This window comes from Parasteatoda tepidariorum, chromosome 2 (assembly GCF_982258835.1).
Source record: "Parasteatoda tepidariorum strain Cologne lab strain chromosome 2, Ptep-v5.0, whole genome shotgun sequence".
Classification (NCBI taxonomy): Eukaryota; Metazoa; Arthropoda; class Arachnida; order Araneae; family Theridiidae; genus Parasteatoda; species Parasteatoda tepidariorum.
The window spans coordinates 79570100-79642188 of NC_141756.1; the positions used below are offsets into that span (position 1 = coordinate 79570100).

The following is a 72089-nucleotide window of genomic DNA, read 5'->3' on the forward strand; positions in this document are numbered from 1 at the left end:
TTTTTAGATTTCCACTACTTTGTCGTACATTGTGTGTTCAGAATACGAATTTGCGAAAAAAAAAGTTATCAGGGTTTTTAAAATGCTTAATTTCAAAAGCAAGCAAAATTAAGAAGAATTGAAATATTTTAGTTTATTTACAATCACTACCTTATTTGAATAACATCAAGAGTTCCGATACGTAGATGTAAAAACCACGTTTTCTAAGGTTTCAGGGTATTGCTGTTTTTCCGAATTATTTTTTGTTGCACACTTTGTTTTTAATAAATTTGGTCATTCTTTTGGTCTATGCTTTTAATATTTGACGATGTTTTGTTTGTATTCGTGAAATCCTAATTTTTTGTTAAATTGAAAGATTAATCTGCTTAAGTTAAATTTATTGCGTTTCACTAAAAGAAAGACACCAAAACATGCATCTTGATTAAAAACTGAATATTTCCCTTAAAATATAAAGAAGGAAGGCATCTCATTCTTAGTGAAACATTTGATTTTCATTAAATAGTCAAATACAAATTTTATTAGGAAACGGGATACAGCACAATAAATATCCGCCAACACTTCGCATGCTGCGATATTTTTACGAATTGAAGTAACATCCCCTCCTTCACATAAAAAAGCAGCACAATGAATTAGTAACGCATTTCATTAATGAAATTTTTTTTTGTTGTTTAATTTATATTTTAAACAAAAAAAAGTTTTAAATCAATTTTTCAAACTTTTTTTTTTAAAATGTTAATTATTTTTGTTAAAATTTTTTATTATTAATTTTTGATTTAAAAAAATAATAGCATAGGATTTGAACGTATCTTCCGTCTGTATAGTTTCAGAAGTCATAATAATCGATCAAGAATAATTATTCAAGTTTTATGAGCCACAGGAGCTATTTGGAGAAAATGATGACATAACCTAAAGTGTCATAAGAATAATAATTTGCTTTTAATCCCATATGCTAATAAAAGAGAGCGAGTATAGCAGTTGAAAGTACTCTCGTAACCGAAATGTTTCTTCGTGCATAATAGTTTTCTCAATATTTCATTTTTTAATAATCTTAACTCTCATACATTCGTTTAGTACCATAAAATGAGGTGACTTTGTACTAGAGGAAAAGAATCTTGTGCTTTATACGCTTTTCGGAGTTAAATGCCTTTTAGCAATAATTAAAATTTAGCTTGTTGAACATTTTTTGTTATCATTTTTTGTTTTATTTATTAAAGTTCATCATGCTCACAACCACATTAAAAAATAGTTTTATGGTTAAAAAAGCTGTACAAAGTTATCCCGTTCCATAGTACGGAGCAGGAATGAAAATAACAGTATATTCGTACAATTAATCTCACTTTTTTCCTTTGTTAGTTTGACATTCAGAATTGCGTTGTTAGTTAATTAATGAAAATTCGAGTCAAGCGTAATCAACATAATACTTTGACCGAATCCAAATTCGACGCATAAACAGCAGTTGGCGATTTTAATCGAATTTGTGGTTGTGGTTTATGGCCATAAACTACTCCTAAAGGAACAGAAAAAGAAAACAGCGCTGTCATATGCTTTCATTGAAGTTCAAGGTAAAGATAGTGGCTTTTTGTGTGGAATCAACAAAAGGCTCCAATGTCACATGATGGACTTCCACTAAAACCGCAAGAACAATCGTTCTCATAATTGAACCCCGTAGAAACACTCGGAAGTTTTGATTACAAAATACTAGAAATTAAGAATTTATTTGCCCAGAAGGGCATTGCAGCTGTTATTTATGATTCCCGCTATTATGTAGTAGACTAAATAACAAAAACAAACCGAGTTATTGTTTGGCCAGAATCGTTCATTTTTAGAGACGATGGTTTTTTTTTTTAAATTTAAGGTAGAAAGAAGGGAATTAATTTGTTTTCATATTTAATATTCAAGGTGAGATGAAAAATATAATTGTTTTTTGAAACTTTAAAATTATATAGCAATTAAATTTCGCTTAAATTTATGATACATTTGCTGCTGAAGATCGGAAATAATTATAATGTTTATTAGGGCTCGAAAAAGAGGAATATAATTTCATAAACTGCAATGTCATAGCACCTGTGTTCAAAAATCAAGATTATGCCATTGTTTAAATAACAAAACAATGCCATTAGATAATGATTGTGGGATACGTTTTAAGTATCGAAATTAAAAATTAAAATAATAAGATAAGGAAAATCGTTTTAAATCCTTTAAAATGACGCAGCAAGGAATATGGAGAGTTTATTTGTTGGGTATTTGGAATCGCAAAGCGATGAGATTTGCAATTCTATGTGTATTGTAACAGGACTATTCTATGTGTTTAACTGAGCAAAGTCTTTTTACGATTATTCATTTTTTAACTTTAACACTTTTATTAAATTTATTTCAGTATTTTTCATTTTGAGAATTTTTAAATCCTTATCATATTATTTATTAAAATGTTACTCGTTGGTTTACTAGTCGATTCATGTAAGAAAAAATATTAGGCGTCAACGAAAAACTACAATCAGGAGAAAAGTCATCTGTTTACCATAAAACACATAATTATGAATTACAAATTTAAGCATATTCTTAAGTTTCAGTAGAAATAGAATGAATTTGTAGAAGTAGAATAGAATTGACTTTTTCTATTCCCGCTCCCTGTACTTTTTACACGTTTTTTATTTTATTTTATTAGTATTTTTTTTAACTATGAAAGAATAAAATGCATTAAAGTTTTTATAAGGAAATCAAATCTTTTTTTATTGTATATTTCTTGCCAATTAGTTATAGATCATAGTTAAATGGGGGGAAATATATTTTGTAAATTATAATGCATTATTCCTTTATGAAAGATAACATTGTGGTAATATGACTTTTCAATAATTAATAAAAGAAATTTTAAGAGCAAACAGGTTCTTTAACTCAGAATATTGAATAACTCTAAAGAATAACTACATAAATCTCTAAGAACCCTTACAATTACAATTGTTGAAATAAACTTAAAAGCCCTCAGAACAAACTAGCTTTATAAGCTTTCAGAACAAACTGGTTTTCTAAGCCTACAGAACAAGCTTGTTTAGCAGGCTTCACAAGCCTTCAAAACAAATTGGCTTTTCAAACCTACAAAACAACTGGCTTTTAAGGCCCACAGAACAAAAAAACTTTACATTTTTTGTTAGAAGAACTTTAAAATTAATACGTAACACATATTATTTTCCAAAAAAAGTTAGTTTATATTTTTTGTTCTTTACAAAAAGCGTATTATTTTTTCAAATTCAAAAAATTTATTTTTTGCCTGTTTGTTGCATTAAGAAGAAAAAACATGCGTCAGCGAAATACACTTGAATAAACAAGACACTCATTATCTTTGTTTATTAAATCATTGTTATGTCCAAAACTTTATTTTGTAAACAATTTATGCCACGTCAGTTATTTTATCGCTTACTGTGATTGACAATTTGTTTTCACATGCAGGTAAATCTCCTAACATGCGTTTGGGCTTGCAATAGCTAGTCCGACACAATATTATGCAATAACACCGACCTTGAAAGGAATAGATTTATATATATATAGACAAAGGGATAAATTCCCCAAAATAGAGAAAATATCTTATCTGTGAGATTATTGATTTAGATAACATGGTCCCGTTTGAGGTTTAGGCAGTAAATGAAATCAATTAAAATTGAGAAAGTTCATTATTGGTGTGTGTAAGCTTACAGCACAGTGACCCAGTGACTCAATATTTTTATCGTTTTTTTTTTTTTAATGAGGATTTAAAGTGCGTCGTTTAGAAGTCACATGGCACCCTCTCGTCTATAGGTTATCATTATACGAAATTTAAAATTATTTTTGTAAAATGCGCTGCGCAAAACAATAATTGAACAAACATATTCAATACCAACTCCCAATGCTTAATACAACGCCATTAGGTGAATAACATCACAACTAAAAAAATAAAAAAAAACTAATTGAACAGCACAACAAAAAGTTCACAAGCATTGCGCAGTGGAAAAACTTAAGAGAAAGGACAATTATTGCAACGTATTTTCATTAGTTTGAAATTGAACTGATTTTTGGCACTTATAACAAATTTCAAAACTCATCTTCTGACCCGAGTAACGGTCTCTGCATCATTTAATCCAAAAGAAAACTTGGAATAACGAACAAGCGAAAATCCGTAACTTGAATTTCAAACTATTTTAGTTTTAGTTTTTTTAAAAACTAAATCAGCTGATGTTTAGTATTTTTATTATTATTCCTACTCTTTATTCAAACCAGCTTTATTTATTTGGTTCATAATCACTGTCTGTAATCCATTATCACTGCCCTTAATATATACTTTTAGAATCCTAGTCAAAAGTGTGGGGAAAACACAATAGGTGTCTCAAATTAATATTTGAGCAATGAAAAAAATTTAGAGAGCACCATCGAAATCTAACGAACCACTAGTGAGAAGGCCGGGACTGAAAATGCCAAAAATTGCTTGATTTTCGGAGGAAAAAGAAGTCGTAAAGCGCTTACTTATCTTAACATAGCGTACTTATAAAAATCGGAATTGATAATTTTTTTTTATCTTTTAACATTTTCTTGGTTTGTAAAATGGAAAATTTTGTACAGATTTTAAAACAAAAAGTCACAAAACGTAAAAGTCCCCTTCACATAAAAAAGAAAAACCTAAATTAAAAAAAAAAGCGAAAATTAAAAAATATGATAGCGTGAAATAACTTTGTTGCTAGGTCATATTTTTCAGTAAGAAATAGAAACTAACTTTTGTTAAAATTAAATGAAGGAAAAAAAATTAATTCGATTTTTTATTTAAAAAAATTTGCTCTAAAAGAAAATTAGTTTATAAACTTGGCAATAAAAAGAAAAGAAGATAAAAAATTGAACATCTATCAAAATGCATGTTGTATTAACCCTCTCTGCTAGTAATATAGTATTTCTTTTCCTACCAGACAAATCAAATACATCGAGAAGCTTGTTGGTTGTTCAGATAAATTTAAACCTGAGTGGAAATGTTTTTTAAATAACGATGAGATAATCACATCTCTAAAAAAATTTATAATGAATTTCGTTCCAAATGCTTAAGCTAGAATGAATGCAATGCTTTTCTAAATTTAACATTTAAGTCATTCGATTCATTCCAAATTAACATATAAACATAAAATTTCAAACACTACTGAGGGAAAGAAATTGAACCTTTTTTTAATTTGTTCAAATTGGTTCAAACAAATCAACTTCAAGCTTTTATGCGTGCTACTTATCAGAAACATATATATATCAAAAAATAAATAAATAAAAACAATATCACGAGACTTATTAATGTATGTAAAGTAAGTGAGATGGATGACTGTTCATAGAACTTGGCGATTAAATACAAAACAATCCATCAAGTGTAAATCAAACCGTGGAGCATTTTCTATGGTTCATTCCAACGCAACAATGGCGACGATTTGTCATTGTCAGAACATTTCTACAAATCCAACTCATTAAGAAATGAAAAACAGTAAATAACTTGAGGATGTTTGCTGGCTGATTGTACTATCGAGCGAATAAAAAATAAAAATAAAAATATTTATTTGAGGGAAAGGTCAATTTTGCAACGATTAACTTAGTTTTCTATACTACTTGATTGTTTATTTAAATAAGCAATTCCAATCGAAGTTGAGAAAAAAATTTAAACTAGTTTGTGAGTAGCATCTGCATCTTATATTCAAAGAAACACAGAGATGTGTGTTTTTCAGAACAATTAGAAAGACATTTTCAGCTTTTTTTTTATTTAAGTGGGAGTAATATGTTGAAACCTGACTATTGTCTACATAATTACTACCTTCGAAATTAAGGTATTAAATTACTGTTTCATATTTGATGCCTTATGGGAGAGGTTCCGTAAAAGTCACCCTTAATGTACACTTTAAATAATTCGTCTCATAATAAACAGTCAAAAGCGCATGAAGCTTAGAAGTCGCAAATTAATGCTGAAGCGACGATAAAAACTAAAACACTATCGAAATATGTTGTATGATTAGTTGAAGATTTGATCAATTATCATTGGAGATCAAGGCATAAAAGAACGGATGTCCATTTTTTTTAAAATAAAAATTACGATTAGATTGCCATCGATTGCATTTTAAGGATTACTAAGTTGTGGCAAATCAATAACATGGAAAATCAACCCCCTCCCGAGAGTAATTTCTAATTAATTCTAATCTAATTAATTAGCATATTTGAGGTCATTAGCTCGAATCATTAAGTTTGAGTCGTAGAATATGAAGATCCCATCATTAGATTATAAGTCAAACAGGCTGGTTCGTTTATTTATTTTTCTGCGAACTGTACTTTTCATTCCAAAATTTTATCTAACTCAGCATAGAAATTGGATTTTGGATTTCTCTTAAGTTTTTGTATTTATGGAATGGTTGCAAAATTATGGAAAGACTTTTTTTTATTTTATTGAACTACCCAAAGTAGAACGCTTATACGTTCCTGTTTTGCTTTCTATCAGCAACATATGGAAAATTATTGAACTATCGAGCCCTAGTTTAAGTTTGTAACATGTTACACTTTTAGTTGATAGCAGTAAAATTTCAGAGTACATTACGTCATTTTTTTTGACATGGAGGTGATTTGTGTAAAGAAGACAGAAAGAAATTTATTCAGAATTAATCATTGTGTTTGAGTGTGTGCGTGTTTCTTTTCTTTTCAAAGGATCTTAAACTGATAAGAATTATAAACACATGGTCAGCCTGCAATAGTACATTGTTATTGATTAGAAGAAGATGTGGTTAAAATATTGAGCAAATAGGATGTTTCCGGAATACAATGGAAACAGGATTTTGTAAAAATATACCTAAACAAGAGATTTGAACCAAACTTTCAGAAAAGTAAAACTCTAAGTTTCAATATTTTTAACGTTCTTAGGAAGATTTTAATACTAAATTACATAGATAAAAATTAAATATAGATGGGTTATTTTGTTAATACCATAGTAATTGAGCTATTTAAGAACAACTAAATAAATAAATAACTCTTTTCGATAATCATCATTTTCTTTTTATATATTTATTTTTTGAAGTAACATTCTTAAATGAAAATTCACTTAAGTTTATGCATTAAAAAATGCTATTTAAGTAAAAAAAAATAAATGGCAGTGCATTAATGGCATTAGTGGGGGCTCTTTCAATAATCATTTGATTAAAAGCAAAAGATTAAAAGAAAAAGCTAACTTCGTTTAAATTACGAATGACACTGCAGTTATTCAACTGATAAGCAAAAAAGTAACAATTGATAAAAATATTGGACATATTTTTTTGTAAATATTTTCAAAAAAATTCATATGAATGCTAATTTAAAAAACATATTCTTCAGCAGTGTTTTTTAGAATATAAAGATATGCTTTAAATTTCTGGAACGTGTATAATAACCCTTTCATATTTATGACTTCATTGGAAAATTCTATAAACTTTCGGTTCGTATGGTAATTGCACGGTGTATCTTTTTTTTAAGTGCAAATAAATGATGCAAATTACTAAAATCTATATTTAACACGTTTTTAAAATGACACGAACTTTAAATGTGAGCTACACATTTTCATCTGGAACACAGCCTCAGTTTCTTAACTTCACATTTAAAGTCGATATCGATATGATTATCACGGACACAATGTTTCTATGTACCAAGGCGATACAAATTTTTCAAATTAGGTATACAATACGTTAAAAAAGTATACAATGTGTTCTAAAATCGCCACTTTTCAACATGTACAGTCACTGGCCATATTATCAGACGCACTATAAGATTCTATGTAGAATTATAATTATCAGGTGTACAGCTGTATTGTTTTTACTCGGATGAAACCGGTTTGCATTTGTTTACACTCCTGTATCAATCAGTTAACATTGTAATGCAATACGTTAAAAATAAATACAAATAGGAAGTATATAAAAAAAATCTCCTGATTAAAAACCCATTACATGTATTAAGTATTGCATATAAACTCGTGCAAATCATGTCATTATTAAAAAACTACAGTGCGTCTAATAATTTGATCTAATTATTATAATATACTAATATAATGCTTGATATAACAACTATTCTATATTTATATAATATATCTAATTTAACCTATCGTCAAATGTATATTATAAACGTCTAATTTAACCAATTGATACACTAACGTAAACAAGCGCAAACTGGTTTCAGTTACATAAAAACAATAAAGCTTTATAGTTTTTTTTTTTTTTCCAATGGCAGACATGAAAGACAAATTTGTAGCCAAGAACAATATAAAGAAAGAACAAAAAACGGAAACAAGAGCTACAAAAATAAGGAGTCTATAGGTCTGAAATAATGCATCTCGCCCGCCAATATCGTTCCCACAAGGGCCCGGGAGGAAGTGCAGGGCAATGTCTTAGATGGTTAGCGTCCATTTCTTCTTGTTGGTTACATAATAGACAAAGGGGGCTTGAAAAGATTTTAATTTTATACAGGTGTAAAAGCTTTATAGTATCACCTGATAATACAGATTTTACATAGAATCTTATAGTGCGTCGAATAATTTGGCCAGGGACAGTATTTTCAAAATTTTCTTCGGGTTGGGGTTCGCCAATGAACATTTTAAGTGGGGAAAAAAGCATTTCAGCTGATACTTTGGAATTAGGTATGAGCTGATAGTTCTCAGCATCAGCTTTTGCTTTCCTCAATGAAATCGATACCCCACAAAAACAAATTAAAATTTTGTAAGCTACAAATCGTTTGTGGTTGCCCCCTTTGGTGGACTCTAGAGGACGAGGGTTTGAACGGCAAGAGGACCACTCGTCTGGTCAGCAGAGGGGGAGATAAGGAGTGATAGATTTATTAGGAATTAAAATGCAGAACGCCTTATCTTAACAATTTGTTCTTGTGGAATATAACGTTTCTTTCGATTGGTTAATACTAACTAAATCTAGTAAATCACTGTTAAAGAAACTCCGATTAGTTATTACTATACAGTGTTCCGTGAAAAAGAAGTAAAAAGAAAAGTATATACATTGTACGAGCTGCAAACTAATACAGAATGTTCCGAATAAAACGCAATCCAGAAAAACGAATCATGGTGAACTGAACTAAGAAAATTTTTACTGAGAAAATATCTTCCATTAACGTTTTTAACGTTAACATTGGCATGCTTAATAAGATTATTATCGAAGATTTTAGCCAACATCTGTAGGGAAACGTTTTTGGTTCCTTGTTCTATTTTCGCCTTTGAATCGGCGATGGATGTCGGGCAATCTAAGTACATAATTTTTTTTTAAATATCCCCATCTCGAAGATGACAAGGATGGACTTCGGGAGATCACAGACCTTTGGATATCGGGCGGTTCCTCTATGAATTGACACGGTTGATGCAGCTGTATGGGCAGTGGCACCATCCTGTCATAAGCAACACCATATTTCTACGGGTTCTAACATTTTAATCTTTGGCGACATATTTCTGCTCGCCGTGGCGTTATTTCCATGATTTGCGTGGGTTGTGCTTAATTTGGGACATACTGTTTTTCAAGGGAAAGGGAAAAAAATGCTATAGAAATGTAACAGATCTCTTGTGTGTAAAACAGGATTGCAATTATAAAAAACTCCTTCACTGTCATGTCAGGGGAAACAAAGAGAAGTTGATAAGTTTGTTAATTTACCCCATGTGGTCATATTATATTTTGCAGGTAAGCGATAGACATTGGTGGCTGAAAGCTACCGTACATCCGCAAAGGGTTAAAAAAAGACCTTCAAGTTTCACCGGGTTATCAAACTGGTTTAATGATTGTCATCCTGCCTTTCTCGCTAGTGATTCCACAGATTTCAAATGCGTTTCTCTCACCTTCGCGTAAATATTTACATACGACTCCTAATTCGCATAATTTTTTCACTTTATTTCTGACAAGGATTCAAAAAAAAAAAAAAATTGTGGACTGTGATTACGATTGCATTGTAAGAAGAGAAATACAGATAGAGATATTTTTTTTTTTTAAAGTTCTGTTCACAATTGTAATATTGCTCACAGTATTATCTCTTGTATTTAATTTTTTATATAATAAATATACTTTTTGCCCTTTTGAACTGACAATTTTAATCTATTTATTTCATTGTTCTCTCGCATCATTTTGTCATCCACACTTAATTTTATGAAAGAAAGGAAATTAACTACTACTTCAACTTCATGAATCATAATAAAAAATTTTTACAAAAAAGGTATGCGTGACTAATTAAATTTATTATATGTTACTGAATTAGTTATCAATGCCTTATTGATAAGTTTGGAAAGCAGGAGATAAAAAAAAAATTAGGGTTTTGCAACGGCATGTGCGTTTTTGTTTTCTGTTGATAAAAGTTACATAATTTCTCTCATTTCTGGGCATCTAAATTTGTGTGAAGTTCAAAAACCTATTTGATAATGCGTAAAATCTGAAACTGAATTTCACCGTCTTCATTGCGTTAAAAAAATTATGAGCAAAATTTTCAAAGTTTAAAATTCAATAATATATATAATATTTGAAAACTGACAACAGCAATACTTTTTTTTTTTTTTGTCAACAAAGCGTCAAACATTCAAAACATTTTTAGAATACGACTCAAAATTAGTTTTCTTTCGCAGTGCTAAGGAGAAAAATTTTAGTTCCTTTATTATGTAGTAGAATTAAACAAATATTTTAGCAAATACAATTGTAGAAATACATCTCGCATTTGACATTAGATTTTGATAGTTTATTAACAAGTCAAATCACCTCCTTAAAAAGGAAACAGGATTATTTTTGGTTATTTCCCAGTTTATTTCGCACTAATACACAAAATATCATTGAGGAAAAAAACCCATTTGGACAACATTGGATATAGAGCAAGAGGTAAATTTATTTCATAAATATCTGCTTCCGAAACTAGAAAATAGTAATTAAAAAAATTAAATTAAACATCTTGATACAAATACAAATTACACATTACGCAAAAAGAAATAATTCAAATAAAGAGAAACAATTACTGTGCGGATACGGAGCAAAAAAAAAAAATAAATAGCTTTATAACGGAAGTTGATTATAAGGCGCACTTCTCCTATTTATTTATTATTATGCCGAACCGAATTGCTTTTACCTTAAGCAAGTTTTGTTCACCGACACACCTTTCCCTAGTTTTTCTTCTAAATAAGCTTCGTTTTTTGTGCCTTTCTTCTACGCCGCCCCCGTGTTCCGCCGGAACAGCACATCTTTAGTAGTTCGTGACGTCACGAGTTCCGCGTATCAGAGCCACAACCTTGAATGACGTAGAACATCTCCCCCAATCACGTAAGCCGTACATGACATCACGTTGTCTTCCATTTGAAACTGTTGTCTTTGTTTACTTGAGTATCGCTCTTTTGGCGAGTTCTTTTACAAAGTTTTTCTTATATTTCAACCGAGTTCGAGTTCTGACAGGTTGGTAACGAATTGCGAAAGTTCCCGCCTCTTTAGCGGTCAAGGTCTGAATCTTCTCTTCAATTGTTTACAAGTTAGAACACGTTGCGCTGCGGAGGATCAAGTTTACGATTACTTACGTGATCCTACGTTAGTTATGACATGTTTTAAAATTGAAAAATTAAGCAAAATAGTATTAGAATATATTTCGAACTTACTTAAGAAAAAATTATTAAATCTCAATTAGTCAGAACACATTTTACTTAACACTAGAACGACTGAAACTTAGTACGTATATACCTATATATCTAGCCGCGATGGCTAAGGGAATAGAGAGTTCGCCTTCACATGCAGCGAACCGGGTTCGAATCCCAGTCGATACGAATTCCGCATCCGTCTCGCACCGACCACAGTGCTGACGTGAAATATCCTCAGTGGTAGACGGATCGTGGGTTAGAGTCCTCTTGCCGTCAGGCTAACCGTGGGAGGCTCCCGTCGTCTTCCTCTCCATGTAAAGCAAATGCGGGTTAGCTCCATCAAAAAGTCCTCCACGAAGGCAAATTTCTCTCAATACTCGATCCAAGAGTTCCCTTGTCTTCATTGGGTTCAAAATTACAAGGCTACGAAGTTGAACATTAGTAGTCGTAAACATATAAAGTTGGGTCGGCTGTTCAACGACGGTTATGAAATAAAATAAAATATATACCTATATTGCCCAAAAGCAGTCAATATGACTGCATTCTGAAAGAATAACTAATGTGTAAAGAAATTTATTTAATTAATTTTTAATATTCTTATATTATTTACAGTTATATAACAAATTATTAGTAAATAATACAATAAAATAATTTACCTTGCTTGGAAAAAAAAATATTAATTTATGCATTATTATTTGTACATTTTTTGCAAATGAAAAAGCAGTTAAAAGGCAGTCAAAATGACTTCCTTTGGCAACCTAGTGTTAATGATGAATCGACAGTATAAAAGCATTTTATATTAATGTTAAATATATTCATATGATAGAAAATTTATTTTCCAACTGTAAGAAGTATTTTTTTAAACTTCTTTTACAAATATATACATTTTAGAAGGCATATATAATTAAATAAATACATTCTAAAATTTATTTATTGTTTTTTTTTAGGATTGTGTTTTGAGTTAACGTATTCAATATTTTTTGTGGGAGATTCGTAATTCTTCAATTTGTTCAAAAACAAACAAAACACACACACGAATTACATAATTTTCAACTTTCAAAGTAATTTTACATAATTCTAAAAACTACATAATTTACTAAGAACAATTTGCAGGTAATGAAAGATAATTTTTAGCTCATCTATCACTACAAATGGGTACATGTGAATTTTAGTATTATCTTCGTACGTTAGTGAATTTAGCTACTTGAAAACATAACTTTTAACCTATTTTAATTTGGTTATTTTTTCATTGTCGCTATTAATTTCAGTAAATTTGTAACATAAAATATGAAAAAATAATCATAATAATTTGCAAAGTGAAGTGCGGAAAATATTTTTTAACTTATTTTCTCACATTTAGTTTTATTAAGTGTTGTTAATTTTACCATTTTCAATTCACTGCGCAAAATGTGAAAAATAGTCTTAATATATGTTTACTGTTGTGAAATCCTCACACTTGAATTAGCCTAATTCAGGTGAGGGGGTTTCAAGATTGAAATTAGCTTTGCTCCTAAAGCTACAGATTTTTTTTAATAAAAAAATGGATATTTTCGGTATATTTTTTGTCGAAATGTACAATTTTGAAAACGTTATTTATAATAGGGGATCACGTAATTGTCGCAACAAAACTTTTATGGGTGTTAGAACACATCATCAAGATTAAAATTGCATAAGAACCGGAATATCGTTGAACGCGGCTAGGGGCGCTGCTCTATTATTATTTCTTTCAGAAGCACGCGAAAAAAAACAGTTCATAATAGGGAAGAGAGGCAACCGGCGATTGACATTTCGAGGCATGGGTTCCTATGCAATTTTAATGCTGAAGATGTGTCCTAACTCCTCTAAAAATTGTCGCTATATTTAAGCGACTCCCTGTTATATATAATGATTTTAAAATTGTACTTACATTTCAACAAAAAGTAGGCTAAAAATGTCATCAAAAAAAAACTGTGGCTTGGAGAGAAAAATAGATTGAAAATTTGAAATCCAAATCAGCGGCGATACGAAAGTATCTAAGATCTGTTAAAAAAATCTCATGCAAAAAAAAAAAAAAAAAAAAAAATTCCCGGTGTAATTTTTAATTACAAATGTTAAGTTCATCTTCATGCAATTTGTCTTAATTGTCTCTAGACAAATTGTCTTTTCTGGGCAAATTGTCTTAAACTTGGGTTTAAAATAAATAATATGTAGCATTATAAAATAAATAAATAAAGATAAGAAAGGAACTTAACGATCTTAATAAACTTTAGTTATTTTTAACTTTTCATAATAAATTATACAAATGCATCCCTGAAAGTAAGTTATTGTAATAACTTATATGTGAACAAAAAGCAAGCATAATAAGCTTCCCATTTTTTTTTCTTCCTTTAAAAAATCCTAATTGTCTATCTTTTGTGGCAAAGAGAGCAATGACTTTTTAAAAATCATTTATCTCAATCTTTTGCATATTTTGTTTCTATCCGAACCCAAAAAGAAAAAAAAAAAGAGGAATATCACTTGGTTACATAAAATGTGCCCTTTATATTGGCGGCAATTTCTGCTGTCACCTAGTTATATTTTTCTCTTCGGATGATTAAGCAACAAATTACCTGTTTAGAATACGTAATCGCCCCGACGGGAGGGCAAGCCCAACAGGGATGAGTCATTTCTCCTACCTGCCGTGGGAGGTGCCTTTCTAAAAAGACGGGCACCATCTTACGTCTATAAATAGTCAAAGATTCTTGCTTTTTTAGGAAAGAGAGACCGTTCGGTGCTTTCTTTGGGTTTCAGCTCTTCTTTGACCTCTGTTGCAAAGGAATAGATTTCCGTAGAATAGAAAGAGAGAAAATAGTCTTTTTTGAAGAAAAAAATTCGATCAGTTTATAGGTAAAGTTATAGGTAAAGCAAAACGATTTTTTTAAACTTGATCTACTATAAAGTTATTGTGATTTTAACAAAATCTAGTTTTTTAACATTTTATGAGGTAAATTTTTTTTTTCTAAGTTGCATTATGTTTGAGTTTATTTAATTGTTTTTTTCAAAGTTGTGTTATTATTAAAAGAGTTTATTTATTAATTTTTTTTCTTCAAAATTGCGTTATTGTTTAAAGGAGTTCATTAAAAAAAAATTTTTTTTTCCTAAGTTGTGTTAATGCTTAAGGAGTTAATTTAAAGATTTTTTTTTCTAAGTTGCGTTATTGTTGAAGGAGTTTATTTAATATTTTTTTTTCATTTTTTTTTTCAAGACGCGTTATTGTTTGAGCAGATTATTTAAAGAAAATTTTTTTTCTTTCTAAATTGCGTTATTGTGTGAGTAAATTATTGAGTTATTGTTGAGTATTGTTGTGCGTAATTTTATTTAATAGTTTTTTTTTTCTTCCAAAGCTGCGTTATTATTCGAGAAACTTATTTAATACTACATTAATAACATATTCCATTCTAATATAGACAGCTATTAAAAATATACGAATTCACGCGTACAAGCTGGCTGACTGACAGACTATAAACTCCAAAATACAACAAAAATTAAAGGGTTGTTTCTACTGCTCTGATTACTAAGAAAGAGAAAGAAGAAAAAAAAACTGCTCCAGCACTTGCCAGATACGATTGATAAATGTTCTGACTTAAACAAAATTTTATTTTCTAATATTTTATTAGTATTTTTCTTTTGCAGTATTTTCTTAATGTCACGTTACGATTTAAGTTCTTTATTTAATAAAATATTAATAACACATTGCATGCTAACAAAAAAATACGAATTTTCATACACATTGACTTTTTATAGACCCAAGAAAGCAAAACTAATGATGTTGTCTTAATTACTTAATTACCAAGAGAAGAAAAATAAAAGAAGCCTGCACAAGCAGCATAGATAAACCAGGTTATATATAAAATTTAATTAAAAAACTTAGGTTTTAATTTTATATAAAAAAAATAAGTAAACAGTTGGGGCAAAAATATCTTTTGTAAAATAATGTGTATATTTTGCTAGATTTATAGTGTAAATGAAATACATATTAATTTAATCATTGCTTTTATCTAAAACAGACATTATATTTGGCTAAAATAACTCTCCGAAATGTTTAAAAAGTTTCGTAATTTTTAAATTGCACAACTGATAAGACCAGTCTCACATGTCATGTAGTCAATTACATTTCTATGTTTTAGATAATAGTAATTATCTGAAATATTATGATTGCAATTGTTTTATGGATTTAATGCTCTCAAAAATTAAGAGAAATACATAACGAAGAAAAAAAGATTTACGAAAAAAATATAAAGAAAAATTCATTCGCAAAGGCACTTCGAATTCGAACTTAATGCGGCACGTTTATAGATCTGTGATTTGAAATGTTGTTGATAAAAAATAGCAAAATTTTTATTCTACAGTTCTTTCTCAAAAAATATAATATGATCAGTTTAATTTTCGATGCAATCCATGTAACTAGTATGAAGAAATAATGTGAAGAAATATGAATAAAAAATATGAAGAAAAATTCATTCGCAAAGGTACTTTTAATTCGAACTATATGCGGCACGTTTATAGATGTGTGATTTGAAATGTTGTTGATAAAAAACAGCAAAATTTTTATTCTGCAGTTCTTTCTCAAAAAATATAATATGATCAGTTTAATTTTCGATGCAATCCATGTAACTAGTATGAAGAAATAATGTGAAGAAATATGAATAAAAAATATGAAGAAAAATTCATTCGCAAAGGTACTTTTAATTCGAACTATATGCGGCACGTTTATAGATGTGTGATTTGAAATGTTGTTGATAAAAAACAGCAAAATTTTTATTCTGCAGTTCTTTCTCAAAAAATATAATATGATCAGTTTAATTTTCGATGCAATCCATGTAACTAGTATGAAGAAATAATGTGAAGAAATATGAATAAAAAATATAAAGAAAAATTCATTCGTAAAGGTACTTTTAATTCGAACTATATGCGGCACGTTTATAGATGTGTGATTTGAAATGTTGTTGATAAAAAACAGCAAAATTTTTATTCTGCAGTTCTTTCTCAAAAAATATAATATGATCAGTTAAATTTTCGATGCAATCCATGTAACTAGTATGAAGAAATAATGTGAAGAAATATGAATAAAAAATATAAAGAAAAATTCATTCGTAAAGGTACTTTTAATTCGAACTATATGCGGCACGTTTATAGATGTGTGATTTGAAATGTTGTTGATAAAAAACAGCAAAATTTTTATTCTGCAGTTCTTTCTCAAAAAATATAATATGATCAGTTAAATTTTCGATGCAATCCATGTAACTAGTATGAAGAAATAATGTGAAGAAATATGAATAAAAAATATAAAGAAAAATTCATTCGTAAAGGTACTTTTAATTCGAACTATATGCGGCACGTTTATAGATGTGTGATTTGAAATGTTGTTGATAAAAAACAGCAAAATTTTTATTCTGCAGTTCTTTCTCAAAAAATATAATATGATCAGTTTAATTTTCGATGCAATCCATGTAACTAGTATGAAGAAATAATGTGAAGAAATATGAATAAAAAATATAAAGAAAAATTCATTCGTAAAGGTACTTTTAATTCGAACTATATGCGGCACGTTTATAGATGTGTGATTTGAAATGTTGTTGATAAAAAACAGCAAAATTTTTATTCTGCAGTTCTTTCTCAAAAAATATAATATGATCAGTTAAATTTTCGATGCAATCCATGTAACTAGTATGAAGAAATAATGTGAAGAAATATGAATAAAAAATATAAAGAAAAATTCATTCGTAAAGGTACTTTTAATTCGAACTATATGCGGCACGTTTATAGATGTGTGATTTGAAATGTTGTTGATAAAAAACAGCAAAATTTTTATTCTGCAGTTCTTTCTCAAAAAATATAATATGATCAGTTTAATTTTCGATGCAATCCATGTAACTAGTATGAAGAAATAATGTGAAGAAATATGAATAAAAAATATGAAGAAAAATTCATTCGCAAAGGTACTTTTAATTCGAACTATATGCGGCACGTTTATAGATGTGTGATTTGAAATGTTGTTGATAAAAAACAGCAAAATTTTTATTCTGCAGTTCTTTCTCAAAAAATATAATATGATCAGTTTAATTTTCGATGCAATCCATGTAACTAGTATGAAGAAATAATGTGAAGAAATATGAATAAAAAATATAAAGAAAAATTCATTCGTAAAGGTACTTTTAATTCGAACTATATGCGGCACGTTTATAGATGTGTGATTTGAAATGTTGTTGATAAAAAACAGCAAAATTTTTATTCTGCAGTTCTTTCTCAAAAAATATAATATGATCAGTTAAATTTTCGATGCAATCCATGTAACTAGTATACATTTATGTTTTAATTTTTTTTTTTAAATTTATGTATTGTAAGAATTCTTAAATGTTCAGATTTTATTTAATGTCATTTTATACTCTTTTTGTAATATGTCGAGACTAAGAAAATAATTTTAAATGAAAAATTAAACTTATATATTTATCTTCAAAGAATCTTAAATTTTTGCGAAAATGAAATTTTAACTCTAAAACAGATTAAAAGTAGAAGAAGAAGACGCAATACCGAAAAAAGGAAGAAAAATTTAGGAGCTTCAATTTGGAAAGGATCTGAAAAGTGAATAGAAAATTGCACAATAAAATCAATTTCAAACAGCACTATGAGTGCATCATCCTAAAAAGAAACTTTTAAATGTGACTAAGATTATATTACAAATGTATTATAATTTTGGGAAACATATAGGACGACATGGCTTCGTTCCCTGCTCGCAGCCGTTCGCCAACTCCTTATAATTGCTAAGTTACTACTATATTCTTATTTGATCCAAATTTCTATCCTACTTCCTTCACCTTATTTCTTTTTCAATAATCGATTCAGAAGAAAATCTATTCCTTTAAACAGTTTTTTGATGCGTTGTTTCTAAACTTTTTTAGTAAAAGAACATTCTGACGGCAACTGACATGAAAAGAATTATTTTTTAAAATTATTTTATGATATTTAGAGAAAGTAATGTAACTTTAATTTTTTTTCAATGATATTAACTTTCTGTTGTTCAATTCATGTACACATTAAAGTTTCGATCATAAGAAAATTTGAAGACTAACAGGCAAGTACGGTTTATCTCCATTTTTCACAAAAAGGACATTTGGATCGCCATTTTAGGATTACAAAGTTTGGACAAGTCAATAACGTGGAAAATCGGTTTTCCTCGGGAGTTATTACACAGTGAAGATGAGTCGTACGTGAGAAAAACTTCCTATCCACCTCGAAATTCGTTTTTTTCTCAGAATTAGCTTTCATGGAGACAACCCCCCCCTCCTCGTTTATTTTAAAACGGCTGTGTTTTATGCGTTTAAATAAGTAATTTTTTAAAAACAACTTTTGATTTTTTAAAACAATAAATTTTCTTTAATTTATATTCATAATTCGGTATTCACAAAGACAATTAAAGAAAAAAATAATTCCTAATTTAAATATTTTGATTTACTTCGAAGAATTTTATGCAAGTTAATGATTTATAAAAGTAAATAATTTTCTATTATGTCAGTAGCATAATTAATAAAACAATTATAAAATTTATATTCAGAATGGACGAAAAGTTACGAAATAAATCAAAGCGAAAATTAAATTTAGCTTTTCCAAATATTCTATTAAAATTAAGAAGAAAAAAAACTTTTTTAATGAAAAAAAGATACGCTGTGCTCACGAAGCTACACGAGGCAATAATATTTTAGCAGCAAATAAAAAATAAAAACTATAAAATTACTTAGGGCGGATACTATTATAAAAAATGAACGATGTAATAGAGCAATAATTATTCAAATTTTGGAAAAAAATAAAACAAATGTAATTATACAAATTATTATTTTTAAATGACAGGATATTTACATTCTATATGCGAATTTCAAAGAATAAAACAAACAGAATTTTTTATCCCTTTTCTTTATCCTTCACATTCGCACTCCTAACAAGACAGGAATGAAAGAAAAAATTATATTTTGGCAGCAAATTAAAAATAAAAACTAAAAAATTATTATTAAGGGCGGATACAATAATTAAAAAAAAATATTTTAATCATGTAGTAGAGCAATAATTATTAAAATTTTGAAAAACAAACAAACAAATATAATGTATTAGATAATTTTTTTTTTAAAATATCAATAAAATTATATTTTATAAGCCAAATAAGCAATATTGAAGAAATAAACAAACAGAATTTTCTGTCCCATGCCTTTCCGCTTTTCATTCAAAATCCTAACAAGACAGGAACGAAAGAGGTAAAAAAAAGAAAGAAAAAAGATAGAAAAAAAAAGTGAAAACCGCCCACGCAGGTATAAGCATATTTGTAGGGAAATAAACTTCCACAAAAGAAGCGAGCATCGATTGAGATAAGGCGGAAGGCACAAAGAGCAAATTGTAAAAAGCAAAAAAAAGAGAGAGAGAAATAGACTTTCAATTTAGAAAACTTTGGCGAGATCCTTTGGCATCATGTCCACGCGAGCTTGGCGCGAATGATAGGGGTATTCCTCGTGTGCAGAAATCACACTAATACAACCCTAAAGAGAGGTAGGTGGTAGAAAAAGCCTGATGGTGACTCATAGACGTAGTAGAAGCAAATCTCTCTTCACAGTATCGACCGCACGTAGTTGGAAATATCCTTCCCTCGATAACAGACGGATACGTGAGAGCAGCGCGTGCAGAACCAGCTCGCGGTGACTTATTTTTTTTTCTTCTTTGATTTTTCTTATTTCGTATTTGCATAAGCCGTGCCGACAGGCGATCTTCCAATACGGCGTCCTTAGTACTTCAACCGCGTTCCTCCCAGCTACAAGGGATGGATACGACATTTTACGAAGACTCCAAAAATTATTACAGGAGTCGAGAAGAGATGCGGGAATTGAAGCGACCGATGACTCTGGATCTGGATTCGGGGAGGAGTAGCAAGAAGTCCCGAGGACCAACTGCCCTCCTCACTTCACCCGATTTGAACATGCTGAAATTGGCTTCACCCGAGTTAGAAAAATTAATTATTGCAAATCATGGCTATGAAGGGAATACGCCTGGACAGTGCATGTATAATCTGAAAGCAGAAGAACGAGGGCAACAATTTGCCCGGGATTTTACCGATGATCTTCTTCAATCCAATGGACTATACCAACAACAGCCGCACCATATTCAATCAGACATCAACATTGCGGCTATAACCAACAACACGACCTGCAATATAATGCCTTCTTCATCAATGCCTTGTTCTACGGCGTCTTTAGTTGATTCCTATGGCTACCAGCAGCCTCCACTATCTGCAATTAACCTCAACTGCAATCCTATGGTGTCTTCGACGATGAGTTCCAACAATTGCTACGCCCCAGTCAGCCAAAACAATGGATTTTACCACGAGCCCTTAGTGTCCATCAAGGAAGAACCTCAAACGGTGCCCTGTATGGGTGGGTCGCCACCCCAATCTCCAATCGATATGGAAGATCAAGAACGTTTAAAACTCGAACGTAAGAGACTGAGAAATAGGATAGCAGCAAGCAAGTGCCGCAGAAGGAAACTAGAGCGAATAGCCAAACTTGAAGACAAAGTTTCACACCTAAAAAACGAGAACTCAGAACTTTCCAACCATGTGCAAAGACTCAGAGAACAGGTGTGTCATCTCAAACAACAAGTTATGGACCATGTGCAAAGTGGTTGTGAATTTGTCAACGCTTCAACATATCCATCGTTCGCTGATGACCTATGAACACCGTTGTCATCTGAATTTTGTAAGTAAGTTATTGTGATTTTTTTTAAAAATGTAAAAGAGTTCTCTTGTCATTGGCAGGCAGCGTAAGACTTAAACCACCTTCAAGAACTTAAGAATAGTCATATTAAGTGCACTTTTCATGTAAACAAATCTATATTTATCTTCCATTTGTAGTGAGGACTTTTTAATATCATCTTCATCAGTCTGCGCTTTCATAACTTAATATTATTTAAATTACTTATCTGTTTACTAGTTTTGACATAGTTAGTCGTACATTATTAATGTTTAATTCAGATTTTTCAGAGGGTAGTTTTGCATACTATATTATCCGTTTATTATTTAAGAATTTTATTAATTTGAAACTATATCTAATTATATAATTGTAAGAAATTTTGTTAATCTTAAAGCTAATGTCAGTATTGATATTTATATTACTACAATGTATGTTTGTATATAAATTTCCAATCAAAACTACCTATTACTTTGATTAGTATATATAAACAACTTATTAAGTTATATTTTCTTGAAAGATGTGGTGTTTATTATACAAGTAAAAATAAGGGAAAATAATTAATATACAATCACCTATTATAACTTGCCACTTACTTTTGTAATCTAGTGGGATTTTTTTTTTTTTTTTTTGTATGAATTTGCTCAAATATGATATAAACTTTTTCATAATAAAATGACAATCTTAAATTTATGAATCTTTTTGAGAATTGATACATCTGAGGTGGATCTGTGATTGTGTAGATATGATTTCAGAGGAAATAGTATTTTTATAAATGTTTTGGTCAAAGACAGGTCTTTTTATAATGCAACAAAGTGTCTTGTATTACCTCAATTTCCATCCAAATAAAATAGTGATATTGTATTTTTAGGAGATATATACAATTTTCGTGTACAACTTGTATAGTAATAATAAAATTTCAAAGGCAATAAAACGATCATATTGATAATAATAAATGAAAATCATTATTTATTTTCAATATCAATATGATCAATAACAATATCAATCTATTATGAAGTTTCATAGGATACCTTAAATGTAATTCTGATATTTAGATATGAAATGTAAAGATTGATTCATATATTGTATTCCTCTGTATATAATGAGAGTTATTTTGATAGTTTAAATCTGATAATGAAGCCTTCTATAGAAAATTTAATTAGATACACGAAGGGAACAAAACTTAGAGCTATAAACTGAAATTATTAAAATAGGTTATGCTGTTTTACATTGTTGGATTACAGTGTATCAGTACCATAAAAGAAGTATTTTTGAAAGCCATTTTTATAGTACATGAAATATTGTGGCTATTTCTGTGAAATTAGTTCTTGATAACTATATTCCATCCAAATTGCAAGTTTAAATGTTCTAATATTCATGTTAATGAAATGTCTATAAAATCATAATGTACAGTTAATATTAATATACATCTGAACTGAAAAAAAAATCTATTTTTAAATATATGAAAAGAAATAAAATTAAAATGTAATGAATTGTTAGAGATAGTACTATTCGATCATGAGCGAGTATTCCAAATGCATTTTATACCTTTGCATGTAAGTGAAAGTTATTATCCATTTCTGAATCAAAGAAGATTGTAGCTAAATAATTGAAATTTAAAAAAAATTAAAATATGTTCTAAAAATTGAATGCAAAATATCTTTATGCAATATTACAATGCAAGATTGAACTATTTTTAAAAAAAATGTTTTCCTCTTGTATAAAACTAATTTTAATTCCCTTGAAAATTTGCACTTAAATTGGTGAAGATTTTATTCTATCGAATTTTATACAGGATATCTCTATACAATATACATAAATTACCCAAAGACAATGAAATTGTAGAAACTTCTCATTTCTATTACTTGTTTATACAACTTGTACAAAAAACTCAGATATGTATTATAAATGCTTCTTCCAAATAATTTTCTTGTATTTTGAACATTCCTACAATATTTTTTGTATAGTAAATTTTATTTAATTTGAATGTATTTATTTTATGCAAAATTTTATTAAAATTTCAGTGTTATTAGATTTTCAAACCTTTATTAAAAATTATTTCTTCAATCTAAATTAAAATAACTGAAATAAATATCGATACTTTTTTTTTTTTACCTTTAAAAATTTTTTTACCCTAAAAAATTTAAAGTTATATGGATTTTTTATGATAATGAAAAAATGATAAAATGTGTTTTTGAAAGAAAAAAAACGAGCCATTTTTTCAACTACATTTGAATTTTAATTGTTACTTAAGGAAGTTATATAACTAATTTAATGAAATGAAACTACATAAAAGTAAATGTTCTTTATAATGACTTAATTTTTAATATTGGTATCATCATATTTGAAAACCATATTAGCAGTCTTTGTAGCTGAAATATTTTACTTGAAAGGAATCTGCAATTTTAACTTTGTTTTCTGTTTAATGCATTAAGCCTAAGCAGAACTGTTTTTCATCTTATTTTAGGGCATTATATTTTTCTAAGTAGCTGTGCGCTTTAATTGTAATTACAAATATTAGTTCCTATGCAATTGTTTTTTTTAAGCGTTTTTATATCTAATAGTAGAATTTAAAAGTTTTGTTTTTGCTTATTGTGCTTTGAATTTGATTATTATATGTTGAATCGTCGTCAAATTTTACTACTTGTTTTGTATGTGATTAAATGTTTTCTATATAGTAATGGTTGTTATAAATATTTTCCTATTTTAATTCTTATAGCGTAATTTGATTTTGCCAAAATTTTTTTCGTCAGTTATGTGTTTAAAAATAATTTATTGTTGATTAGTACTAGCACTGAACTGAGAAAATCTGCTGATCTGTCTACCTTGCGCTTTAAGTAGTAACTTTTAGAAAGAAAAAAACAATGAAATAAAAGTTTTTGCAAATAATTTCTCTGCATTTAATAGATGTTAGGTTCGTGAAAATTTCAAATTTAATGTTTGCTCAAAATTCCTAAAAGCTAAGATTCTAAACTAGTACCATTATTTAAAAATCTATTTAAAAAAAACTATAATTTAGTATAAATCAAATTAATAGAACAATGTCAATCCCCCCCCTCAAAATTAGAAATTTAAAATTGATCTTGATCCTCCCTAATAGACCATTGTGCAGTATTACAACTATTGCTATTACTAGATTGATTTTTTTTCTTTTGCGGGTGAGATATTTTAATTCATTTATTAATGCAAAATTAATTTAACAAATCCAACATCTGCAACGGCTTAACATTAAAGCATTAAATTGATAATAGCTGGGTGATATATCGATTTATCCTAAAATGTCGATATTTTTTCGATAAAGATATCATGAGATACATTTTCATGATAAATCATACACATCCATAAATTAAATGTAAGATAATTACCAGCAACGATAATATCGTGGTCATTATCTTCAACTATATTTATTGAATATGATGATATTGTGGAAACTGTTATCAATAATAACTATCAAACTAGAAAATATTGCCAACAACGATACTTTCACGAAGTTTTTTTTTTGTATACAATTGAGGAACAAAAAATATTGACCTATGTAAAAACAAGGTTATTTGGTTAAAATGAAAAATATCGTGATATATCATGAAATATCAATATTTTCCGATTTATTGTGATATTTTAAATCCCAGCTCTGCTTACTAATGAATAAACATCTAAAAGGGAAGCTGAATATTATTCATTTAATGCGGTATTTGAAATAACATAAGTCCGTGATCGTTGTTTTTAATTGTAGAAATTCTAATTAATGAATTTTTAAAAACCTTGATGCATTTTTTTTTAAAATTTTATTAAATACCCATCGTATTTCAGTTAAAAGTTGCCTATTGTGCGCAATACTAGTCCCTACTCTTTCAAATGCAAATGATCAAAGATCATATGATTCCATTGAATAAATACTTTTTAAAATGGCGCTTATTTTTATCGATGTACATATGCTTTCCTTATTTGAAATGCATAATAATTATATTCCTTTGTAAAAAAAAATTTATGTAAAAAGCTTTTTTTTTAAAAATTGATTGCTGTCCTACCTCAGTTCCATTCTTTCCATTAGCGCTGTACATTTTTAAAAAGCTTATCTTTTTTTTGTGTGTGTATATAATGTTGAGAATTTTATTTGTGTGCAATGATTCTGATCATTCTTTGTGATACGACTTGTAGTGATTTGAAACTGCTTTTTTTTTTTCTTCTTTCTTTCGCCATTTTACTCTTTTTTTTTTCTTCCATATAATATTTAATGTGATCACTCTATGCCGTCAGCCAAAATGTTATTAAGAATCGGAACTAAAAAATATTTTTCTCAAATTAAATTAAACATCAGATTTGTGATTGTTGCTGAGAATAGAGAAAAAAGAATTTTTTTCCGAAGATTTATTAAATATCAGATACGTAAGTACTACTAAGTTCTGAGAAAAAAAGTTTTTTAAGTTTTTTTTTTACAGATTAATCAGACAGATTACCATCAGACCAGATATGCTGTAAATGTATTTTAACTGTATTTGAAATAGTTTTGTATGAGTCATTTTGCCAGCGGCTATTATTTTAAAAAATAATAATAGAAAAAAAATTCAAGTGCTTTTTTAATGCATTTTGATAATTATAATATGCTAAATTCGTGTTTCTTTTAATGACGTTTTTCTTTTAATTAATGTGTTTTTTTTAAATCGTGTTTCTTTTAATTTGTCTTATCGATCGCTATTGTCAGACATAGCATAGAAATTAAATAGTTCAAGTTTAGTACTGAAAGTATTTAAGATGCTTCATAGTTGCAACTCATAAGTAACTCATAAGATGCTTCTCATAAGATGTAACTCATAAGATGCTTCATAGTTGCATTAGCAACTCATCCTTGCATGAGTTGCTAATTTATAATTATTTATCAGAACACCCTATATAACACTAGATTTAATTTCAGTTATTAGAATTAATTTTTTTTAAAAAACTATTTGCCTATTTTTATTTATTAATAGAAAAAACGGGCAAAAAATTTTGTATTGCTCATTTGCATTACTATTAATATTAAAACTAACCGGCTAATAAACTTATATCTTATGTGTGAAATTTTGGAATTATGTCAGTTTCATAAGTTTGGATACTAAGTAGTTTAGCTATTTTAAGTTGGAATTTCTTTAACGTGAATAAATTTTGAAAAACTGAATTTTTCTATACAATTAAAATAGATTAGTCCATTATTTTGATCATTGTAATCAAAATAAATGTTTCATTGCCATAAAAAAGCGTTTATTTTGATAATTTAAAAAGCATCTCTTTGTAACATTTTGGCTGCTATTCTTTATAATTTCTTTTTATGAAATTAGTTGAGTTTTAAGGAGAGACTCTTTTGTGATTATCCATATTGCTTGTAGTTCATTTATTATAGAAAACAAATCTGATTATTATCTTGTAGTTCATTTATTAATGAAAATTATGTAGATTACTTCTCTAAGTTAAAGTATGAAATGTGTAAAATTAAAATTTTATTAAATCTCTGTACATTTTTACGGCTTGAATACATATTTAAAAAAAAAAAAGAGTTTGAGATGTTATAAATCAAAATACTCTAATTTTTTTCCATTTTTTTTTTAATATTTAATTTTGTATTTGTAATCATTTTTGATGCTCAAAGTGATTATTTTTGAATTTAAAATACAGATAACTAATCTCTCAATTATATATATTTATTAAACCTCTTATTTCTATTTAACTATATTCTTGATTTATTTTATCATTCACAGTTAGTACTTAAGATTCATAATTTTATAGGTCATATCTATGCCTATCAATAGCATAAATTTTATATAAATATTAATATTATATATCTTATAAATGAATAGTAAGGTGCCCAGTGTCCCTCTAAATTATTATAGTGGTATATAAATTTTTGTTAAAAAAATGCCTTTCGTGTGTTTAATAAATTAACATGAAACATTTCTAATCATTACAATAATTGGAAAGCTCCTACACATATAAAGAGTTATGTTAAGAATGGGGGGGAATTTATAGCATTTAAGTGGTAGCTGAAACTCCACTGTTTTGATAAGTTACTTACCACTATAGCAATTTAGAGAAACCACTAGATGCCCTGGAGTAGCATAAATCTTATATAAATTTTTCTAGAAGCGATTTATTGCCTTATAATACCATAAGTAATTGATGTTTGAATGTACTTAAATATTAATTATTTATGATATAAATAAAATGTAGCTAAATATTTAACTGAATGCAATCTTTTTCATTAAATGCTGCTCAAGTTCATCCTAGATTGTCTAGAACGAATGTAAAAAGTCGATTGCTGTGATGTGAAAAGCTGGAAAAATTATATGTATTTTTCTACTAATGTGTTTTCTTCGCTCAAAATATTGACAATCCATTTATGTGAGGAAAAGTTCTTTTTCCATGTGTTCTTCCTGTCATTACTGTAAGTACTTTGTACTTAATTTAGTGTAAAGCACCAGCTATTTTCTTACGAAAGATTGTACTAACGAAATGAAGTAGTGAATTTGTCAGTTTCAAATAATGATAAATAAATAAAAATTTACATTTTTGTATTTTTACGAAATGAAGTCGTTGTAAACTAAGTCATGGTCATAAAAAAGAAAATATTTTATGTGAAGAAACAGCTTGCCCGATAGCTTTGTAAATAAAACTATTTTTATTGATGAACTTTCTTGTCTTGTGTTTTTATATCATCCCTGTGAATGAATTGATTGCTACAAAGTATTACAAATATGATTAAACACTGCTTTGATTTGTGTCTATGCAACTAATCACTCGACTTATGAACTGGGAAGATACAATATAGAATCCTTACTATTTTTCTGAAGTCGTTACTAAGACGATGTAACATCCTAACTTCGCAAAACTGATGAAGGCCTGTAGTTTATGGAACGAATGTTCAGCTTTAAAGCTGTTTTCTAATATAAGAGCTCTACTTTTATATTTATATATTTAGTCTAAAAAACGCACTAAAATTAGTTTTCGAATTTCGGACAACCTAATTCATTTGTAATCCAATATAGTGTCTCTTAATCTACTATGTGTGCACTTTTTGTGTGCACATTTTTGGTTTTTGTTAATTTGAATTTGATCTATTGAAAATAGGAATGCCAAGTTATTTTATATTTTTACATTATTCAAGCAAAAAGAATTCGATTAAAATCTATCAATCAGTCATGTGGATATTTCAGTAATCTTTACATATCTGTACACAACAAAAATTCCTTTATAGATTATCTTTCAAACGATTTTTTTTAAATAATTGTTCTGAAAAAAAAAAAAAATCCCCTTAAAGTTAAATACTTGAGATAAGTTTTTTAATATTAAATACTTGAGCTATGTTATTTTTTCTTGAGATATGCATTAAAAGAGAAGCAATTTAATGTATTAAAAAATAACCACACTGAGTAATTACATTATTTGTTTTCATTACTAATAAATCATCCCTGTAATTTTATGAAACTAGTAATTAAAGAAAATAAATATTTTTATATTTTGAGATAGTTATGTTTTCCTCTCGGCAATCAATTAATGCATGTTTTTTTATTTATATAAATAAAAAAAACTCATTACGATGTATAGAAACGGCTTTCAAATAGTTCTTAATTGTAAAATTGCGCCATCCAGAAAGAATTAGAACTACATTTCCATTCGCAATATTTATTTTTTAATTGAGCCAATCTGTACTAGTGGCAAACATTTGTATTTATTAAGTAATTAGTATTTATGTTTTTTTTTTTATAATCCTGTCATAAATAAGTTTAATCGCTCATTTTTTAACCTATTTATGTAAAAAGCCTTGAAAATCTTTTGATTTGTGTGGTATTTTTTAATGGGTTTTCTATTAGTATATTTTATTTTTCTATTTATTCATTTAATGAATCTCAGATATTTAAAAAAAAAAAGAACTCAAATAATTCTTTTTTATTTCATCAGATATATATATATTTTTTCTTTTTGGAATGACCCAGCTAAATGAAATTTTATATTCTCCCTGGGATGCTGATATTATATTATTCTCACCCATCTTTTAACTTAGTTAATGTATGTTTATAAGTATATTCAATAGGTATAGTCATTATTACAAAGTTTTAATGTTTACGAAATTAGGGTTTTAAATTTATTTTTCAAATTTGTGGTATCTCCTATTCCTAGTAGAGAGATTTTTTTTCATTATCTTACGTTTAATACCAGTTTTGATTTTTTGTTGTTGTTTTTTTTTTTGCTCCATCTTTTGTCAATGAATGCGTAAAAGAATTAAGCTTTCCATTTCATCAAATAAATCATTTTAGGGATAAGAGAGAAAATACATAATAACATAAGTAATATAATTTAAAATTTTTGTTAAATATCAAGTTTTGTTTAGTTGTAATATTTTTTTTTTAATTTTCAGGAGTATTTTAAGAATAAGGGATTCATATTTTGTATTTCAAGCACATATTTGTGTTTTTACGGTCACTTTATGCATAAATTAAATTTATAATAATAGTAGATAAGAATTTAATGTTAACGAGAAAAAGAAATTGGCAAATGTAATTTTAATATCGCTTTAATACAGGAGTCAGTCTATTTTTACACATTTAATAAAATGAATCACTTTTTGAAAAGTTTTCAATGATTATTTTTAATGTTTTTATTACTATTACTAGCCTGAAATATGAATGAATATTCACAAACTTGAAATATAATATTAAAAATAATCTGTTGCTCTAACAATAGTAACAAAAAAAATGACATATATATGTATTCAAAGGTAAAAGATACATGCAATGTAGTTAGGAGATAAATTATATTGTTAATTTTAAATACACTTTATTTTATACTGCAATTTTTTAAAAAGTACTTTTTTTTAAACTTTGACACATATTTTATTTAAAATTAAACTAGGCGTTAAAACGCCAAGTGAAGGCTGCGGTCGTTGTCGCCAAGTGCCTCTGTCTGAATTTTCTATTCCTGTTGAATTTCGGAATATTGCCAAGCAGTCTCCCTCTCCGTTGCGTGGGGTCAGAGTAGATACATAAATACTATTTTCATCCCCGTTGCCTGGCAACGGTTTGTATCCATCCATGAAAAAAAGGGGGGTTCGGGTGGAAATGTTATTCTTTGTTTACAAATCATACGTATTTTTTTTCCTCTCACAATTTCTTTTTCTTTCCACGTGCTTGTCTGATCGGAAAGTTATATTCCTCATTATTTTATGATCAAGGCGTTTCACAACTTCGTACAGATACACAGTTACGAAACTTTTCAGTAAGGACAATAACAAAGGAAGAATAAAAAATGTATTTTAACCTTCACCGTGTGTTACATGAGCGGGAATAATTCCGACATTTTTATATTGCATAAAAATATCTTTTAAGAAGTACCATTCAAAATTTTGTTAGAAAGTTTTGAAGTCTCGTTATTTGTTTTCTGAAATGAAATATATCTTTCATTTTGATAAAAATTATTACCAATCAAGCTTTTTTTTTTTTTTTTTTTTTTTTTTTTTTTTTTTTTTTTTTTTAAACGAATAGCTGGATTATTTTTTCTATGGAAGTCTAATAATATATTCTTAATTATATAATGATAATACATTCTTAAAACGTAAATTTGAAATTTTTTAGAATTTGTAGCATCTTTTTAATTTATTCTACACACTTTTTTTTCTTCTTAGCCTTTTTAATTAGCTTGTACTTTAAATCGCTCTGACATCTGAATTTTTATTAATAACATTTTTTCTAATTTAGATTTAAAAAAAGTAAAAAACACTATATTTAGCATTATATTAATTTATGGTCATGAAATAAATCTTAAAACAACAGTGCCTTTTTCTGTGCTGAAGGAAAATATCTTCCAAACACGGCTCACTTCCAAACAATAATTTCTTTAAATTTTCTGTTATTTAGATCTAAGTGAAACAGTTATTTGTGAAATCAATTACTGATACGTTTTTTAATATTTTTCGAAGTACTATTTTCCAACTTTATATTATTGTACAAATAATAATTTTCGGACGTTATATTATTGTACAAATAATAATTCCGATAATATAACTATAGGGGTGCACAATCTTTTGCAGTGAAGGACCACTTGCGCAGCAAGTTGACTAACGATGGGCCGTATGTATGTTTAGTCTTGTTGGCGGCAAATATGATAATCTTTAAGTAAACATTAGTGATCTACAAGCTGAATTTTTTTTATCAGTATACTTATTTTTGTATTGTAGGAAGAGGAAATGCTTTCAATCGAACATATTCAAAATTCAATTCAAGAACAATTTGAAAAAAATATTCTTTTTCCAAATTTTTTCGCTTGAAGAAGAATGCTCCAGGAAGAAAAAAAAAAGTACAGACGTGTTCAAATCAGTAATATAAAGTCGAATTAAATATTTTAACCAAAAACAATTTATCAGGTTTTAAAAAAACTTAAAGTTAAAACAAAATCATTTTAGAAGATGCTATATTTATTAGGTATTATACTTCAGATATCATTTCGATTTCTTGAATTTCTAGAGGTTTTATGAATTTTAAATAAGAAAAGTTTTCTTTCTAAAAAATTCCCTATGCTACAAAAATTTTAAAACAAAATTACAAACAGTGAGCAGTTTAAAAACTATCTACTTTTCTAATTTTTCTCGTTATAATAACATTGTATTAAAAATAAGTACCAGGTGCAAATGCTTGTCGCTAACTGCCAAAAAAAAACGACGGAAAAATAACTTATATTTACAGTGAAATATACACAAATTAATTGTATCAAAAAATTATTACTTGAATGGTCGATTAATAACTTCGTAACTACGTGTCGTAACTACATTACGTATATTTAAAATAACTTGATCGTCAAATTCACGCGAAAAAAAACATTGCAATAATAGCAACAACAAAAAAATTAATAGCCTTGATTTATGATGAAAACAGCACGAATAAAGAGCGTTTATAAGTAATTATTTAAATGCATGATATAAAAATCGCATTTCGTAACAAAAATCGGAATTTTTAAAACCACGGTAGAAACTGCCGTAAAAAACAATTGAAAAATAATTTGGATTTTCCATAAAATCGGCACAACTGAAACAGTTCAGAAAGTAATGAATTAAATGCGTGGATATAATACCGTAACAAATATCATGTGATTTTAAAAACCCCATTGCTAGTTATAAACGCTAAAAAAAAAAAAAAAAAATTAAAAAAAATCGAAGCATCACTTAAATATATGATGAAATCCGCAACAATAGAGAGAGTCAAAAAGCGATTACAAAATTTTTATTTCGCGTATCGTGATATTCTATTAAAAATATTGAGTATTTTAAAATTATGCAGAATTTTGTAATAATCGTTGAAAAAACGATCGGGAAAAAAAGTAGATTTATGATAAAATCTGCGCAAATTGAGCGCATCAGAAAGTGATAACTCAAATGTGCGATTTAAAATTTTCAAATTTTTTTTACTTTTCAAAACAATATATTTTCTTTCATTGTGCTCAAAAGTTCTTACGGGCAGCATATCAACAGTCTATGGGCAGCAGGTTGTGCACCCTTGACACATATTGTTTTAGTTACTATTGGACTATCTTACATAACTAAAAAATCCTAATATATATTTTTTGCTTGTAATTAGAGGGTCAGAAAAAATGTATGAGAGGGACACCGATATCCCATACGCGTGTAAGAAATATGCTATAATTGTATATGCTAATTTATTAATCTTGAAAAATTGCATTGTTCTTCATAAAATTTATTGCAATAATTAAGCCACTGATATTTTGAGATAATATTTATTAATTTGCATTTTTCGCTAACAATGATTTAGGATGCGTTCTATCAGTTGTAGGGGAAAAATTGAAATCACCTTGCTAATTACTTTTTCATTAACATTTATTATAAAAAAAGTTTTTTCATCCCTTATGGATAAATTCAACTTTTAACAAGACCAATTAAAATGAATGACAGTGGAATAAAAGTTTTTAATTAAAGCAACATTTTTCAAATTTACTAAGAGAGCGTTTTTTTGTGAAAAACACTTCGAGTTCCGAGTGTTGGGGAAAAGATGTTTCTGGATGAAAAAGATGTTGGCTAGTGGAAATGTGGGAAAAAACCTATCTAGGAAAAATACTAAGAAAGAGTTTGATGAAAAAATTTTATATTTGGAATAAGTTTTGTCTTATCAACTGTCTTGCGAGCATTTTACTGCAGAGCTTTCAAATTATTTCAGTCTCACCAAATTCAAGATACTGTGTTATTATTTGTAACAAAAACTGTGAATGAATCATTCTTTTTTAAAGATGATTCAGGACAAATTATGCTTTAAAAAAACTATCTCGAACTTTCTACACTATCTCGGAATGCAAGTGTGATTTTATTAGTACTTCAGAACTACGGCTATGTACTAAATGCATCTTTAATTATTCTGGTACATTGTATCTTACATTGATAAAAATATTTCCATCAAAGAATAAGTTGATTTTCACTTTTTAGATAGTTGCGTTCCTTATTTTGAATTATTTGCCAGCCAATATGTTTTACGGTGCATATCTAAATACATATAAATGCTTTTTTACAAAGAGGATGCGAGTTGCATCCTAAAAAGTAAAAAGTGGTGATAGACTTTATCTTTCACTCAAAAAATTTTCATTAAGATTCCGAACATTTACAGAAGAAGTAATAGCAATATAAAACATTATAAATTTTGGAAGAAAAAAAAATTATGGAAGCTCTAGGAACTGGTTTTCATATCCCCACGATACGACCTCGCAACCGACAGTAAAGATACACCAACTCGCAATAACTGAAATTAAATTTTATCAACTTATTTAGTTTTAAATTACATAAAATTGCGCTCCCTCCCATTAGAAAACAAAATAAACTGTATATGAAATGAAAAACGAAATGAAAATAAAAATTGGAACAACTTTACAGAACTACACGGAACAACACAATGGTCCCAGTAGAATGTTTTCTCCCCAATACACATAGAAGAGCGCTGCAGAGCAGAGGGTTTCGGTTTGGGTTTTCTGTTCATTTATCTCTCCACCCCCTCCCTACAGGACGGGGCCCGTTATAAGGGGCGCGGGGGAGGAGATCGGTGCAGTGGGGGCCATTTACTGGGCACAAGGACAAAGCGGTGGTAGAGCCCCAGACGCTTTCAATGGCACAAAGAGAAAAAGGGGGAAGGGGTCCCTTTGTGTTTTTACTTCTTGATATGTAGGTGGGGGGAGAGGGTATTCCTTAACCCCCTCAATCCAAAAGAGGGTATTGACTATGCCTGGGATGTTTTTCCTCCTCTGCCCCCCTTTTTTTTATTATCCTTTTTTTTTGTCTGCATAACGCAACCACTTTCATAAAGTCATGCGGTGTACGCGTACTCCAAACGTGTGCTACGACATGCGATGGATGGATTACGCTGCATCGTGGATGCGTTGCTATGCCCCGTTATGATATATTCATCCCTATTTTTCACTGGTCCCCCCTCCCTCTCATCTTATTCTTCGTTTCTTTTTTAACTTTTTATACATGCGTAGATGAAGAGAGTTGGAGTTATGGTTAAGAATCGAACACTTTCCTTTTTTTGTGCCCCTCGCACATCGAATAACAAAAGTAGGGAAGTACGGTGTATAGTGAACATAGCAGAAGGAAATATCCGCGTTGATAAAATAAGTTTACAAAAAAGCCGAAGTTTCTTTTTTTTTTCCATCATTATAATCAGGAAATAAAGTTACCTTTTCAACCTTTCTAAGATACGGGGGAGGATAAAATTGTTTAGTTTTACCTTTAAAATAACATTTAAGAAAAAGAATATAAACAACCGCAGCTTATTAGAACATTATTTTGTTTATCCAAGTGTAAAAGAGTGAACATTTCCCTTTAGAATGAAGATTAAACAACTCTTCGCAGTTCTAAATCTGCTTTCTTTGTATGCAGGATGTTTTTTGCACCAGACATAAAATACTGAAAATCGCACAGAAAAAAAGATTTCACCAGGGAACAAATTCATCCGGATTGACTACGTTATAACGGCAATATGCTAGGGATATTATTGATTATTATTACTTCGGATTATTTATAGAGTATAATGCTTTTAATTTTTTTTTTTTTTTTTTTTTTTTTTTTGCACCAGACATAAAATATTGCTGAAAACTGCACCTAAAAAAAGTTTCACGCGAGAATAAATGTATTCATGCGCAGTAACCACATGTCGGATCCCTATTTAACGAAGTCGCTAAATCTCGAGAATAAGTTCTTTTTGACGAAAATTCGTTTAATAGAAAATCTCCTTTTGAAATACTTAAACAACACAAAACAGGTTACAAATTCATAAACACTAGACATGATTAAAATAGCTATTGATACACTTTTATCTTGTAAACTAGTATCTATAATTTATTTTGTAAATCTTAATCATAGAAGAAATCTGCATGGAAAGTAAGAATAGAGCAAAACATGATCCCGTGTTACACTATCATGCTACATACATTTTAAACTTAAAAAAAAAAAAAAAAAAAAAAAAAAAAAAAAAAAAAAAAACTAAATTTATGTGTAAAATTATAGCTGTATTTTTTATAAAAGTAATTTTAAACGTACCACATGCGTTCTTAAATTTAATTGCCACTGATAAAATCCGAAAATTTTATCTGAATTTTCAGTTTGAAATGCAAACAAAAACGGAAAGGGATTTTTCTTCTTTCTCTAAAAGTTAAATGGCTCCGAAAATCAATTCAAGGTCATTTCCCCCTTAAAATACGCTAACAAGTTTGAAATGCTCCGAAATATTTTGGGAAATAGGGAAAGTGGATCTTAAAGAAAGTTCGTTAAATAGAAAATTTACTTCGCTCTGTGGAAGTTACTTTATGAAAAAAAATTTCAAAAATGTTCTCGGTTCCTCGAAAAAAATCGCGAAACAGAGAAATCTGCAAAATGGAAGTTCGTAAAATAGAAGCCCGACTGTATATAATTTCTGCACCGAAAAAAAAGTTTAACAAGGGAACAAATGTGTTTATCCGTATTAACTACATATTAACTCTATCATCTTAAGGATATTATTGTTTCTCACTTCGTATCATATGTGGAGTAAAATGATTATGGCTTTTTTCACTATTTTCAAAATATTGGAAACAGCACCGAAAAAAATTTAACGAGAGAACAAATGTATTCCTCAGCATTAATTTCACCATAAATGCATCATCTTTGGGACATTATTGGTTATGACTTCAATTCGTATTATACGTGCAGTATAATGTTTAACACTTACTAAGATCTGATACAAAGCGAAATTTATTATCGTCTTTATGATGACTATGGAAATAAATAAATAAATGCTGCTGATAAAAAACAAAAATTTGTATGAAATGTTTCTTCTTGGTAATAATTCTATAATAATTACGTTCATACTATACTAACTGGATACCCCGTCCTTCATGCGGGAAGAAAAACTAGAAAATAAGCATCAGTAAATCAGTACTGGACAACAATCTAAAATCGTGCTTAAGACTGTAAGACAAATACTGATAGAAATAATAAAGCATAAATAATTCCAACGTCTTATTTTATTTATTATTATTTGTTGCCCTTTTGGATGGTTTTAAGTTATTAGATTAAGCAAAACACGTATTTAGTAGCTCATCTCACCAAAATAAAGATATTCAGTACCATCTGGCATAATGCTATTGCACGAGGCATCACGTGGTATTTAAAACTTATCACAATCAAGCTACTTTTTCCACGACTTAAATCTTCGGGGGGCTGTTCGAAATATTTCTAAAAAATATGCAGCATTGGTGCAGCTGTAATCGGTGTCAAATCTGCTCATAAAATACTTTGTACGTATATAAGAGTACAATTGGTACCTATTAAAACTGCACTATTCCAGCAGTGCCTATTACCGAAATTAGGCATTATTGGTGTCGTTAATAGTATGTCCACTTTTTACCACTCCCTTTAACGAATAAGTACATTTTCTTCATTAATTTTGTTTTTTAGTTCATAGCTTACTTTTATTTCAATAAGTACCCATTACCAAAATTAATTAAGATTCAATGACGTCAATAATAGTTTGTCGATTTTTTACCCTCTCGTAAACAAGTTAGTAATATTTCCCCATTAATTTCGTCATTTAGTACATTGCTTAATATTTTACTTCAATTACAAACTGTAACCAAAACTTATTATCATTGGCATCAATAATAAATATTGGTGTTTTTTTTACGTTTATCCTTAACAAATTAGTTCCATTTCTCCATTAATTTTGCTTTTAAGTACAAAACTATTTTTATATCAATTACAGTTGATACCCTGAAAACTTGTCTTCGAGATCAACTCCACAGCCCTGAGTTAGACAAGGTAAAAAATCTTGTAAATCTGAGTAATTCAAACTATCTGAATAGTAACCCTAAATAATTAAACTTGAAAAAAGATTTGCTTTGCAATGAATTATGCGATTTACAGATTTAGAATTTAAAACGAACTATTTTTAAAGTTCTTTTATGTATGTCAAGCGGATATGCTCTTAAATTCGGGAATATTTCCGTATCGTGAATTTGCAAGTTCAAAAATCCAGCTGGCAATTGTAGTTGACGCTACAGATCACGCGCATTTTTATCATTTACATTATCCCTTACATTTTTATTAAAATTTAAATAAATGATACAATTTAACCTTTACAATTCTTAAAAGTGCTACGTTAACAACCATTGTAAAACTGGAAAAATCCTAGATAAATTTACTTGATGAATCTTATCCTTATTTATCTGCTGATTAATAAATAGATTATGCTCTTTAATTTTAAATAAAATTGCGTTATTTCAAGCTATAACATGTATTCTTAACACATATCCGTCCAGCATTTTTTAAACCGTCATGAACCAACTATCAGTATCTTATAATAATGAATTATTTATAGGTGTTTCCCAAACTTATGATTTTTGTGTACCCTTTCTAAATTTTTCGCACGCTGTGTACCACTAATAAAAAATGAATGTATTTTTTTAAAAATATGTTTATTTTTCTGCTTTTGATACAAAGTTTCGTTAATAAGTTTATTTGCCTTATTGAGAAGGATGATATTGTTTTTGCTGTGATAAAAAAAAAATTGCACGAAAGTTAAAAATCACAACTGGCTGTTGATGCTACCAATTATTGAATGTTAACTCTGCGAAAAATAGCCAATAGAAAAATACGTAATCGTAAATTTTCATAGCTAGCTTTGTTTTTAAATAAAATTTTCGTTTGTTGCAAGATATTCGCATAAGATCGCGTACCCCCGTTAAACTGTTCCCGTACCCCTGGGGGTACGCGTACCACACTTTGGAAAACACTAATTTAATGCAATATGAAAATGACGAATTTGGACTACTAGTGATTGAAGCTGAAATGATGAAACATCGTCAGATGGTCGGTTATGCGTAAAATATTAAAATTTTAAAATTTAATTTCCCATAATATTATTTAATAGTATAATGTACTCATAAATTTAAATTTTTACTTGCATAGTCATTTAAAAAAAACTAAAAAAAACTAGAATGTTGCTCCCTCATTTTATTCCCTTAAATTCCAGATTTTTCTCCGTAAACGTTGCCCTAAAAATAGACAAGTTATAATGCACTAAAAATAGCTTTTATAAGTATTAAATATTTTTTGCAGAAGATTATAATCTTCGAGTACGCAATCAAACAAAAGAATGATCTTAGAGTAAGGGAACAATGAATAGCTCTCCCGTAACTAAAATAAATGAAATACAACATAAAATATTTTAAGGGATGGGGATGGAGAGCTTTAAGCTGGATATTTTTTTCTTCTTCCTTTCTATCCGACAGTATTTATTCTCTCCGGTTCTATCTTTTATTACATTCTATTCAAAATATCATCCCGCAGTTTATGATAGCTGTTGCTTTCTTTCCCCACCCCCATGTATGCCATTTACATTGTCGAAATGAAATGTCCAGGAGACCACTTCAGTTGGCGTCTGACAGGCTACTTCTACGGCGACATTTTCTTTTCCCCCAGCAAACAACTGTGAAAAAAAAAATAAGCCAACGAAATTCTTTTACTACGCCTTTGTTAGCGGTAGATGACATGAGATTTAAATGGAATGTTACGTAAAATGATGTAATAATAAAGAATATTTTCCACTGAGTTGTGCCTCTAAAGTGCGGCCATCAACTGAAGATAACTTTTGTTTGAAAATACCGTATAGATATCGAAGACATTGTGGATGATCGTGAGGGGCAAGAATGGAATTTTCGAATACTCTTTTGTTGCGCAAGGAATGCCATTCGTGCTCGACAAAAAAAAAAAAAAGCCTTTAAGATTTTTCATGGTTCTGTGATTATTTCTTAATATAATGATTCCGAGGGACAGAGAAACACTCCTAAGTAGAATTATTGTCATAATCGCATAGGTATACATAGTTCCAAGCCGAAGATTTGGAAGAAATTGTAGCTCTTTTTTTCATTTAGTATTATTTTGAGTTACTGACTCCTTTACTTTACTATTATATCTTCTTTTTTTTTTTTACGTTAGGAAATGCCGTGTTTATTTTATATATAAATCCAATACTTAAGGAAATAATTATTTTAGGTTTAGCACTGTTAATCCCGAAGAGAATTATTATAAATTTTGTAAGAGAGCGAAATGAAATACTCGGGTCACGAACGGATTACACTTCCTTTTTATGGAAAAAATATTTTTTAGACCACTTTTTTTTGTCTCTATATAATAAATTAAAAGGGAAAAGGTTATTAAAATGAATGCTTACTGTTAAAAGGCATATTTATTGCATTTTATTGAAAGCTGGAAATGTAATATTGACCAGAGATTGGACGGGGTTAGTTGTCAAAAATAGTTTCCTGTACTATGTTCAACATATTCTTTTTCTTTTCCCGATATAGGAATAATTTTTCTTTTGAATTTAATGAGTAATTTTTAAGATTAGGGGGCGATAGCAAGACAGATTTGGTCAAAAAATATAAAAGAGATGCCAACTGCTACATGTTCCACAAAATATTTTAAAAAACGTAAAACGTTTGAGAACTATAAACTAAACTTTGCAGATTTTCGTTTAATTTTGGCAATATTTTATAAGGCTCAGCACGGCTTAACTGCAGCAACCAAATGGCGTATCACATAAGCTTTAGAATTATTTAGAAGCAGTGATGAGTGAAAACCATATAAATCGAATTTACTAAACGAATTTAATGTAAGAATCATACATCATAATTCCTCTTCTTCTTAGGCACAACAGCCGGCTACCGGCCAAGGCAGTCTCCGTCAGTTTACCCTATCCAGATCTAAAAAAAAATACTAAATATATATCATTAAAAGACTGCCACTTGAAAATGTTTATCCGCTGTTCGGATCACATTGGCACCTTTGTATGTATCAAACAATCTAGAATTCAGGAGTGTGTTAAACTATTTAATGAATAAACTAATAAATTAAATTTAATGAGTTTTTGCGATGGGGGAGAATCGTTGAATCTTGTATAAGCTTGAAATAAAAAATAATAAATAAAAAAAAGAAAGAAAAATCACCTCAGTAGCTAGGTCATAGGGTATTGTAATCTTAAAATAGGTTTTAGAATAAGAATCGTTTAATGAATAAAATTTGTTTTGTTTGCTTTAAAGGGCATTTAAACTGTGCTTTGAACCAACCCGATTTCAAAGTTGAATAAAATTGGATTAGGCAGGGAATTAGAAATTATCGTTTCTATATTTGTATACTTATGAGCGTTTTTTGTATAAATGGAAAAAATCGCTTTCTATTCTATGTCTCGTTGAGATAAAAGTTGCAATTGAAAAACAAGTTTAGCCAAAGTCATTAAATGGGGGGGGGGCACATTTGGAGGTTATAAATACAATTCCAAATATGTCTAATGACACTTGTTCTAGGTTGATGGTTTTTGCAATTTTCGGAGGGTTCTTGCAAGAGGAAAAGTAAAAGGGAGCCAACTCCCACCCACCACAAACACACATAGGGTCGCCGCGCAGTCTATCCGTTCGTTTGCGAATACTTCGACAATAGGGAAATGAAACTCAGGGGTTATCCTCCCACTCCCCTTGCAGACGTCGAAAGTCATCGACCTACTGTGGATCTGCTAGTGGGGTGGGCGCTTATGCGAGGAGATTTCCCGAATAAGGAAAAAAAAATCATTATCTGCCCATAGGTCTCTGTTATTAGGGGCCGCTCCACCATGGGAGTCCTAAAGCTCGAAACTCCCACTACATTCATCCATTGAAACCCATTTTGGCGAAGTTGTTTATTATTGACAAGTAGATTTGTTCAGTAGTCGAAAATACTTCCATAATAGCATTCAATATGCAATATTCTATTTTGTTTAATACTGATGGCAAATAAAATAAGCGTTTTTTTTTCTTCTTCTTCATTTATCTTTTTTGTAGCTGACGTTTGAGGAATTTTATTCCATTTAAACGTGCTTTTATTCTATTTTATTTTTAAGTACGATAGTGCATGCTATCCTGATCATTTATCTCAACGGGCGGAATGTCTAGAAGCAGGGTTCTTTAAGATATAACGACTTAAAACACGTTGTTATTTCGCACGTTTTTCAACACAACGTGCCTATACTCGATCTTTGAAGAAAAAAAAAAGAACGAAAAAAAAGATTAAACTTACTCGTTTGATATTTCAATATTTTTTATAACTTAAATATAATTTTTAATCAACCGTGCTTGCTGTAATTAATATTGGGATTTTTAGGGACTTTCTCCTTGAACGATTTTGGTTGGAACACTTGAAGGACTTGCCCATAGGTCTCTAAGTCAGTGTTTCCCATACCTATGACTTTTGTGTACCTTTTCCAAATTTTTCGTAACGCTGTGTACCACTGATAAAAAAAAAATGTATGTAATTTTTACTATAAAAAATGCACAAAAGTTAAAAGTCACGACTGGCTGCTGACACCACTAATTATTAACTGTTAATCCTGCAAAAAAAAGCCAATAGAAAAATACGTCATCGTAAATTTTCATGGCTAACTTTATTTTTAAATAAAAATGTTTGAAATTTTCGTTTGTTGTAATATACTTCGTATAAGAACGCGTACCCCCGCTAAACTGTTCCCGTAGCCTTGGGGGTACGCGTACCACACTTTGGGAAGCACTGCTCTAAGGGGAACTTGTTCAGGGGAACTTGAAACGTTATTGATAAAAAAAAAAATGTAAGATTTGCAGGAAGGCCATAAGATGTTTCTGTGTGGTGTGTTGTTATCAAGTGGAAATTCCTTTAATTATGAAACAACTATCTAAAAATAATTCTAAGCAATAGTTTGATATAAAAAAAATTCTTCTTTGAAAAAGTTTTACGGATTGACCCTAGCCCATACAAACTCATGATGAGTTTTGCATACTCTATAGACTATATATATAAATCTAATATATACTTTATAGATCTAATATGCATATATAGATTTAATACATTATTTTCCCTATTGCTAAAGAAAATAACTTTGTCTCCATTTCATATCTGCTGCTTGAAAAGTTCTTTATAAATTCTAGCTCAAATAATTTTGTTGGTTTTTACTACAAATTGCTTTTTTTTTTTTTTAGCTCTCATTATACTAGTACATCGAAAATTTTGTTTGGACCATTTTAAATCAAAATACGGAGAGTGAAATAAAAAAAGGAGGAATGCGCAATTTATTTTTAGTTTTTGAAAAATTATTCAGGTTTTATAATTACTAAATAGCATTTGTAGAAGTAATCCAAGAAGGGTGGTGTAGACTATAGAGTAATGCTTCCCACATTTATTATCGCCGTGGACCGGTCACCGTTTGACATTTTCACCACGGCCCGCTGGAGGGGGCAGGGGATTGATTGTTCATATTTTATATTTTTTTGATTTCATAATTTTAATTTAATTGTATTCAAAAATGCCTTCAAAATAACATACTATTTCATGCTCGGTATTGGCGCAAGGTTTCTCAGCTCTCTGTTAATCTCAAAAGTCAGTTAATCTCAACTGGAAAGCCTTACAAACCATATATGAAACACGGACTGGTACCGGACAGCCCAAGGAACATGAAATTGTTTCCATTTTATTTACTGCGGGTTTGTACGATTTGTGTTGTTCCATTTTTTTTCTCGGATCTCGGGATTGTTTTTCTCGGTGAGAGGTTAACCGGGAACTGAGAGGCGTTTCTAAAGCCGCACTAACACTGCGCATGTAATTGTATTTTATTTTGAAGGCATGTTTATGCACAATTAAATAACAATAATTAAATTTAAGAAAAACCTAAAATATAAACCATCCACGTCCCCTCCATCATCAGACGTTGACCTGTCCTCATCTTTAAAAAGATTAGAGTGCACTGGTGTAGAGCACTTGAAGCTCTCTTCATATTTTTCTTGCTGAAATTCTAGCATTAGTTTGAACGTTAAATGGGATTTTGTGAAAACACGATGTATTCATCCGCGTGACTGAAAGTTTTAAATAACTACAAAGGCATTGAATGAGGGAAAACAACAACAGCAACAATACTTGAAAGCAGTGTGCCAGAATGGATACCATAGAAGTTTTGCGAGATTCCAGGTAAAATTGCGTAAAATAAGAAAATTGAAAAAAGTCTTGTTATTTACTGCATAGGGAATGAAGAAAATGAAAGAGATGTGCCTGTTCAGCTTCATTTGCATTTAAAGAGAATTAGAGGTTCTAAATGTGGGTGTAGTACGTGTTCTTGGGTCGACGCCTTTGAACCCGACCGCTCGCTCCTTGCCCTTGAAATTTTCCAATCCTTACTGCCAACAGAAATATTAACGTGAAAGTAAGGGGAAAAAAATTGAATCTAAAACTTAATGCGCAATATATTTATTTTTTGCTTCTTTATTAGAATTGTTAATTGCGTTTGCGAATGGGAAATATTTCAGAAATTATGTTATTTAACTCATTAATACCAGGGTAAAAAATTTTAACGCTTATATGTAATTAATTTAAAATTTCGTGACATCAGCTGGTAAAGTGTTTTAAGAAAACATGCCTTAATTTTTTTTATTTAAAAAAAATAAAAGGATTCGAAGTCGAAAATAAAGATACATTATAAGTTGAAAACCCAATGAGCGCATTTATTAATGTAAGTAAACACCAAAGAATTCTTTTAAAATAATTATATTAAATTTATTTCGAAAAGATAATTCCTGTGAACTGATGATACATTTTAAAAACTGTCTCTAAAAAAGGAACTGTGAGCACTAATTTGTCAGTTAATGCATGATCTGTGAAAGCAATCTAAAATTTTCAAAAGCTTTTTTTTAATGTTAATTTATTTATAATATAAATTTAGTTCTCATAGTATCCTCTAAAGCAGAGGTCGCCAAAGTGGTCTATATAGACCCCCAGGGGTCTATTTAACATAAGCGGGGGTCGATCTGAGCCAGGGGGTCGAACGGGGGTCGATCCGAACGAAATCGAATCGATTGGTCGAAGGATTATCAGTATTTTTCAGATATGTGACAATTAGAAATAAAAGAAGAAGACTTGGTATATACAGGTAATCTTCAAAAATTGAGCGACGATTTTATACTGCGTTTTGTTGATTTGGAAAACATTGACATTCCTGATTGGATTATTGTGCCATTTTCTGCTCAAATTGAAAACTTGGACATCAACCTGCAAGATAAGCTTGCTGAATTATTATGGGGATTTGAAGCAACGACGCTTTTTAAAAATTTAACAATAAGCAAATTTTGGACAAATATAAATATAATGCAAAAATATGTAAGACTTTACGAAATAGCTCAGCCATTTATGATAGCATTTCCAAGTTCTTATATGGTTGAAGCCGGTTTCAGTCACGTAAATTCAATCTTAACTAAGAACAGAAATAAATTAAATGTGGAGTTTCGAGGGGATTTAAGATTAAAATTGACCAATTCTGAACCCAATATAACGAACCTTGCAAAAAAGAAAAAAAAATACCAGGCACACCCATGTCATTGATTAAGAAGCAATAAATCCGTAGTTACTTTACTTATTATTTCTACTTACTTATAATTACTTATTATTTCATAAATATTAAGGTATTTATATTTCAACATTAATATATTTTTCATAAAACTATTGTTACACTATGTACTATTACTTCAATAAATGTTCAAAATCATAAAATAAATGTACAAACACAGTATCTAATAGAGTTTTATTTTAATTGAAAGAAAATTACTTTTATGGGGGTCGATGGAGATTTCGAAAAATTATGTAGGGGTCGATAATCAAAAAAGTTTGGCAACCCCTGCTCTAAAGCGTTTATTACCATAAAAAGTTTATGAAAATTCATGAGATGCAACGTAGAGAAGTGGGTAAAGAAACAAACCCTTTTGCACATTTTTATTACAAAGCGAAAGGGTTTTAGACTGGTTGCTGGTCCTTAAAATGAACTTTTCAAAAAATTGGCTTTTTCTTCTCTGCATTTTCTGAAAAGTTAATAAAATTTTTAAAACTATGTATTAAAATTATTAGACGAAATTTGAACTTTTGAAGGAGTTATTGTGACCAATACAGAGTTGCTGCACAACTTCAAACTTCTATGGGAAAGGCAAAAAAATTTTTTTTTAAGGATTAGGCAAATTTAGAAGTGGAAAAGTTTTTGGAAGTTTTTCAGCAGGACAATAAAATAAATCAAGCTTCAGATGAGTAATTTTTTGGTGCATTTAGCGAACTATAATTTTTTTTTTAAATCGATATCATATAAAACGGATGGTACCTTTTTGTTTGAATTGTGTGCAACCGAAACAGCAGCACCTGCAATTTTTAAGTTAAGATTAAAAACAAAATTCTGTTGGAAATAACTGCACACGCACAATTCTTTTTGTCAGTAAGATTTGCCAGAATAGCACTTAAAAAAAGTTGTTTATAAGAAAAACAATTCAAATTTTTTTTTTACACTTTTATGTATAATACACTCTTACGTACTTAGTAAAAGAACGTAATTTTAAAAGTGCTGTTTAAGTTTGAAATTAATCGGTTAAGCCCTGTTCAAGTAACGAGTTTGGTGGCGATAAGAAGAAAAAAATATGCATCTTCGAGAAAAACGCTTTTGAAGTTCTCTGATCGCTTGCAGTGATTGTTTTCTTGATGATGTGGCTTAACTTACAAAAGGTAAGGTATTTTATGTCATAAAAAAAACAAAAAAAAACAAAAAAAACAAGTTGGTTATGCCAATCTTAAATTCCAACTCATACTTTATTAAATTATAGTTAATTCATTTTTGACAATGTGAGAAAATTTCCATTTTCTTTAGTGTCATATAAGGGTCGAGGTACTTTTGACCCCTCCCCCACAGTAGCTTATACACATTTATTTTTTCTCACCCATAAGAAGAGTTGAAGGAGCCGTGACCCCATTTTTCACAGAAGACAGAATGGAATCAAGAAAACAATCTGGAATGGAACTATACAGAGACATTTAATTGAATATTATTGTCCCAGTAATTACTCCAAATGACTGCCACCGCCAAGTATCTAATTGCCTCACGTGAAATTTTGCATCCACCCTTCAGCGAAGGACTCGTTCCTTCCTTCGATTTAATTGGCCTCCGTTTAAGGGAGAATGGAACGAGAAGGCTAAATTTAAGTTTCTTGTGTTCCGCCATCGTCTGAATTTATGTGCTGGGTGAAGTAATTTTTTTTATAAGTTTTTATTTTTGCAAGAGATACATCCTTGTCAAAAAGGAAGTTAAGAAAGTATAGCGATTGGATATCTTAAACAACATTTAAACAAAGAAAGAAAAACAAAGATAGCGAAATCTGACTAATAACTATTGAGGAAGGTTGGATTAAAACCAGTTTGATTGCACGAGAAAGTTAAAAAACGATGGCTATTGGAAACGAGCCCCTATTTTTAACTGGTTATCAAACATATTTTGATGTTTTTACACCTGCCTTCCGCAAGTGTTTTGTCAAATTGCTTTTGTTTTTTTCTTCGATTAAAAGTTGGTTTGTGATCCCCAAAAGGTTTATTTTTTTAATTTCAGTTTTGACAAGCTTTCTAAAAATGTGTATTAAAGGTGGTGATTTCCTGAAACTCTGTGTAGTATAATTTAATTTAATTTTAAATTGATTTGGTGTTAGACAGGATAGCTGAAATTTCAATTGTACTCTGTTGGATTCCGATATAAATTCCAAGAAATAAAAATTACTTCATTTTTCTTGTGTCAAGTTTTGTTGTTTTTCATAATGCATTTTTTCTTCCACGTATTTTTTTCTTTATCATGTCTTGAAGATTACCAGGTCTTATTCGTTCAAAGGTTTCTTTAAAGCACCGGGAAATTTCCGTGGCAAATTTTCTTTGCAATTACATAGGTAATTTAAAATATAGAAAAAAAATGAGTTCTGATAATCGAAGAATTAACTACAAAGTTTAAAATGCTGAAAGCTTTTGAAACTGAAAGTTTTTTTCTTCGAAATTTCTAATCGCAAACAAACTATGACAGATATACTTTTTTTTCTCTCCACAACGGTAGCTAATACCGCTATAATTTATTTTCAAATTAAACTTGGAAGAAAAAAAGTTATTTGAAACTTTTTTCTATTGAATTTTAAATTACTCTTGTTGTTGAAAAAAGGATTCACCGTGATCCCGCGGTATAGGGTCCTATACTGTAATATCCACTTTTACCGTAATTTTTACAGTAATATTTAATTCGAATGATAATGTGATTTTACGATAATTACTGTAAAAGTTATCGTATATCAGATTTCTGTTCCGTAACATGTGTTCCAGTACAAAAGAAATTTTACAGTGAAAAGTACTGGCACCCTGAGTACCGGTACTTTTTATCGTAAGTTGATACGGAATTTTTTACAGTGTACAGTAAGGTGACCAAATTTCTAAATTCGATAATTATAGGACAAATCAGTTGAGCGACCTCAAAACATTTTACGATTTCAGAAGACCCATATATTTATGGAAAATATTATTGTATATTTAAAAGAAAAAAATCTTTTTTTTTTTTTTATTTTTTATTTTTTTTTTAGAAATATGTAACTAATGCCAGGTGCAGAACTATCTTCATTAAGCTTGATTTCATTGCTAAGCAGTTCTGATATTCTACATTTAAATTGAATAAGTATATGATTTGATTATTAAAACGTGTTTATTTTTTACTGAAGCTGTTTTCAGACGAGTATCGGGCTTTCATCACTCAGTTTTCGGTGGACTTCTGCTTGTTTTCACCGAGAGGCAAAATTATCTAGCTTTTGTTTTTGATATTTCACTACTTATAAAAAAGATGAGAGGTTTTGCGAAACATTTGAAGACATATGTTGAAGTTTGAGGTCATTTTCTGTTCTCAAAGAGTTTGAAAGTTTTTGAAAACAACTATTTAAATTCGAGAACTGACTTCTAGATTTGAGGACGTTTGGTCACCTTATCTTACAGTGTGCCCAACTTAAATATAGCCACCTTGATTCTGTGTCTATGAGAACCAAACATGTATTATGTATATTAAGAAAGTTGATATCCAAACACATATTTATGAGGAGTAACTTACTCCTTTCTCCTACTGTACTCCCTTCTTTTAATGGGCAGGGAAAAAAATCGAATATCTAAAAAAGGAGGGAAAAAGTGTCCCATCGAAACAGCGCCTCTTCTGATTATGCCCAAAAATGCACACCACATTTATAAAATACCGTTTAGCAAAACATGCTGGAAATTCATTTATTGCCATTTGTAGAGAAAATTGGTGGCTCAAGACAGAGATTTTCCATCAGGATAATACCTCACTTCACGTTGAAAGATTTTCACAGTGGTGTTTTTTGGCAAGTGTGATTGCCATAATTGACAAGTCCTTTCTCTAACATCAGTCCCTCAGAAAACATAGGGAGCTATCCTAAGTAAGGCTGTATATGCCAAAACAAGGCAGTTTTAGTTGGTGGCTAAATTGAAAGCTATCATCATTGAAACCCGCATAATGTTGATCCTCCAACTATTAGTAAATTGTAAGCAACATTGCATATTTCAAATCCTCTATGTATGTGGTAAGACTTTTGACTAAAATCAAAAGTCGACTGGGCACTTTTTTTCCTTCCTTTTTTACCTGTCCAGAGAGTGAGTTACTCCTTATATGTGTTATGAATATCAACTTTCCTATTTGTATACTTGATACACATTTGTTTTATTTGAGATTAATTAGGGCGCAAAATCAAGGTGGCTTTAAGTTGGCACATTGTATTATTAAATTGATTAACACATTCGCTACAATTACTCAAAACGAAAGATTTTCTCATTTTTAAAGCTCATGCACTATAATAAAACTACATTGACACATTAAAAGACTTCTAACAAAAGCTCTTCTGGATTTTTTCAGCTTATCAAAGCATAAAATAACAATAATTTAAATGTAATGTTCAAATAATTGTATATTTTTTTTCCGTCTTGTTTGTTTGTTTCTGAATATTTTTGTATAAAGTTAATCGAGCTCCTACCAATTTTCAAAAATCGTAATGCGTTTCTATCTTATATTTTCAGATTGGGTCACCAAACAAATAAAATATCATTTAATGCAATTAACGGGTTATAATAACATAATATAGCCAACTATATTATTAAAAATTAGAGAATAGAATTATAATGAGTACAGTTTAGGTCAAATCAATTTCATCCATCAATTCAAAATTTTCTTAGTGAACAGATGAGATGTTCATCTGTTCACGTTGCTTTTTTCCGTTAAAAATATATATTTTTTAAAAAAGAAAGTGATTTTTTGGTGGGAAATTACCGCTGCCGATTCTCAAGAATCAAAACAGGCGTTTTATGTACAAGGTTTCACGTTTTTAGAAGGGCTCATCAAACAAACAATGAGAGTCACATTATTTTGTTTTCTCCTCCGTTGTTTCAGAGCACCGAGCAATGACCTGAAAGGCCAGGCCTCTGTGTTCTTGAGACTTTGCCAAGAAATTTCAAACGGACAGAAATATTTGCATTTAGTTGCACCTCTCTCACGTTACACACTTTATCAGGTTAGATTTTTTAAAATTGATGCTGCTGAGAGCTATAGGAAATTTCAATCATTTTACAGGTTGCAGTTCTAAAACTTTTCTTCAACCTTTCCTCTTTTTCCCAAGCTTCTGAATATTACTGTATGCTGTATATCTTAAATCATTAAAGTGTAGAATAATTTTGGCAATAATTATATCGTATTATCAGATGAAACTGTAAATTAAATGCACCGTGTATAAAGATAATAGAAACTGGCCTAACATTTTTTTTTAATGGAAGCCACAAGTTATCAAAAGTAAGGGAACTACTGGAAATTTTCAGAAAGAAAATAATAATAAAATTAAGAGAATAAATAAATAAAGTAATTATTCGTGCATAGATAGTTCACATAATTTGACACAGAGTTATCTGTGTTCGAGTGATTCCAACTCTGTATGACTAACTTAACATTATTTCGAGAACATACATGGGTACCAACTTAAAAAATTCAGTGAAGAGTCTCTATAAGTGTCATATATTTTAATGTGACAGTACGGAATAGAACAAGATGTTACCAACATATTCTTTTTTTACGTTGTGTGAGAAAGCCTTCATATAGATTGAAACTTATTTCATAAAATGTGTATTTAAAGTAGATTTATTGTTATTCAAGATAGCAAATTAGTGCATGTGACGCTTTTCTGTGTAATTAAAACCACGGTCGTTGGTACAAGGATAAAAAAAAGCTTAAAAGGTCTTTACAGTAAAAGTAGGGTTTAAATATGATTCTGCTTTATGAAAAATTACTTAACACCCTCCATTTAGTAAGTGGTAAAAAGTTGCATGACCTTACGAGTCGGGTTTTGGTGGGAGGAAGTGAAGGGGACACATATCTAGACAAATGAGGTTTTGTCTATTATATAAACATATATATCTTATATTATACGCTGAATCAATGGAGACTATTTATGAGACAACAGAATTAATAGTTCAGAAGTTATAATGATCAATTTACACTTATTTATGCACCTGACATTATAATCTAGACAAATGAAATATTATTACAGTAAATCTTCTTCGCTAATTTGAATTAGATTAAGTATTATTACTGTAAATGTTCTTCGATAATTTGAATTAGACCAAGAACGTGTCAATAGAGTTAATAAGTTCATTAGTTGATATTCATCCACGAAAAGTACTATTTCTTACTTTTTTTTTGTTGACACGTAGTTATCTGTATAAATGTATTGTTTCTTTCTTTTTTTACTTATTTTTTCTTTTTTTACGTTGAATCGAATGAGACTCAATCAATGTAAACCTCTATTAGAATTTTAAAAAAAATAAAAACGGAACGTGATTTAATTTTTCACAGTTCAATAAAAAATAAATTCTGGCATTCAGTGATAGTTTCTAGTTATGTAATATGAGCTAAATAAGAACGAAATGAGACTCAACTTGCCGGAATAGGACAAAACAAAAGACCATCCAAGAAAACCAGACGTGTGGAATTTCCCACAAAAACCCAGCACCAACTTAATAATAAAGAATTGATAAGCTTCCTTGTAGCTCCTTTAATAAGTTAATTTTTTTTTCTTCAAGAAATAAAAAATATAAAATAAATTTGAGGAATTAATAATTTTTGTTAGAAGTATGGCTTTTAAGTGGGGGATTTCCTAACTTTTTAGAGTATAATGAAGATATAAAATATCTACATCAAGTCCAGAAGCATACTGATTAAGAATAAGTAGGTTTATTGCTGTAAAGTAATTTCAGGCTAGGTTAATTGTCTGAAGGGATATTTTTTTTTATTTTGTCATATTTATTTTCATCATTAGTATTTTCTTCCCTTTTACAGTTTCAAATAGACAAAATTGTAACATCTGGGGAAACTTTTGCACACTATTGTACACCTACATACTAATATAGAATAAGCCAGCGGTTCCCAAAAAGTGTTCTGCGAACTCTAAGATTTCGTAAAAGGGTCTCAGCGCTCCGAGAAATAAAGGTTTTTTAAACCATTTATGATCTTTAAAACCACTTATGATGTTTAGAACCACCTTTGAATTTTAAAACCTATAATTATATTTATATCCAATCAAAAATGTATTATTTAATTTATATATCGGACATTTATTTATCGAAATCGCTTAAGCAAAATGTCAGTGGAAATTTTTTTATTATTTTTACTAGACTATTTATTTCTGATAACAATATATTGAATAAATTAGGAAAAATATTGGAGTTTATAGGAAGATTCAATTAATATATCTTATTAAACTTTTCAAATCAAAGCGAATAACAAAATTCAACAATAAAAAAAAAATTTGTTTCGTTGATAACCATCCTCAACATTTATAACAATTCAACGATCATTGTTCATTTTCATTTCACCAAGAATTCAGCTTATTTTATTCATTTTCACCTTATGCGAAACAGATTCAGAGACAGACCTCTACAGAACTGTAAATTCAAAAGCCTAACATAACTGTTACAATTACTAATAAACTTGATTTGTTAATTCGGGTTGCTGCCAAAAGGAGGTCAATTATTTAGGGTTCGGTAGCCAGAAAAAATTGCGTACCACGGATGTTAGCCATCGATCGAAGCCTCGTAAGAGTTTGTGTTTTTTTATTGCCAGGTAAGCTACATTTAAAAAAAAAATTAACTCCGAAATTTTAAAACATTTTCTGCGAAAAGATTCACGCATTAAGTACAAATAACTTCAATAGAAAAGTAGTTTAGAAAACACATCTATAAGAATTTTAATAAGATGACATTATATAAACTATAGAAAAGGTCTAATAAATATTAATAAACTGTTCAAATTCAAAATGTTAACATTATTATTCAAATTTAAGTTTCATTTATGGCGAATAAGAGTTTGAATAGTCAGAATTAGCATACCTTTCCCACGGTTCTTTTTAGTGCAGAAGTTTCAAAAGAAAATCTACAAACTGATTACATTATAATTTTTATATTGTAACCACTTAACTTCTTCAATATGTCATAAATCAATGATATGCCTAAAAAGTATCATTCTCTATTTTTACTATATTTCAGTACGAAAAACAAAAAGGAAAAAAAGAGGGAGGAGAAAGGAAGATTATTTTGGCTGTGAGAATATTTTTTTTTTTCTTTTCGTAATTTCATAAGGTCTGATAGTATTTTCGTTCCTGTAATAAAATAATCTGTATTTTACATGCTGCTCATGTTTTTACTTAAGTTTTAGTTTTTCTTGTTTTTATGAAATTTTATTCCAACTAAGCTTGTTTTGTAAAACTTAAAAAAAAAAACTTTTTTAAATTTTTAATTTTTAATAAAAATAATTACATTTAAACGTAAAATATAATCAAGTATCTATGTCAGCAAAAACATCATGCATGAAATTATAAACGTTACATAGTAGTAAGAACTATGAAGCATACAAATTTTAAAAACCGAAGGAAACAGATTAGAATTTTCCGTTTTTGCTAAAACTTGTTATATTTTTGCCATTATTCGAATCCATTAAACTTTATGTATTTTGTAAATAGTTACAGAAAATTAGTTTAGTACGTATAGCACTTGTGGTTTAAAATAATGCTATTTTAGGAAGTTTGGGATGGTGAAAAAGTTTAAAAGAAGACAAAAAAGAAATTTTTTTTTAAATTTCCAAATTTTGCACATACGAAGCATAATACATTTTTAATGATTTTAAAGGAAGAAAAACATTGCGTTTGAAAAGATCTAATAAATTAAATTTTAAAAATCAATTAGAAAAACTTTTATAAACCTTTGTTGGGCCCTTACGTTTTAGGGAGTGAGGGGTTACAACCCCAGTAGCCCCCCCTCTTAATCTAACCCTGCTTACCTGCTTACGAGGAAAGTACTCAATATCGTTATTTCGGGTATTTTAATTACAAAAAATTTTGTGACGGAAAAAAATCAAGTTACTAGGAACATTGCAACTTGAGAAAGAACACGAAAATTACATTTTATTTTAATATTCAAAATAAAATTAGAAATTCACTCGCAACAAAGTTAAAGTTAGAGATTAATTGTTCGTTTTAGAAATCCTGATGGGCATTCTAAATATTAAAATTAATGATCAACCATGAAGTTGTACAAATATCGTAAAATGAATTAATATGTTACGTATAAATGTAATTGTTAATGATAAATTGTTGTATATCTATTGATAATTTCTTTTCATATCTATGTTGTTGTGTCCTCCCACGAGCAGATGTTCGAACTTTACTGTCTAAAACCACCTGTCCGCACGAATTATATTGTGTCACGAACGGATAGGATGAATATTTGGATTCAAGCTATGTCATAGGTTGGGTAAGCCCGTTATTCAATTCTCTGGTGGCAACCAATCCAAACTGAATTGTTTTTTTAATGCTTCGATAACTGTGTTTAAGAGTTATTCGGATTTATGATTGTAGACTTAAAAATGGCATAATAATGAAATTAAATGTTTTACTTTAATATTGCTGATCCCCGTTGCTACAGATACCCGGTTGATACAGTCAAACAGTTGATTGTTATTGTAAAACATATATGTAGCAAAATTTGCTATTATAAGGTCCTTAAAAAATTGAACATAAAAACTTTATATTGTTTAAAGTTTAATGTCATACAATGATACTAAAAAAATTCAGAAAATTCCTTTACAGTTAAATCTGCAATAAAATAAAATAAAAAAATTAATATATATTTTTCATTTTTTGTTGTGTTTTCTCAATTTGGCTTTTTCATATTCGTCAGAAGAAGTTTAGAGATGTTTTAAAGAAAGAGTCTCAGCAATTTCCAACCTAATTGCTTTTAAAAAATTGAAAAGGACACTTGAATCCAAAATAGTCTGCAGATGCTGTAATTATCTGCAGCTCTCGCTGCCGTGCTGGAGAGTTTCTGCTACCGAATGCTCGTAAAGTAAGGTAATGATAATAAAAAAATACCATTAACCAGATTGCCCACTTATTCGCATATTTTTTAAAATTAAGACCAGTAGAAAATTATGTATCAGTGATGAGGTTTTTAGACTATTATTCGTCACAAATTAGTATTTTTAATTACTGTTAATGCAGTTGTTTAAAGCTTGAAAAGCCATGAAAAAAGATGTACAGAAATATATGCAGTGCTTTTAAGCTGTTGGGGGATGTATGTACAGTGCACAAAATAAAAAGTGAACCACTCAGAATAATTTTTGGTCTAACAATCGGATCTTCACGTTCTAGGACTCAATCTTTATGGTTCAAGGGGGTGATCTCAAATATGTCAACTAATAAGTTCAGATGAGAAATTTAAGTTACGAAGTAAGACGCAAAGACGTACTTCCTCTGAATAAATATACCTAATTTTTTAACGGATTTAGCTTTTTGACCCCCACAATATAGGGGGTAGCCACAATTGGAGAAATATACATGGTCTCAATAGTTTGGTCAGGAAATCAGTCCAAAGTTTGGATTCCTTAATGCTAATTTTACTTCTTGCGCATTTCGCCATATCTTAAGAGAACTTCTAAAACGAATTGAAAATATTTATTACACAATTATATAAGTCGTTTTTCTAAAGAGAATTCCATGCAATATGTAGGTTTTTAGTAAATAATTCTTATTTTTTATTACTTTACTTCAAATTGGCCGAAAAAATATTAAATTATAAGGTGTACAATTTTTTACATCATTTTAAAGAACGTAATTTTAAATGGCGAAATACAAAACTTGTGCGAAATCGGTCAAATAATTCCTGAGAAATGGAATTTTGATAAAGTAGCGTTTTAAAATTAGATTTCGCCGGAACTTTTCAACCGATTTCTCTCAAATCTTGTGTTTCGCCATTCAAAATTGCCTTCTTTAACATGATGTAAAAATTTACATACCTTACAATTCAAAACATTTTCGACTTTTATTAAGTAAAATAATAAATATTTACTAAAATATTATTTATTTTTTGCAAAAATTGTTTTTGGATAAACGAGTTTCATAATTCTGTGCAAGAATTTTTTGATTTGGTTGTAACCTTTGCGAGATACGGCAAAATAAGTATAAAGTAAAATTATCATTAAGTAATCCAAACTTAATTAAGTAAAACATATTTTTCAAACTCTTTCTTTGCAAAAGACGAGATAACTCGTCTTCCGGGAATATTCGCTGTGGAATAGAGACGAGATTACTCGTCCTTTTCACTAAGTTTTTTTCAACATTGAAGCAGCGTTTTCAGTGACTTATTTGCTATCATTTATTAGTACTTTTTTGCCTGTAAACACAAAGTGAGAATTGTTATTAATTGCAATCGAACATTCTTTTTAAAAGTTAAAAATTAAAAATTTGCGTTTTGATTCAATTTTAGCGCAGAAGGTACGACAAAGGCACGCTTTTACCGCAATGAAAGTGTTACTTAACAAACAAAAGAAAAAACTTGTCATGACATTTCATCATATAGGGTAAACTAACCAGTGAAGGAACATTTGAGCTTCGCTTGCCTTTTAAAAAATCATATTAATTTCAAAATTCGTAATTTTAGTTAAATGATAGTGTCAACATATTTGCTACTAATTACAAATTATGTAAAAAATTTGTAGAGAACTTACATAATATTGTTTTAAAGTTTTGGAGGTTCAAATAACAAGTAGTAAGAAGACCAAGTGAAGGAACAGCTCTTACCAGTGAAGGAACAGCTCTTACCAGTGAAGGAACACTTAATTTTGGTTATTTTTTAATGCTCTTTATGAATTTATAAGCCATACAAACATCTAAAAACAAGCCTATTCTTGAAATTATAACATAAAAATACTTATAAAATGTTATTTTTTTTTTTGTAATCATGAACTGAAAAGTAAAGTGTCAACATATTAACACATACTGTTCATTCACTAGGAAATCTATGCCCAGTAAAGGAACATGCCTGTTCCTTCACCGGTTAGAAGTTGTTTTTTGTATTAACATACTTTTGATGCAAAACATCACTAAAGGTACAAGAAAATTAAAGTTTTTCTTTCATTTTCATTAACCCAGTAAAGGAACACTTGTTCCTTCACTGGTTTTTCATCGTTTGATGATCCGGTGAATAAACATCCTCTTATCTCAGTACTTGATTATGCTATGATACTTTAAAAAAATGAAACGTAACTTCAATAACTATATTTTGAATTCCTATTCTCACAGTGAGAAAAATAAAACTATTACATGCAATTAATTCCATTTCAAACATATAAATACAAACACTCAGCTTATAATTTTTTCAAAGAAACAAGTTGTAGCAGAGATAATAACAAATTTAAAAAATTTTCCAGAGAAGTCTATGTGACCAGGTAATCCAAAATATTGCTAGATGACTTCCTATTGTTTGGCAGCAAGCTATTGTTACCAATCAATCTAAAGAAAAACTTTCAAATTCTTATTTTTAATCAATATATATGAAATGTTACTTCTGGTTGGTTTACCCTAATTTAGAAAAGTGGAATCACAAATCAAGCAATAATAAAGAAGAATTTATAAAGATATGTATTTATGTTAGCAAACATATCTTTAGAAATTTTTCATATTTTGCTTGATTTGTGTTTCTAACTTTCTAAATTGTTTAAATAAGACAAATTTGGTTTTAGCTGCTTTTAGCGCTTTTCCATTTTGACTAATTATTTTAAATGCTATTTTCTCATTTTGCCTTTTTCTTAAATTGCTTAAATAAGCTTCATTCTTTGATTGGATTTCATCATACATTTACTAATGCAAATTCAGCACTATTTTTACTTTTTTGTAATGCAGATTATCTAGTTAAAAATCTTATGTCTTACAGCTTACATTTCTTGTGCAGCAACTACAAGAACCACAACATGAAACGCTTAAAAATTAATGTAGGATATCCAAGTTAAGAGCTATTTTATGAGCGAAATTACCAGTAATATATTACTGTCTCCAATAAATAAATCTTTTTTTACATATATACATATATAGATATAAATATAAATTATGTTGTAAAATAAATGGCATGCACATTTCTGTCTAAACAATGAGATATTTTTTTTAAAAAAATTTTCGTTTACTTTTTTTACGTTAAATTAAATAAAACTTTAAGCAAGTCGATTAAACTGATAGTTTAGTTATGGAGGTTTTATGTATGAAAAACACACCATTGTACACATAAAACCTTATAATTTCGAAACTATTATAACTATCTATATAATTTTGAAGTTATGAGGGTTTAATGAATAAAAAATATCGCTTTTTCTACACTCTTTTACACATAAATACCTTATAATTTCGAAACTATAGTTTAATTGGATTTAGCGTAAACAATAAATAAAAAGCAGTGAGATCGTTGTACACATAAAACCTTAAAATTTTCAAACTATTATAACTATCTATATAATTATGAAGTTATGAAGGTTTAACGAATAAAAAATAACGCTTTTTCTACACTCTTTTACACATAAAAACCTTATAATCTCGAAACTATAATTTAACTGGATTTAGCGTAAAAAAAAATCTATAAAAAGCAGTGTTTCCGTTTTAAAAAAAAAACCCTTAAGGAACCCGACAATCAATGTAAGCGTATCAGTGGAAAAATAAAGCCATGATGTTTGTTATTAATGTGGCATGATTTAGGAGAGGAGGTTCTTTTGAATGAAATTATTTCATATCGTATAGGAAAGGGGGATGATCTAGAATTCAAAATCGTTCGTTTACTCTCTGAAGAATCGGTTCAAAGCTGAACCATAATGTCGATTCTTTAAACTATATTATTGTCTAATTTATCTGAAACCTTAATAAGGTGTTAAATTGAACCATATAATAAACCATGCCAAACCATAGTAATCAAGTTTAAGGAAAATTAATTTGCATTATTATATGGTTAATAAAGATGGAGCTGTATTAAGTTGGCAGCAAATTTAAACGAAACAATAATTTAACTCGGTTACTAACTTCTAACAAGCGATTCCTTAAGTAAAAGAAAATATTTTTTATTTTTTCAGTTAAAATTCATTGAGTTGTCCTTTTAAGGTAATTCTCTAATTGGTTGTAATTGCACAGGATCGTTCTACTTCATCAGAATACCTGCCGGAAGGGAAGAAAAGCTTACGATTCATTAGGCATCCAGGAACTTTATCTTAAATTTGTTAAGAAAGCATTTCATTGCATAACATCTCATTTTACGCTTAATTTTTTTTGTAATTGATAGACTATTTATTTGTGGTACGGATAACTAGGAATACTATCTGTTATATTTCCACTTGAGATACCATTCTATTGGCAACAATTTACCTGTTCAAGTTAGGAGAAAAGAAATGTATCTTTTAGCTGTCTAGCGTATCTTTCAAGATTCGCTTCAAAGGCATTTATTCTAGTTAGAATGAAAAAAGAAAAAAAATGTTTCCCAAAACAACAAAGGTCTTGCCGCTGTGAAATATCATAACTAGGAAATGTAACTTCATTTTTTTTTCTTTCTTGTGTTGGTCACATAACATCTATTGCTTCAGTAAAAATTGTAACTATATGAAAAGAACTGAAAAAGATAATAAAAAAAAAATCCCATATTGTAGAATTACTTGAAAAATAGAGATTATTTATCATAGAAATAATGGAGCATTAAGCATTAAGTATGAATCTTTCTGCGGACTCGTTCGTAAATTTATGTAGAGATGTACGGTTGGGTGCTTGGATTTGTAACTTTTGTTTAGGGTTAGGAACCAGACGCGATGCAGTACAATGATTGGCGTTGACCTGCAACAACCATTGTTTTTCTTTTCTTTCGGTGATTGACTTAGAATTTTTAGATTTTAAATTATTGAGGATTTAAAAAATTTATCATTTGATTTAAAGTTACATTGAAATAATGATTTTACTAATGTCAATTTAGTGCTATAAAAATTAGTAATTATCAAAATAATTTTTAATTTTATATTGGCACATACAGTTGGGTACTTGGGCTGGCAACTTTTTCTGTTAAAATTGTTGTGGATTGGGAATCAAACATGATGCTGTATACAGCTTGTTTTATTATTTTCGTTTATTTTATGACGATAGACTCTAACTTATAGATTAAAATCGTTGAGAGTTTTCAAATATGTAGTAACTTTCGTTTGATCACTTTAAAAGTTGAAAAATGTCTATTTTGCTAGTACGTTATTTTAATACAAAATAAGTATAAGAATAATTCTTAACTTAATTCTTCTACTTGTGATTCAATCGTAAATGTAATTTATTTTTCTCATTAAAATTTTGCTTTATTGCTTGCAACTGAAAAGTTATGTAGCTTTTGCCGCGATTGACTTTTTTTTCTATATAATACTTATTACAATATAATATTTAGGCAAGATTTAATGCATAGTTGTATTTTTAGTTGACTAGTTTTTTTAATTTGGGTGAAGGCTCATTATTTTTATCTTTTGTGGCGAAAAGAAAAATTTTAAATAATGTACTTAGTGTAGAATAATGCATACACTTCGTAATACATCAACTTTTAAATCTAAATTACTGAAGAGTTCATAAAAATGGAATATTTTTGAAATTAATCAACATATTAACATTTTTAATTTTCACGACATTGAACTTAATTTGGGTGCGTATAAAATAAGAGGTATTGAGGTTCAAAGCAGGATTGTAAGGGTAGTAGTTAACATTATACATTTATAAGAGTTTATGAAACAAGTTTATACTTTATAAAATAAGTTTATACTTTATAAAAGTTGTAACAGATTTCTCGGACATCACTATTATTATTTTGAGAATGTTAATTTAAAAGTTTTTATTATAGTTATTATGATTTAAATAAAATTCAATGTGATTTAAATGAAATTTAATATGATTTAAATAAAATTTAATGTTTAATTCAATATTAAAATTAACAGTTTACACTTTAAGAAACAAAAGTGCAAAAATATTAAAATTTTTGTGTAAAATATGGAAATTGTTAAAAAAGAATTCCTAGAATGAAGCTAGATATCACTTAAATGTAATAAACAATTTATACATTATACAATTAAAGTAAATTAAAAATGACAGTTAAAAGAAAATTGAACATGAAACTTGAGATGAAAGAAAATATTCGGTCTAATATGATTTAAATTTGTCACTGAAATTTGTCGCTCAAACATATGTAACATATATTTAGATTCATTTAAAATTTTGAAACAATCCATAGAAAGTGCATTTTATCTCTAAAAGTAATTTTATTTACTTTCCTTGTTTTTTACATGTAATTTTTGCTGTTGTTATCTCTGCTTTGCTGTCACCACCGCTTCAAAACCACAGTTAAAAAATGTATATAGGAAGAGTACATAATTTTTCATTTTATTATTTCAGTGTAGCGTACACTGTAAGAAAGTATTGTTTAAAGTAACGGCGCTGTGGATCACCCGAAAAATTCATTTTATAGCAAAATCCACTTTCACTGTAAAATATTATATAGTAATTTTTACAGTAACACTTATTTAATATTAGTGATTCAGTGATTTTACGGCAATTATTGCTGTAAAAATTACCGTACATCTGATTTCTGGTATCGTAAGAAGTTCCGATAAAAATTAATTTCACGATAAAAAGTACCGGCACCCTGAGTGTCGGAATTTTTTACAGTGTGCTATGAAACACTTGGAGATGGGAACAATAAAATTTGTTCCATTGAATTCTTTAGTTTAAAAAAAAACATGTAACTGGCAAATAAAATATTATTGCTACAAGTTTAAATAGTACTGGCTGTCTATAGCAATAATTGTATGAATTAAAAATACACTAAAAGAAGGGCATATTACAAATCAAATCCAGACCTCTTATAGATTCTGAAGATACCGACAAACTTGATTCCATCTTTAGCTAATGATAGAGGTATTAAGAGTAAGAAAGTTACAAATAACGTGTTCACACAGGCGTTATCTGTATAAATGATTATATTTTAATTAAGGATTGTAAATTGAAAAATATGGAAAAACATTCTAATGAAAAAAATCTTAGAAATGGAGTACTGCAAAATCATAAAACTTACGTATAGTTTCAAATTTGTGCATTCAGCAAAAAATACATTTTTGAAAAGAAAAAAAAAATCTCTAATTCTACTACCCTCTATATCTTCAGGCTTCACTGAAAGAATGGTCTTAATATTTAACCGCAAAACGGAAAAAGCAAATAAACCACGTTTCTTACCACCCTTAAGAGCATGTTCGTTTAAGGATACCTTAGTTTTTTTTCCTTCCTTTTTTGGCATAATTTTCTGTGAATTTCTGATTTAGAATAAAAAAAAAAGAAGACGCAAACGAGAAAACAAAATATACCTTTAAGTACAAAATGGCGGTAAAAGGTGAGATCTTAATATTTAACCACAAAACGGAAAAGCAAATAAACCACGAAATTCCGCAAATATTTGCATAAATGAAAAAAAAAAGAAGCATTAAAGCTAAACGATATATAACTTTAATTACTGGTCTAAGCCTCAAAAATGATTTTTAAAAGATGTCCAACTCTTATATTTTTTATCCCATTCTGCTCGCTTGACTTCCAAAGCGTTCAGTCACAATTATTAGTGAGACGCACTTGACTACCTAAGCTTGTAATGCCTGCTCAGGAACAATAAACTTCTCCCTTTTTCAAAACCGCCTTCGTTGATAATCTTGTTTCGGAATCAGAGGAAGACTTTTTGATTCTTAATAAGAATTTCTACTGAGACAAAAGGAACTTTATTTTTATTATGGTTAAGGACATTGGAAATAAAATGGAATTATGCTTACTCCAATTGCACTCAAAATGCTTAGTTTATTTGAATTGTTTATTTTTGTGCACATTGGAAGGAGGGTTCTTTATCTATTTGGCTTAAAATTATCTTAATAATAATTGTTATTTGTGTGGGTGCGGTTAAGGTCATCTTTAGGATTAGTTGTTAAGGTACTTGTATGAGGAAAACACGCCGTAATTATTTTTGTAACATCTTTGGATAGGTGAGTGATCACTATTCAACTCACGCCGCGTTGTTCGGTTTATAATTGAAAGAAATATTTAAATGCGTATCAAATAATATATATTTGCGCCTTAATTTAAAATATTATGAGTGTGAAATTTGCTTTGAAATTTTTTACTTAACATAAAAAAACGTCGATAAATACACTGTGGATGAATTCTGAAACTCAGAAGGAAAAGGTACCAGAATAGTCTCATGCAAAATCAAGCTGATTTTTTAAAAGCTAGTTTATTTTGTTTTGGTAATGGAAAAATTTATTTGAAATATTTTGTCTATTTCGTATTGGTTGCAGAGATATATTAATGTTGCTGTAGTTCATTTACGTAGTTCTAGAGCTGCGCAATGGGCTATAGGCGACGGTCTGGGAAACATCGCTGAGTATGATCCGAAGACATGTCATCACATTTTTGATTCTCTGCAGAGGGGATGGCACCCCCGCTTCGGTAAACCGACTACCTGCACTCGAAGTCGAGCACTTTACGGTAGAGCAGTTTAACCAGGACCAATACCGCACACTCTCGGTCCCCACGCAGATTGATCCAAGTGGTCACCCACCCGCACACTGACCTCAGCCAGTGATACTTGACTTCGGTGATCTGCTGGGAACCGTGTCTTAACGATCAGTTCACTGCGGGACAGATATATTAATGAAAATGTAAGCGTGGTCAAAAAAATTGGTAAAGAATCACATAAATTTCGCCTCTCATAATCAGATAAGGTCGCATAAATATTGCGACAAACTTATAGCTGAGTTATGTTATGGCACATCAGAATTGGAACTGCATGGGAACTTATGCCCGGAAATGTCGTCATGCGTGGCTAGGGACGTTTCTTTACTGAAACCTGTTCAGAAGCATGCTAAGAAACAGTGCTCAATAGAAAAGCACCTATGGCGGCGTATGACGACATTTTCGGCTTCGGGTTCTTATGCAGTTTAAATCCTGATGATGTACGTTTCGTAACTCCCCTAGAAGTTTTTTGCAATACTTACTCGATCCCCTGTTATAGATAACGTTTTTAAACTTGTGCATTTCAACGACGTGAAATATATACAAGATCCATTAAAAAATCTCATGTAACAGAATTTTTCCCCCCAGTGTAATAAAAAAAAGTAAATGGAAAACTTTTTGAGTAACACAAGTCACTCTTGTGTTGCTTGGTGAAATTTTTAACTGTAAATATTAGAGGAGTTTGCATGGTTAGGAATATAAAAAACACTCTTCCAAGAAAACATTCTATAAAATTTGGGAAGGCTTATTTCATGCATACGTACGTCAGCGCAGTAAGCACAACTGTTTTTTATTTGTAAAAGTTTCGATTTAAACCTCTAGCGATGATTTATAAAGTACGGTAATCTTTTGAGGCTAGCTGTATGTAGTGAGTGTGTACTGCGTACTAATCTCAAATTAGTTCAATATTGAATACAATAGAATGAGGTTTGCTAAACAGGTAATTATACTTTTAAATAAAATTTACAATATTTTGTACATCATTCAAACATTTCTAATTTTTTTAGTACAAACTTCATATACTTTTTAAAAAGTTTGATAAAAGACCTTAAGTCTAAATTACATGTTGAATTAAATATCCCAATAATTAAAAAATCCAAGTATACTTTTCATCGTTTTTGAGAGGGAAGAAAATTGTGTAAAATGTAATAAAAAGTATGATCTAGCAAAGCTTTATAGCATTAAAGTTTTATGCATAAATATTTGACTAATATTGAAATGATTAATCTATACTAATAATAAAATAAAGAATTTGTGCTGGTCGTCTCTGTGCCTGTCTACCGGATTGCGGATGTACCGCAAGTTCTAAAAATACGCCGTTCAAAATGTAGCTAAATGAGTTCAATTATAAACAAACCACGAAGCCCTATTTTCATTTTTCAATTAGATTTTTAATTAAAAAACATTTAAGAAATGAAATTTTCTGATCAGTTTAACGAAAGCTACTGCTTTAAATTAAATTATAGACGCTTCAGTTTTGTCAATTTTTTTTAAAAATAACATTAGTGATGTTTGTTATTTTATAGCTCTAAACAAATGAAGGGTTTATTGAGTGTTCTATAGTACTTAATCATTTTTTTATACGTTATGCCAGGTTATCTGAATGATCAACGTCATGGTGGTATAGGTGGGCTACGTCACCAAATTAGTATTCCAATCACCAAATTAGTAAGGCTATTTGGAACTAAGTATTTATTTTGTTTATATTTTAATTTTCGAAATAGGTACACTCTAAAAACTGTACCTCTGATTTCAGAGGCACATTTGAATCATTTGTGCCTCTGAATTTTAAGGGCACAACGTACCTTTAAAAATGAAAGGCACAATCTACCTCTGATTTCAGAGGCACATTTGGATTGTTTGTGCCTCTGAATTTTAAGGGCACAACGTACCTTTAAAAATGAAAGGCACAATGTACCTCTGATTTCAGAGGCAAAATCAGATGTACCTCTTAACTTGGAAGGTACATTGTACCTTAGATTTTGCTTTTATGTACCGCTCATTGAAACAAGCATTTAATGGTACCAAAACCTGTTATTTACCAGATTTGAACACATTTTTTTTTACCTATTTGTAATTTGCTAGCACTTTATATAAAAAGGGACTTTTTGTTTGGTTTACACTATTACCAAGATATTAATTATAATAATTCTTAATGAAAAATATTTCTCAATTCTTTGAATATTGGCCACTTGAAAGTGATCATTTCAAAGGATTCCACCTAAGGCTTTTTCATAGACAATTATAAAATATGTAAATTTATACCATTTCTTTAATTATGTAGCGTTTAATGATACTTCAACAACTACAATGATGCTTTTCTAATCAGATATAGGTACAAAAAGATAATACTTATTTCTGTTAAGCCAAGTCAATATAATTCATGGATTTTTTTTTCTTTTCCAAAAAGCATCCTCAAAATGGAAATTTATTATAAATTTAGATATTTTTTAAATATTTAGAGATTTCATAAAATAGTTCTATAAGGATCAAAAATTAAACACTAAATATCATGAAATCTAATATCTTTTATTTTCACACATAAAGAACAATTTTACATAATTTAGTAACAGTTGCAATATGATGTATACAGTTACACAAATTTGGAAAAACATAGAATATTTTAAAATGATAGATGTAGATTTTGACAACTTGGATATTTTATAACATGAAATATGCTTAAACAAATGACTTAACAAGTGTAAAATAAAAGATTTCTTTCCATTGAAATGAATTCTTTTAAAATCCAGATTTTGGCGAAACCAGTTAGGCGCCATCATTCCCATTTTGGGAACATTAGCCTTCAATTTTTTTAGAACTAACTGTACTTAATATTATTGAATCGATGATTTTGTTTGAGCTCAGAATATATGAAAAGCCTTCTACAATTTTTTTGGAAAGCTTGTTTCAGAATTTTTTTTTTATTGTATTTTAAAAAACGTAAAATGCTGCATTTTTGCCCCAATCATTAAACATGCATTTGTTTTATAAATATTATTAAAATAAAAATTACTTTCGTGCTTAAACTTGATTACAACAATCGGATATAATTCTCTTTTCTATAATCTTGGCGAATTCCATTTCTCATTAAAATGTTCTTTCTGGCTATCGTTATTACACGGAATAGCTTGTGGATCATACTGAAAATTGGCAATGAGATTTTCTTTAAAGTAATAATAATTATCATCATAAATTTCTGACCTTTCAGCAGGAATAAGCTGTAAAGCACACGAAAACCAAAGATCGAAATTCACACTAAATCTCTTCGCTTTCTGTTCAAAGAGTTCGAAGTACCGTCGAATTCCACACTTCTTGGCATCAATTTTAAACATCTCATTCACTAATTTTTTCTAAAGTAGGAAATCCTTAATAACAATAATATTTGTCACCAATTCTTTCAAAAACTTAATAAAACATTTCTGAAACGGATCCCAGCGCTGCCACCAATTAATACATAGCTGTAGCGTATCAAGCTATATTAAAGAACTGTTCAGTTTTTTTATAAAAACATTTATTTCACACCACAACAAATACAATAACAAATATAAAGTACCCGTAACGGGATAGTTAAATCTTATAAAGGAAACTAGAAAAAGTGCCCGTAGCGGGATATATGAAAACTCACCCGTAACGGGATAGATAAAATATCATAAAACAAACTATATAAACCCGTAACGGGTAATATGAAAACTCAAATTCCACACAAAACTAATTCTAAAAAATCAACAACTTTCTGGTGTTCTAATTTTATCGTCTGCTTTTATTATTTGTATTTCGTCATAATTTAAAATATTTCATTGATGTGCGCATGCGCTTCTTCTCCGTTACATCGTACCGAAGAAAAAAAAGGAAGCCCATTTGAGAGGCACAGGGAACTGGTAAAATCCTTTCGTATCGCGCATTGACTCGCGTTTGCTTTGGTGCCTTTCATTTCTTGTGGTGCCTCTCATTTTTAAAGGCACATTAGTTATGTGCCTCTAACGGGAGAAAATAAAGGGTACATTTAGCTTGTGCCTTTTATTTAAGAGGTACAGTTTTTAGAGTGTACTAATTAAAATAAAAAAGTGAAACTAAAAAGCAAAATTAATGGAGAAAATGTACTTATCTCAACATATTGGGAACAATAAGAAGTCGATTTATTATTAATTCCAGTGATGCTTAATTTTGGTAATAGGCACAATTGGCAACAAGATAATTGATGCAGTCTTAATAGGTACCAAATACACTCTTACGTAGGTACGGAGAATTTTATGAGTAAATGTGATGCCAATTATAGCCGCACCAATACTGTACATTTTTATGGTAGATTTTTTACAGCCTCTCGAAAATATAAGTACCAGAAAATTTAGATTTGTTGTGGTAACTTATAAATATCATGAGTTGCGTTTTGCTCAACCTAATAACTTAAAGCCACCAAGAAGGGAGGCAAATAATAATAAATAGAAAAAAATGAAGCTCACAATAAGAGCTTGGTCATCTTTTACTCTATTTAAAATAGGTTTTTTTTAACCGACTTTCATTTTTTTTAAACAGGTTAAATGTTATAAACTAACATAAAAAATACATTTTTAATGCGTGTTTCTTAACACTAAAGCAGTAAGAATTAATGATAATTTCCCTAATTTAATATTAAAATTTTAACGAAAGTTTTGACCATAAAATTGTTTTAGTAGAAATCACAAAATACTTCAAAAGCTTTTCAAACGGAACATCTGAAATATTTCTTTTTCTAGCAAGCTGAGTGCAGGAGACTAAATTTAAAGCGATCCGTCTATTTTGAAAGCTAATTTCAAGAATTCTAGCTTTCAATCAACAACGAATTCTAACGTGTCTAATCGGATTTCTTGACAAGTCTTTTTCAAACACCGAAAGAAAGGAAGGTTTTTAAGTTTTGGCGATTATGTCAAGTAAATTATAAACGCTTTCGTTTCAACTTTGGAAAATTTGAAATTTCATCATGCATCAGATAACTTTTACGGTCTATTGATTTAAATACGACATATTTATAATTATAATCTGTTAAAAATGTCACCGTCTTTTTTTTTTTTTTTTTAAATTTCTAGTTTAGTAGCGTTATGCATTAGATTTTTTAAAAACATATCTTACACTCAAACTTCATATTCGTAAGTTTTTGTTCAGTTTACATGCTTATTTTTTATATTATAATAATGTAATTATATTAATATTCAGAGATATTGAAATAAACATTTACAAGGAAAAAAAATCAATAAGAAAGTTAACCTTTTTAAGAAATGTATTAAAAAATTATTTTCAAGCAATGCCACTTCTTATAAAAGAAATTGGATATTCAAAATTTCTGAACTTAGTGTAACACATTTTGTAAAAATCTGTCTTTTAATAAATATAAGTTACTTAAAGAGAAAAAATCTTACATTGAACAAATAAAAGAATCTTTTGTTGAATTATTTATTAGCAAACTTATTTTAATAATTGTATTCCATGATAATCGTTTTTACCTAAAAGCGAGTAAAGTAATATAAAATAATTAACATTCAGAGTAGTACATATTTTTTTAGAAAATATTGTGGTGCATATATGTTGTTGTTAGCCATTGGCCAGGTGAATTAAGTCAGGAATGTTCGCATTCATTTAACAAGAGAGCACCACAAGGGTGAAAGTACATCTTGGCTCAGAACTCTATATATAGATGGTAGAACCACTCATTCATGACTCCTTTTCCTTAAATTAGACATAGATCTGAAAAGGAAGGAAACTTTTTCCAGATCCCTGAACCCATGGTATTGCTCAGCGACCGACCATAGCGGAGTCGAGGATCCCACCCCGAAGTCCGATTCAGTGGTTACTGGGCTACCGCGGTCCGCATACATTTTCCAAGCGATCAGAAGTAAAACAAAATGTTCACATATTTAGACTTTAGATAACTCAGAGGTAAAATTGTAAATATTTCATTAAAAGTTACTCAAGAAAACTTTTTTTCTTTTTATTTTAAGGAGAAAACCTAGATTAAATAACTTGAAAATTTAGATTGCTCCTCTTTAAATAATAACTACTTTAAATAACTTTACTTAAATAATGACTCCATTAACTAAAATTTTAAAATATCATATTTAAATGGACTACATTTTACCACAAAAAATTCATTTCTTTTTAAATGGAGCAATGAATTAATTTACATATTTTCACCATCTTGTGTATCATTCAAACTTTTTTTTAGAATTTCTCTTTGTCTCTGAGCGCATCCAGAACGTTTTACATCTACACAGATAAAAGCAGCATCCCTCTCCCCCCAATTTATGTACCGTGCTTTATTTTATTAAATGAATGTTTCGGTAAAGTGTGGAACGTCAAGAGGATAGAAATATGGGGAAAAGGAGAAAGCTGTAGAGTTGTAAAGAACACCTGGTGTTGATAATTAGGGTTGTTCGGGTCGATTGCTGTATAACAGGATCGCGAAAGCGAATGCTGCAACCCCGAAATTTATCGCCAGCAGTTGTAAACGAAGATTTGATTTGTAGACCTCTTTTGCATACTGAATTTCCAAAATAGGAAGAGTGGGGCAAAAAAAAAATAATACGTCGAATCCGATTCTTTGTGTTAGTAATGAATATATATATATATATATATATATATATATATATATATATATATATATATATATATATATATATATATATATATATATATATATATATATATATATATATATATATATATATATATATATATATATATATATATATATCCAGAAATTGAGTGATAGAAATATACAAATTAGGAATCATAGAGAAACTGTTAAAAATATTATTTAGAAATGATGCACAGATTTAAACTGTGGTTCGGAATTTTTTTTTCTGATATGGAACCATGTATGATCAAACTTCTTTTGGTGTTAGGGGCGACTCCAATATTCAGTTACAAACACCACTAATTTCAGTATTTCGTACACATTTCAATTTCAGGGTTACAAATTTCAGCCTGTTTGCTGAAAAATTAAAAATTTCAACTCTCTCGGAACCCCTCTGGCACTATCTTAGAATCCTTCAGTTCCGCGGAACACCTATTGAGGACCGTTGATCTAGATCTAGAGCATCGACTAACAAAAAAATAATATCATTTAGAAAGGAAGCTAGGGACATATAAATCTGCTACATAAAAAGAAAATAATAAAAATGTCATTGAAAAATAAAGCTAGAGATGAACTAATCTGTAACATAGTCAAAATAGTAGAAATTGCAGTTTTCTCATGCCTTAGCAAGATCGACCTAAAAATTGTTTCGAACAACTAAAAGAAATCTAGAACATCAAAAAATTTAAATAAATATCATTTAGATCGGATGCTATAGAGATATGTAAATCTACTGAACCCATTAATTAATGAAAATAGTTTCTAAAAATAATGTTAGAGATGTACAATTCTGAAACAAAGACAAAAGGATAAAAATGTCAGTTTTTTCTTTACCAATTTTTTTCTTTAGCCAGATAGAAATAAAAATATTTTGAAAAATCTTATACAAATCATATGGAAGCTTGCTTTTAAGTATTTCAAAATTCATAACAGATATCATCATTCACATTAATTTAATCATTCACATTATTGTTGAAAATTAGATTTTAAACAGATCACTTTTGATATATTGAACATTGTAGTATGTCTATGATAAATTTACAAGACGAGAAAAAAATTGAAAGATCAACGTCTTATAAACTAATTTTTAAATTGCGCCCATCAAGGTTTTTGCTTTAAATGTTGCTATAATTTTTGGGTATAATAAATTACTGTAGAAATTTTATTATTAAGAATTAAAATATTAAAATTATTAAATTAAATAAAAAACATCGTCTTCATTTCATTTTAATTTCAAATTAATTGTGATCATTTTAAGAGTTAAATGTTAAATGATTAAAATAAAAATAAAAATATCGAAGAACCTAAAAGAAGCAAACAGAATTGAATAAAAAAAAATACTTAAAGATTTCCAATTTAAACGCAAAGGTGGCAATAATTATTGAAAAAATAATAGAAATCTTTTTATAAGATCTTATCCCATTAAATATTAGCTAAGCCCTCAAGTATATTAAACTTATAATAATTTCAATATTTCAAAAAGATACTTCAAAAACTGCACAAAATTGAAAACTTAATAGAATTTAAGGTAAAGGCAGATTAAAAATAATTTACTTACTTTTTACGAGTAGAATCTTTAATTGTAGCTGTTGAAATTTTGAAGAATAATTTTTCAGAAATGTTCTTGGTCGAAGTAGGGGAAATATTTAATTTCATTTCCAGTCAAATTTCAATAATAAAAAAAATCCCAAATTATAATCTTCTTCTATTTAAACACATTTTGACGTCCATAATGGAATTAATGTCAGAAATTATCTTCCGATTACTTGATTTATCAAAAGTTTTAATCACTTTTTGCTATAAAAACTTCTAAACTCTCTGGCTG

The 72089-nt window shown here is 29.1% G+C and overlaps 1 protein-coding gene across 1 annotated transcript; it reads left to right on the forward strand.

The window, feature by feature from the left end:
- Positions 1 to 20103: 20103 nt before the first annotated feature.
- On the forward strand, positions 20104 to 27984 carry LOC107454471 (transcription factor Jun-like). Its single transcript, XM_016071679.4, has one exon. The coding sequence runs from the start codon at positions 20403 to 20405 to the stop codon at positions 21309 to 21311; it is 909 nt and encodes a 302-aa protein (XP_015927165.1). The 5' UTR covers positions 20104 to 20402; the 3' UTR covers positions 21312 to 27984.
- The last annotated feature ends 44105 nt before the right edge of the window (positions 27985 to 72089 follow it).

Bases quoted from the DNA above. Each gene is read 5' to 3' on its own strand.
- LOC107454471 (XM_016071679.4), top strand. From the start codon at position 20,403: ATGGATACGACATTTTACGAAGACTCCAAAAATTATTACAGGAGTCGA.